This window comes from Mus musculus, chromosome 1 (genome assembly GCF_000001635.26).
Source record: "Mus musculus strain C57BL/6J chromosome 1, GRCm38.p6 C57BL/6J".
Classification (NCBI taxonomy): Eukaryota; Metazoa; Chordata; class Mammalia; order Rodentia; family Muridae; genus Mus; species Mus musculus.
In genome coordinates, this window is record NC_000067.6 from 141628604 (window position 1) to 141700692 (window position 72089).

The following is a 72089-nucleotide window of genomic DNA, read 5'->3' on the forward strand; positions in this document are numbered from 1 at the left end:
AGATATTTTCTTCATTTACATTTCAAATGCTATCCTGAAAGTCCCCTATACCCTCCCAACACCCTGCTCCCCTACCCACCCACTCCCACTTCTTGGCCCTGGCTTTCCCCTGTACTGGAGCATATAAAGTTTGCAAGACCAAGGGCCTCTCATCCCAATGATGTTCCCATTTAAAAAAAAAAAAAAAAAAAAAAAAAAAAAGGACCAAAACCAAATGAGCTGAGCTAAACTGAGCTAGAGCCAAGATGGAAGTAATAGGATCCAGGGTTATCAACACCATGAACAATGAGTGTGCTTAATTAATGCACCAAGAACTGAGGAATCACTTCCAGATTTAGCCAGAGACTGAGCAAGAGGCTTCAAGTTTGTTTTTATTGACTTTTGTGAGGTTTTCAGGTCATATTTTAAGATAAAATACTGATCTAATTTTAATATCTGCATATGAGCTTATCGTAGAGGTTAAGTAAAAAAGAAAGCAATGTAAAAATGTAAATTAAGAAAATATCTAATAAAAATTTCTTTAAAAAACTTTAAATTTATAGATATTCAACTTTTCTCGTGTGTGTGTGTGACTTTGTGTGTGTGTGTCTATGTGTGTGTGTGTGTGGTTGTGTGTGTGTGTGTTTGGGTGTGTATATATGTGTGTATATTTGTGTGTGCGTGTAAGAAAGATTTTTTAAATTGGAAAAAATATACATGATATTCTAATTACAGTTTCTTATACCCCAACTCTTTATAGATCTTCTAAACTGACCCAGTAACACAACAGAGATCATTTCATATTCTTATTAGAAAAAAATTCTTATTAGAGTGTATATATGCAAAAGAAAGAAATATAGATTAAGATACTCTTAAGTAGGATTAAACAGAGAAAAAACATATAGTCAAAGAAAAAAAACATAAGAAACACACATCAATTCAGATATACACCAAGAAAGTTTATAAGAAAACAAAATCAGAAACCATAATATGTAAGTGAAACTCCTCAAAAGGGGAAAAAGCCTAGACAAAGTGTCTGAAGAAGAATTCAGAAAAGGGAAATTCTTCAAATATACCCTTGAAGAAAAATTGTTATGTTGTATATCTACTTCTGGGCACCAGGCTTTCCCTTAAGTGTGATGCAATACCTACTAAGACTTTGTTGAAAATAAAGTAACTTTTTTTTTTCATTGCCAAAAGGTATGAATTAGAGATAACGTCTATGGATGAGTTTTGTCTACTTCCCCTGTGAGAGCTGCGACCTCATCTGGCTAAGACCTATGAAGGCCCTGGTCTTGGCACCACAGTATCTATCAGTGAGTTCACATAGGAATCAGCCCCAGTGTGTCTGAAAAGACTGTTTCCCTGGTGTCCTCAATCCAAAGAGTTACAAGTGTTCTTTCTCCTATTTCACAGTGGCCACTAAACCCCAAGGGTAGGGATTTGATGAAAATATCCCTGTTAGGATTGATTGCTCCAGGGTCAATCTCTACATATTTTTCAATTGTGAGATATATATATATATATTTACTATTGATTCTGGTAACTTTATTTTTTTAAATTAGGTATTTTCTTCATTTACATTTCCAATGCTATCCCAAAAGTCCCCCATACCCTCCCCCCAACTCCCCTACCCACCCACTCCCACTTTTTGGCCCTGGCATTGCCCTGTACTGGGGCATATAAAGTTTGTGTGTCCAATGGGCCTCTCTTTCCAGTGATGGCCAACTAGATCATCTTTTGATACATATGCAACTAGAGTCAAGAGCTCCAGGGTACTGGTTAGTTCATAATGTTGTTTCACCTATAGGGTTGCAGACCCCTTTAGCTCCTTGGGTACTTTCTCTAGCTCCTCCTGTGATCCATCCAATAGCTGACTGTGAGCATCCACTTCTGTGTTTGCTAGGCCCTGGCATAGCCTCACAAGAGACAGCTATATCAGGGACTTTTCAGCAAAATCTTGCTAGTGTGTGCAATGGTGTCAGCATTTGGAGGCTGATTATGACATGGACCCCCAGGTATGGCAGTCTCTACATAATCCATCCTTTAGTCTCAGCTCCAAACGTTGTCTCTAAATCCTTCCATGGGTGTTTTGTTCCCAATTCTAAGAAGGGCAAATTATCTACACTTTGGTCTTCATTCTTCTTGAGTTTCATGTGTTTTGCAAATTGTATCTTATATCTTGGGTATTCTAAGTTTCTGGGCTAATATCAACATATTAGTCAGTACATATCATGTGAGTTCTTTTGTGATTGGATTACCTCAGCCAGGATGATGACCTCCAGGTCCATCCATTTGCCTAGGAATTTCATAAATTAATTATTTTTTATAGCTGAGTAGTACTCCATTATGTAAATGTACCACATTTTCTTTATCCATTACTCTGTTGAGGGACATCTGGGTTCTTTCCAGCTTCTGGCTATTATAAATAGGGCTGCTACGAACATAGTTGAGCATGTGTCCTTCTTACCAGTTGGAACATCTTCTGGATATATGCCCAGGAGAGGTATTTCGGGATTCTCTGGTAGTATTATGTCCAATTTTCTTTTTTTTTTAATTAGGTATTTTCCTCATTTACATTTCCAATGCTATCCCAAAAGTTCCCCATACCCCCCCCACTCCCCTACCCACCCACTCCCACTTTTTGGCAATGGCATTCCCCTGTACTGGAGCATATTAAGTTTGCATGTCCAATGGGCCTCTCTTTACAGTGATGGCCAACTAGGCCATCTTTTGATACATATGCAGCTAGAGTCAAGAGCTCCGGGGTACTGGTTAGTTCATAATGTTGTTCCACCTATAGGGTTGCAGATCCCTTTAGCTCCTTGGGTACTTTCTCTAGTTCCTCCATTGGGGGCCCTGTGATCCATCCAATAGCTGACTGTGAGCCTCCACTTATGTGTTTGCTAGGCCCCGGCTTAGTCTCACAAGAGACAGCTATATCTGGGTCCTTTCAGCAAATTCTTGCTAGTGTATACAATGGTGTCAGCGTTTGGAGGCTGATTATGGGATGGATCCCTGGATATGGCCGTCTCTAGATGGTCTATCCTTTTGTCGTAGCTCCAAACTTGGTCTCTGTAACCACTCTGGAAATCGGTGTGGCGGTTCCTCAGAAAATTGGACATAGTACTACCGGAGGATCCTGCAATACATCTCCTGGGCATATTTCCAGAAGATGTTCCAACTAGTATGTCCTCCTAATTTTCTAAAAATGTGTCTCACTTTTTAACTTTAAGGTAGAACACATAGGTTTTATTACACAAACGATCATACTATCTACAAATAAAGGTGTTTGTATTCTCTTTTTCCTATTTGTAAACCTTTTACTGAGTTGTAATTTCTTATCTTTCTGTAACCTCAGGGTCTATATTAAGAATGGAGAAATTATACATCTTATCTTATGCTAGATCTTAGTAGAATTGTTTTAATTTTCTCCAATTTATAATAACCCTTACTGCCATTATGGTTTATGTTTTCTATGTTCATTTACATTTCCTTTCTCTTTAGTTTCTCAGGATATTATGAAGAAAAGTTTCTCTACATTGTAAAAAGGCTTCTCATGATCTATTAAAAATATCGTGTGATGTGTATTCTCTTTTTTATATGCAGTGTCACTATTTGGGTTTTCAAATGTTGCATTATTCTTGAAGCAGCAGAAGTCAGTCAACTCAATCATAGTAAATTATCATTGTGTTGGCTTCACTTTACAGCTGTTACTGTGTTTCTCTGGCTTTGGTAGCAAGGTATTACAAGCTTTGTCAATGAGCTTGCAATTATTCAGTTTCTATTTTATGGGTAGTATAGGCAGCCTTATGTTAGTTATTATTATTATTATTATTATTATTATTATTATTATTATTATTATTACTGTTCTGATAGATTTCAACAAGAAGTACTTCTAATCCTGGAATTTTATTTCATCCATGAAAAACCTTTATCCTTGCTTTAAATACATTGTTGTCTTGTTCTTATAATTTCAGAACAAGTTATTTGTTTAGAAAGGAATTCATCTTCTGATTTCTTTGAATATAGGCTCTCAATTTATGTTCCTACTGATTTTTTGAATTTCCTTGGTAAGTATTGTAATTTCCCCTTTTTCATTCTTAATTTTATTTATTTCATACTTGACTCTGTTTGTTTGTTTGTTTGTTTGTTTGAGACAGGGTATCTCTGTGTAGCCCTGGCTATCCTGGAACTCACTTTGTAGACCAGGCTGGCCTCTAACTCAAAAAATCCACCTGTCTCTGCCTCCCAAGTGCTGGGATTAAAGGTGTATGCCACCACTGCCCCTTTTCTTTTCTTTTCTTTTCTTTTCTTTTCTTTTCTTTTCTTTTCTTTTTCAAAGGATCAACTCTTTGCTTCACTGACTTTCTTTTATTTCTCTTTCATTACATTTCCTTGTAGTGGGGTTGACCTAATGCTACTTGCATTCTAATGTTAATTTGGGTCCCCAAAATTGTTTGCTTGGAAGACACTGAAGGACCTTGCTCCTCAATTGTTTCAGATTGGCAAAGAAAGGTGCTGGCAGCTAATGGCTAGGCAAGGCAATCAGAGGAGGCACTTAAGAAGGAGGGACTGGAAGGAAGAGGAGACCAGAGAGATCTTCCATGCTGGGAGAGTGTTGAGGAGAGGTGAGGAGAGACACTTTGCTTGAGAAGAGTGGAGGACAGAGAGGCATGACAGCCCTGTGAAGGAGGCAAGAGAGTGGAGTCCAGAGTGCACACAGTTGGGAAGCCCTCTGGGCCCAAAGCATCCAAGATAGAATATAAACCTTAATAAATAATAACTTGAGATTATTGGCAGGAGATAGATTAACCCCATGGAGGTTAGGCGGTGGCCCAGCTATTTATTTGCTTTAGGCATATCAAAATATAAAGTCTGTGTGTGTGTATGTGTGTGTGTTTTATTCAAGCACACAAACCATTGAGTCTTATAGTAAACATGTGCCACCAGGATTAAATAGTAATTTTAATTTTTATCTTAATTATGTGCGTGTCAGTAGTATTTTTTATGAATGCACTCATGTTTTCATGCATGTGGCTAGAGATATATATGAAGGCACATGTAGAGGTGCATATGTGTACAGGTACATGTAAACAGGCATCAAATGCATGTGGAAGCCAGATGGAAGAAGCATCATTATATCTCTGATTCTGCTCCCATTCAATTCACCATTGCATACTATGTGAACTTTCTGCACAAAACTACAATCAAGCCTTTTGCAACCCAAATTAAAGAAAGCTTTTGCCTTGAGAGACAGAAATCAAAGCACTTTTAACTGAAAACTTCCTTCAAATGACCATGGGTGTTTTGGTCATTTCAGCATCAAGGCAGAGGAAACAACTGAAGATCCTGCTGCTAATAATGAAGATAACTGCAAGCAGGAATTCATGTATCAACCTAATGGCATCATTTACCTGGAGCCCCTACTGCCATCAGCATTCAGACTAATACGTGAACAAAAAATACAAGCAACAAATGCAATAAACAAGGGATTTAAAGCTTGCTTTTGTTTTATTAAAGAGTTTACTGCATGTGTTCTCAGGCATTCTCAGAGATAATTAGCTGATTAGAAATTACTGACCTCACAGAAAAGGAATATTTTTGAACTTTACTTTAGTTTCAGTACTATGAGAAATGCTTAGGAAAGACAAAGAATTAAAATTTGTTCCTTGTATATGTTGATGATTTCATTCACAAGGGATCTAAAACTGTGGTAATGATTATAAGTATATACAGTATACTGTAATTTTTCTTTTAAAAATACATTTCATATAATAAAAAAATAGAGAACTGAAACAAAAGAGAAAATAAAGCCAAAATAATGTAATTATGTAGAGTTAAATGACATTTTTCCTTAGCTATTTTTTCTAGTTCAGTTGGCTATACTGAATACTCTAAAATACTAATAATTTGATAAGTGTAAAACTATGAAATTCAAGTTCACACATACAAACTACAAACATGTTGCAGTCAGTTATTTTGAAGTATTCACAGATAAAAAAAATACCATTATCACCAAAGATAAGGACACCATTTGATAAGAGAAATCACATAGTTTCATAATTCTTCTCTCTGCCTTCCTGGAGGAGCAAAGTGTTATCTAGATTAATCCAGGAAATAAAACAAAATGATTTCTTGTGGTATGGTTCTGAAAACACTACTTCAATAAGAAGCAAGGCCTCAACACACTCAAGGAGTTTCTCATTCAAAAATCATATTTCTCAGAATTTATTCACTGGTGATAAACCACATACTGAACAGTTTTGAATACAACTTAGCTTTAGATGGAAGATAGCAAGAATAAAATTATTCTAGTGTATATCCATGTGTATACAAACTCATGTTACCTTTTCTAACCATTTTCCAAGTGTTGCTTAAATGAAAATTTAGGTCCAGAGTTTTAAGTATATCTCCTAAGAAAAATAAGTAGTGATATAAAATACGAGGTAGTATTATCATGACAAACATATAATTCCTATAAGCAAATAATTTGTGTATGTATGTGTGTATGTATGTGTTAATGTGTGTGTGTGTGTGTGTGTGTGTGTGTGTGTGTGTGTGTATGAATGTGCTTGTGCGTATATGGGTTTTCAACAGTTTTGGGTAAATCTCATGGAGATGACAAAGACCATGCTTATTATATATACAGATACAGATATTACCTTTCAGAGACATTTTTACTTGTACATTTCAAAAAGAGATTTTATTCTCCTAACTGCCACATAAAGAATAAAGCTGCTCTGATCTCACAACCATTCTCCATAGTTTATTCTGATTTTGTAAACCTCAGTCTGCATGCCCCCTTTCCTGTCAGTTTTGCAAAATCACCTGGTAAAAATAAAGGAATAAAATGCCTTTTCCAGAATGGAAGTACATGTGCTTACTTTACAAAACTGTTTCCAATCTACAAAGGTTAACGTGAATGTTCTAATCCTCTTTCTGAGCCAATAATTTCAATATTAGATTAAAAGTTTACAATTATTGTATTCAAAAGTAAAACTGAAAAATTAAGTACACACACACACATATAAACACACACACATATGTTTTAATTTAAGATACTTTTTTTTTTTAGGTATTTTCTTCATTTACATTGCCAATGCTACCCCAAAAGTCCCCCAAACCCTCCCCCCCCACTCCTACTAAAGATACTTTTTTACACTCCAGATTTTATCCCCCTCCTGGTCCACGTTCTAACTGCTTTCCATACAATAACTTTTCTCTGCCCCCTACCTTCCCCCCGCCCCGTCTACACAAGGATGTCTCCACCCCACTACGCACCATCCCATCAGACCTCTAAACTTCCTGGGGCCTCTAGTCTCTTAAGGGATAGGTGCTTCTTCTGTGACTGAAACCAGACCCAGCAGTCCTCTGCTGTATATGTGTTGGGGACCTCATATCAGCTGGTGTATCCTGCCTGGTTGGTGGTCCAGTGTTTGATAGATCTCAGGGGTGAGATTAATTGAGACTGCTGGTCCTACAGGGTCGCCCTCCTCCTCAGGTCCTTCCAGCTTTTTCCTAATTTTACCACAGGGGTTAGCAGCCTCTGTTCTTTGCTTGGGTGCAAATATCTGCATGTGTCTCTTTAAGCTGTTTGTTGGGTCTTTTGGGGGGCAGTTATGAAATGTCTCTTTTTGTGAGCATTCCATAGCCTCAGTAATAATGGAACCTTCCCTTGAGCTGGATCCCACTTTGGGTCTGTTGCTGGACCTTCTTTTCCTCCTCCACATTTCTATCCCTTCAGTTCTTTCAGACAGGAGCAATTATGGGTCAGAATTTTGACTGTGGGATGGCTACTCCATCCCTTACTTGATGCCCAGACTTCTGCTGGAGGTGGGCTCTACAAGTTCCCTCTCCCCACTGTAGGTAATTTCATCTAAGATTCCTCCCTTTGGGTCATGAGAGTCTTTCATCTCCCTGGTCTCTGGTACATTTTGGAAGGTCCCCCCTGTGGGAACTAAAAGGGGGAAGGGGAAGACAGGGGGAGGGAGGATAGCCCATGTCTGGCCAGAGTTCCTCCTATGCTCTGGGAAGGCAGACACAGGAGGGCTGCCAGACACTTTCCCCTGGGCTCCGGGTGGGCATCTAAGCTATTGACCCCACTTGATGGGGTGGACAAGAGGCAGCCCCTGATCGGGAGGCCCCAGAGCAAAACCATGTAACCCCGGGGTTATGAGAGAGAGGGCTGAGGGAGAGAGGTTCCCACACAGGTGAGAGTCTGTGCAATGGGCCTTGATGAACAGAGACATCTATGATTTTAGAGATTTATTATAGAAAGGCAGGGGGAAAGAGAAAAGTTAAAAGAGATAGAGAAGAGAAAAGGGGGAAAGAGAGAGAGAAGAAAGGGTAGAGAGTAAGAGGGAGAGAGTGAAAGGAGAGAGGGGAGGGGAGGGGAGGGGAGGAGAGGAAGGAGAGTAAAGGGAGTAAGAGCAAGAGAGCATGAGAATAAGGAGGGGCTAAACAGCCCTTTTTATGGTCTTTACTATCGCTAGGTAACTTGAGGAGGAGTTTAGCCTGAAGGTCAGAAGCTTAGGACACTGCCTAAGTGACTAAAAGCCATGCTTCTCTTGTGGGGGCTGAAGGAGTGGTAACTTGGACAGGAGCCAGGGTTCTAGGAGACATGAGAGAACTCTTTCCTTCCCATGTAGGTGAATTATCACCACTGGGTCCAGGGGTTCTGATTTCAGCTCAACTGGAGACCAGACTTTCTCTATATAGCCCAATGCCTAACCCCCCCCAACCTCCGAACTCCCTAGGTTGCCTGTTCCTATTCTTTCTGCTGTCCCTCAGAGCTTCAGTCCTTTCCCTGCACCCAGTACTAGATCAGGTTTTCCTCCCACTCCACTCCATTTCTTACCCAGGTCTCTCCGTCCCTTCCTTGTGAATGTTTTCTTCTCCCTCACAAATGGGATTGAGGTGTCTTCACTTGGTTCATTCAACTTGTTGATCTTTTTTAGTTGTGTGAATGTTATTTTGGTTATTTTGTACTTTTTCTTAGGCTAATATCATTCATTAGTGAGTACACACCATGCATGTTCTTTTGGGTCTGAGTTACATCACACAGGATATTTTCTAGTTCCATCTATTTGCCTGCAAATCTCAGGATGTCCTCATTCTTAATAGCTGAGTAGTATTCCATTATGTAATGAACCACATTTTCTATATCCATTCTTCAGTCATGGAACATCTGTGTAGTTTCCAGCTTCTGGCTATCACAAACAAAGCTGCTATGAACTTAGTGAAACATATGCACCTGTTGCCTGGTATCTTTTGGGTATATTCACAAGAGTGGTATTTCTGGGTCTTTGGTTGTGGTGGTTTGCACTGGTATTATTTGCTGAAGATTATATTTTTAAACATATCTTTATTTACAAAATTTTTTTCACGGAATACATTCTGTTTATGGTTCTACCACCTGCAACAACTCAGATGTACTTCTGACCTCCACATCTTGCCAAATCCTTTCTTGCTCTCTTTCATTAGAAAAGAAGAAGAGATTGAAAATATAGGAAACAGAATAAATTAAGATAAAACACACATAAATAAATCTGAATTAAGGCAGAGAACAAAGAGTGAAAGAAAAAAGATGAGTAACAAATATAGACATAGAGATACACACACTGGAAACTACAAAAAATAACACACACACACACACACACACACACACACACACACACACACACACCTTACAGAACATCACAAGAGTGGGAGGAAAGTTATTGTAAGAGCCTGATGACCAGAGAATTTGCTATAAGATTGTGTATCATAGTAATGGCAAAATCTACACTCATAAAATCTCAGCAACACGACTCCCAAAATATGTGCTGAACTGGGACCAAAATAGACATATTAACATAGATAGGGCATTTCATAGGAGGATTCAACCCTACTCCAAGAACTATAGGCACCTAAAGAATGCTTTAAGTGGAGGAAATCTTACCAAAGGAAGATGATACTAATTGATAATCCACTCCCAAATTGTCACTCCTAAAACACATACATAAACTTATGTATAAACTGACTGAAAAGTGCAAAGTATATTTAAACACACATACCCTCATACAGGCACTGTGCATGTGAGTATGTGTGGGAGTGTAGGTTTATGTATGGTATGCATATTTTTAGGACAATTGATGTACATCCATAAACATATATGTAAATGTAAAGGCACACACATGTACACATACATATACATATATAGTTAAAATTAGTATAAAAGAGGCTTTCAATTTGAAAGAGAGCAAGAAGTAGACATATATGGGAGTTTACTTAGAGTGAAGAAAGTGAAAAGGGAAGTTATTTAATTATATTTTAATCATAAAAATGAAAAAGAAATGCATCCATATATTTATTCTGAAAATTAAACTTTGTGGTTTTAAATATTTTAAATTGACCCAATCAAAACATGAATTTTATAAAGGGTGATTGGCAGTACACATAAACATTCTACAATGCTTAAATTATGTTACAGATCAACAACTTTAAATTATGTTACAGATCAACAACTTTGAAAGATGACAATACCTTTCAAAGTCTTAACTTTCATCTCTTCAATTACACATTAGATATTATCTACAATCACAATATTGTAAAATAGAACTTGAGTTTCTTGGTACTAAATCTTAAAGTCGTTCATTGATGTATTAGCTTTACATGTATTTAATTCATATTTTACTTAAATATGCTAGGAAACTGAAAAGTTGATTTTTATGTCTGTCATCAATTTTATTCATTCTAATGTATGGTTCTGATCTTGGTCTAAGTGAAAAGTTTGGGACACCTAGCAATTTTACGAGCATATTAAAGCTAAATTTCTAGTGTTTCCAAGATGTAGTACAGCACAGGAGAGAGAATGATTCCAGCAAGCAGGATCACAGTAATCATGTGTAGAACAGCAAAGGGAACAACAAAAACAACACAATTTATCTCCAGTCCTTCTGCGACTCACACTGGGTAGAAAAATATAAATATTTATTGAATTTTATATACAGTTCTACAACTACAAATATTACTGATGAATACTGAACACTTGAAATGACAGAACAATGACTAGTTTTTGTAGCTTTCTGAGACTTCATGAGAAACTAAAAACAATGAATGGAATGAAAATAACAGAAAGTTTAAGTCCAGGGATCCATCCCATAATTAGCATCCAAACGATGACACCATTGCATACACTAGCAAGAGTTTGGTGCAAGGACTGTGATATAGCCGTCTCTTGTGAGACTAGGCAGGGGCCTAACAAACACAGAAGTGGATGCTCACAGTCAACTATTGGATGGATCACAGGGCCCCCAATGGAGGAGCTAGAGAAAGTATCCAAGGAGCTAAAGAGATCTGCAACCCTGTAGGTGCAACATTATGAACTAACCAGTACCCAGGAGCTCTTGACTCCAGCTGCATATGTATCAAAAGATGGCCTAGTCGGCCAACACTGGAAAGAGAGGCCCACTGGACAGGCAAACTTTATATGCCCCAGTACAGGGGAACGCCAGGGCCAAAAAATGGGAATGGGAGGGAAGGGGATTGGGGGGGGGAGGGTGTGGGAGGCTTTTGGGATAGCATTGGAAATGTAATTGAGGAAAATACGTAATAAAAAAAAGGAAAGAAAGTTTCAGTGAATAAAGAAAATACCCATCCTGACTATTGCTTTTATTTAAAATAATTTAAAGAAGCTGCTCTTAGGTAGTTGTAAATATACAGACCTTCTGAAGCTCTGATCCACAGTTTATTTCCTTCTTTTTAAATGCTTCTATTTATTCTTTGTTGGATTTTTGTGTGTTTTGAGGGAGCACATTTGTGGACATCATATGACCACAAGCAGAAGTTGGTTCTTTCCTTCCACCATGTAGATTCTGGGATTAAACTCAGATTCTTAGGTTCTTCCACAAGTGTAATTGCCCACTGAGCCTTCTTGCTGCTCCTAACTAATTTCAAACTTTTTAGTAATTTTTTAAAAATATATAATATACTCTGAATATATATTCCCCTCCCTCCACCCCATATTTGTTAAACTAAGCAAGTGGACCAGATCTAACCCACTTTTTCAACTGTACTATAAAAAGTTTGCAATCCCATGTAGGCCATGCGGTTATGGTTTGAGTCTCTCTGAGCCCATGAGAGCTTTGCTTAATTAATAAGGTGGACCGTGCTCTACTCATGTTCCTTATCCCTCTGACTCCTACAACCATTCCTCCTCCTCTACCATGAGGTTCACTGATCTCTGAAAGGTAAACAAATAAAATGATTAATTTCAAAAAAGAGGAAAAATACGAGGAGAGACAAGTTGTAGACCTCCAGTACGGATTCTCTTTTTTTCCAATAAACTGCTGCTGGAGGAAGCCACTCTGATTACAAGTGGAGAAGGCTATGAGTATAGGAGAATATTGTTATGAATTATTTGTTTATTAAAAACAATGATCAGACATGTTTGGGTCTATGCTAGGTCTTTGAGTTATCCAGTTTCTGGTTCCTGGCCATCCAGTCAGTGTACAGAATGGGCCCCTCTTCTGTGCTGACCCTCAGGTCAAACCGGCATTGGATGGCCACTACCACAAGCTCTGCGTACATATTGCACTCAATATATATCATTGGTTTTGTTTTCTTGTACTCATCTCCTATTCTATGGCTATATCTTACAATAAAAATTATATCAACTCTCTTTTGCTTCAGAGTGTATTTTTCTATGGATTTAATGCCACCCCCCAAATAATTAGAAACAAAGGGATATACTTTAGTATATAAGAGGTTCTGTGGTCACAGAAAGTGGATTCTATTTAAACAATAATCAAGAAATGTAGACTTGGGGGCTGGTGAGATGGCTCAGTGGGTAAGAGCACCCGACTGCTCTTCCGAAGGTCAGGAGTTCAAATCCCAGCAACCACATGGTGGCTCACAACCATCTGTAACAAGATCTGACGCCCTCTTCTGGAGTGTCTGAAGACAGCTACAGTGTAGTTACATATAATGAATAAATAAATCTTTAAAAAAAAAAAAAGAAATGTAGACTTGAACATAACATATTTGAGTATTTTGAACAAATATCTGGTAAAATTTAAAATTGCGACTGTATATTCACTAACAATCTATTATCAATGTCTCTTTAAAAGTCTTACTTCAAAGAAAATATGTGAATATGAATAGTTTTGAATGCCAATATCAAGCAAAGAAAGAAAGACTACAGGGGAAAAATACCACTTCTATGTAGCAAGCAAACCTAATTAATATAAAATAGACAATAGAATCCCTTTTACAAAGGATGTCACCCGGGATCATGAGTGCCCTTTTAGCTATTGTTCCTTTCATAAAAAGCTTCACTATGCAACCCCCAAAGATTTTCTAAGGTCAAAAGAAAACCCTTATGTATATGAATGCGGTTCTGCTTTTCCCTTTGGCTTTTTAAAAACCCATTTAAACTTTCTGTCCTCATGGTCTCTGGAGTTTATATTCTGAATTAAGTGCTGACAAGAACTTTAAAGTCAAATCACCTATTGTTACACTATAAGCATCCATTTTGGCAATATAAAATGTGTGCAGTTTCAGGGTATTATTAATATTTAATGTTAATACATTGTTACATTTTGAGAAAAGGAATCAAGAAGAAAAATGGAAAGTTTGTTATATATCACATGGATTAATTAAGAAGTATTTAAGTAAAGTACAAATTCTAATAGGGATATTTTTTATCTTCAGTGTAACTCTGCCACCAATAATATCCCTATGAGTGACATTTTCAAATAATTTAACATATAACATTTTAATTTACATATGTCTCTATCATGTATGTTATAAAATGTCTTATAAGAATTCCTAGGCCAGTGGCTGAACTATAGGGTTCTCATCCTCAAGTACTATTCATAAAATAAAAGGAGTTTAATTATTCATCAATTTGAAAGTTGATATTGCAGGCTCTCTTTGGGTTACTAACACTTTAAGACATTGCAGTTTGTGTTGAAAAGTAAATCAGTGGTGGATCTGAGACTCACCAAGGTTTGACTGCTACAACTGAGGAAATAAAACCTTCAGCAAATTAATAAGAGACCTTGAATGATTGTGGCTCAGAAGGAACAATCAGACTGCTTTTAATTCTTCAGAGATAGAGAAATACTGCTAGAATAGAAAGATAGATATGAAAAACTAGTACTTCAGCAAGGTGATATTGTATATTCAATGATATCAAGAATTTCATAAAACCATGCCCCATCTAAAAGTAACTTCTAAAAGTATAAGCTACTACAATCTGATCACATATCTATGTCTATATCTATATGTGTGCGACTTTATGTGTTGTGTCAAGAAATGAGAGGAAAGGAATAAAGCCACAAGAGAACACAACTTCTAAATAGCAGGTAAAAAATAAAATCCAAGTAAGAGGAAAAAAGAAAGGATGGATGGAAGGAGGGAAGGAAGGAAGGAAGGAAGGAAGGAAGGAAGGAAGGAAGGAAGGAAGGAAGAAAGGAAGAAAGGAAGAAAGGAAGAAAGGAAGAAAGGAAGAAAGGAAGAAAGGAAGAAAGGAAGAAAGGAAGAAAGAAAGAAAGAAAGAAAGAAAGAAAGAAAGAAAGAAAGAAAGAAAGAAAGAAAAGAAAAGAAACTACAAGGGTTCAATTTAGTATTTTAATAGAGAAATTAATAGAGAGTTGGAAGAACTTTTAAATATCAAGCATAAAATATTAAGCTAGATTTCTAGTCAGAGATATAAAAATCAAAATTCATCAATAGCAAAATAAATCAAGCACAATAAAAGTTTTTCCCATCTTTTAAATTGAATAGTTTTCAAGTAATAAGAATGTAGAAAAAAGACAGACATTTGAGACTCTGTTTGAGGAACGAATGTTTGCATGGAAGAGGCTCAAGAAGTGACTGTGGATGCCAAATGTGAGGCTTAAAAGACATACTGAAAATTACAAAGCCACACAATTTTTTTCTTTGTGTACTGGGTGGCTTTCAATTTGAATATCTCATTCACAGGGAGGGGTTTTTTGTTTGTTTGCTTTTGTTTTTGTTGTTTGTTTGTTTGTTTTTGTTTTTAATCTGTCACCCAATATTTCTCTTTGTAGCCCAAACTGACCTCAAAGTCACACTCTACTTCATCCAGCCAAGTGCTGAGATTTCAATGTAGTCACACCCTGCCAAACTGGGTCATGCTTTTTCTAAGAAATGCAGAATGGAAGATTACTCCTCTAGAACAGATCTGCATTTTCTACTGCTAGACAGAAAGATCAAATAGTGACAAATGCTGCAGTGGAAATCACATCAGTGAAGTGTTAATGAATGTGGAAGATGAGGGTTACAAGTTTAAACAGGTTTCTTAAGGAAGAACTCACTAAAAATGGGACATTTGGGAAACATGATGCATATTTGTGATCTTAGCATTTACAATGGTGAAGCTGGAAGTCTGATAATACTATGTTTATCTGAATCAGTATGACACTGTGGGCAGTAATAGAGAGTGATGTATTTTATTTTAAGGAAACAATGGATGGGTTTGATGACATATTGTATGCATACTATAAGAAAAAAATGTAGAAACAATGAAATGACTTAATAGCAAAAGTCCTGGTCATGCAAGCAGGGTGAACCGAATTTGATTCTTAAAACACCAGGTGAAAAAATTATTTGGCATGAAATCTATTTTTGAAATGCATATTTAAAGACAGTTGCTCCCAAGGAAATAGGTAAGTAATTCCAAAGGAATGTATTCATTCACTTAGATATTAATGATGAAGAAGAGAACACCACACCTATAAATTCTACTAGGTCATCAAATGGACAAAGTTTTAAAAGTTTCACTGTTTGAAGGGCGGGAGGAGGGAATAGGGGGCTTTGGGGATAGCATTTAAAATGTAAATGAAGACAATATCTAATAAAAAACTGCCTTAAAAAAAGTTCCACTGTTAAAGACAGAGTGTGTAGACCATTATATCTTAAGTATTAAGAGTAAATAATAATTAAAGTTACTGAGACTACAATAATATGGTAATGCACAGGAAATACAGAAAGATAGAAAATGATATCAAAATGTCTAAATGTAGGAGGACATAGAATAAAAGTGAGAAGTTATTCTCTTTATTTTTGTTCTTTTATTGTTTTATATCCATGTGTAGCTATTATTCAAAAATAATATATTCAAGTTAAAAAATATATATGAATATATATATGCACACATACATATAGTGTGAGAGAAAGAGAGAGAAAAGAGAAGGAAGGATTTTCGAAAGCATAGTATAACTAGAAAATAGAGTACACGTGACTGTACTGTCATTATATGTCAATGATTAATGTACATGTAAATGAGCTACTTTATATAATTAAAAGATGTAACAAAATACGAAAAAATGTTTCAAATATAAAATTCTTATAAAAATTGACTTTGATCGTAGGAGCACATACATATTGTTTGAATGTGAATGAAGGAAATGGATATCCCATGTGAAAAGAAGCCCAGCAGTAAGCAGGACTAATCACTTATACCTGATTCTTAGACATTAAGTCAAAAAAAAAAAAGTAAAAAGCAGAAAGTTATCACAATGATTAGTAAAGTTATACTCCATTATTGAATCAAAGGAACTATATAGTCTAGCAATGTGTTATTTAGAATTTAGAACAATGGTTACTTAGTAGACTGCTGCTAAATGCAAGTCAACTCTGGGAGAGGAGTTGGGGAGGAAAATGGAGGAAACAGTATCAGGTGCAGGGAGAAATAGGAGACGGCCAGAGGGTCTGGAGAATGAATGGAAATCTGCAGCTGCCAGGGGTGGGTGATGGATGGGAGGAATCTTTCAGAAGTGTCAGAGACCTGGGACAGGGGAGGATCCCGGGTGTCAATGAAGGTGATCTTATCTGAGACATATAGTAGTCTGAAGTGGCAACCTCCTCTAGCCATGCAAGACACCCAGTGGAGGATAAAATCGCCAACCCACCCACAATACCTTCAACTCAAAATTTGTCCCGTATAAAAGAAATGCAAGAACAGGAGATGAAGCAGAGACCGAAGGAGTAGTGCCAGGGAAATATAAGCGATCCCCCAAATAACAGGCAGGACCTAATCTGATGTGATTTACAGCAGGGTCTTTATTCTATCTGAGCTAACTCAGTCCCACCCCCCAATGCACTGCCATTGTGCAAGACAGTTTTGGTGGTGGGGGAGCTCCAATTGTATATCAGAGCAAGCCTTTATAGAAAGCATCAAGCAGGGAGTATGTATGCAAGCACTTAATTGGAAAGCTACTTTGGTCTTTAAAATAATCGGCTGGTGCTGGGAGTCATATCATAAACTTAATTTCTTCTCTCCTCTGCTTTGGTAGTCATTAGGTAGGAAGTAGGCTTATAAACTGTGGGTACTGTTTTTAGGTGGCAATAGCTTGGGGAAACTGGTCTTGTTGAGGGTATAGCATGGAAACGCTGGTCTTGTTGGGGTTTAGCCTAGAGACTGAGTATTGTTGGAGGGGCAACTTGGAAACTAATGCTAGGTACCTGCCTGTTAGTTTACCTGAGTTCAAACTTAGGTCAGGTTCTCTAAAATGGAGTCTGAATTAAAAAGATTTGTCACCTCAAAGGAATGGCCAACCAATACCCCGAACAATTTGAGACCCATCACACGGGCAAGCACTGGTCCCTGACACCATTAAGGATACCCTGTTATCCTTGAAGAAAGGCTAGCATAATTGTGCTCTGAGAGGCTCTAACCAGCAGCTGACTGAAACAGATGCAGAGTCGCACAGCCAAGCATTGGTCTGAGTCAGGGAAGTTATATGGAATAGTTAGGCACAGGATTGAAAGGCCTGTAGGGGATAGGAACTTCACAGGAAGAACAACAGTGTCAACTAACCTGGACCCTTGGGGGCTCTCAGAGACTGTGGCACCAAGCAGAGAACATACACAGGCTGAACAGAAGGCCCCAGCATATATGTAGCAGGTGTTTGGCTCAGTTTCCATGTGAGTCCCCCAACAACTGGAGTGGGGTTGTCCCTAAAGCTGTTGCTTGTCAATGGAATGTGTTCCCAAACTGGGCTTCCTTGTCTGGTCTCAGTGGGAGAGGATGAGCCTAACCCTTGCAGAGATTTGATGTGCCAAGTTGGGGGATGGGATTACTGAGAAGGGACCCACCCTCTCAAAGGAAAAGGAAGACAGATTCTGAGAGCCGGGCACTAGGAAGGGATGTACTAGGAAGGGATGTACAATGAGTAAATAAATACAATAATGGAGAAAAACACAATATTTTGTTTGAGGAATGTCTTAGTCAGGGTTTCTATTCCTGCACAAACATCATGACCAAGAAGCAAGTTGGGGAGGAAAGGGTTTATTCGGCTTACAATTCCATACTGCTGTTTATCACCAAGGAAGTCAGGACTGGAACTCAAGCAGGTCAGGAAGCAGGAGCTGATGCATAGGCCATGGAGGGATGTTCTTTACTGGCTTGCCTCCCCTGGCTTGCTCAGCCTGCTCTCTTATAGAACCAAGACTACCAGCCCAGAGATGGTCCCACCCACAAGGGGCCTTTCTCCCTTGATCACTAATTGAGAAAATGCCTTACAGTTGGATCTCATGGAGACATTTCCTCAACTGAGGCTCCTTTCTCTGTGATAACTTCAGCTGCGTCAAGTTGACAAAACTAGCCAGTACAAGGAATAAATATTTTTCAGTCAACTATGAAAAAAATAAGAGAAGAAATAATCAACACTTCTAGAGTCAGACCTTGTCAGTAATGTCATTGAACTTTAATAAATAAATAAATAAATAAATAAATAAAATGAAACGTAAAATGCAAACTAGGTCTGGTTTAATTCAGTCTTCCTTTAGGTACTGCATACATTTTGTCTCTCTATAAAACATATTTATCTTATCCATAGGGTGCTGAATTCAAAAGTATAGCTATTCACAACTTAATACATAGCAAATAGTTTTTAGGCAAATAACTTATTCATCTGTTTGGAATTGCTTAAGTAGTCTTTTTATATCCCAACCACTTTGGTTAGCAAGAAAGCTTTAGTTTACGTCTAAGTATGTGAATACTGCAGTACACATATCTTTTCAAAGTGTGGGAAGCAGGGGAAAGCCTGAGTGTACAAAGTCCTGAGTGAATGTGTGTTGTTGGCATGAGACAACAATAGCAAGGACAATAGCCTCAGCCTTCTCACATGGTCAGGCTTAGAGATAAGATAGGCTTCACGTAGGAGCTCAAATATGGGAGTTGACAGTGTATGCAGAAATTGCTCACTATAAATGTTTTGTCAGATGTCAACAGCCTGAAGACTGCTCCATATTTTCTGTTTTGATGGAGGTTAGTTAAGCACTTCCACTTTCTCCAGGTGTGTGCCATAAATCCTTCCTCTTTTTTTTTTTTTTTTTTTTTTTTTTTTTGGGGAGTGACTGCTAGGAAGCCTGCCTCATTGTTTTTTTGGTTTTTTTTTTCCCTCTCTTTCTTTCTTTCTTTCTTTCTTTCTTTCTTTCTTTCTTTCTTTCTTTCTTTCTTTCTTTCTTTCTTTCTTTCTTATTGGATATTTTCTTTATTTACATTTCAGATATTATCCACTATCCTGACCCCCTCTTCCCCCCCTCTATCCCTTTTCCCCTCACCCTACTTCTATGAGGGTGTTTCCCACCCACTCATTCATTCCTGCCTCCCCACCCTCGAATTCTCCTACACTGGGCCATATAGCTGTCATAACACCAAGGGCCTCTCCTCCCACTGATACCCTACAAGGCCATCCCCTACTACATAAGCAAGCAGCTGGAGCCATGGGTACCTCCATGTGTATTCCCTGGTTGGTGGTTTAGTTCCTGGGAGCTCTGGGGAGTCTGGTTAGTTGATATTGTTGTTCTTCCTGAGAGATGGCAAACCCATTCAGCTCCTTTAGTCCTTTCTGTAACTCCTCTCTTGGGGACCCCATTGAGAACTCCATTCTCAGTCCAATGGTTAGGGGCAAGCTTTTTCCTCTTTATTTGTCAGGCTCTGGCAGAGTCTTTCAGGAGACAGCTATATCAGGCTCTTGTCAGCAAGCATTTATTGGCTTCCACAATATTATCTGGGATTGATGACTGTATATAAGATGGATCCCCAGGGGGGAAAGTCTCTGGATGGCCTATCCTTCAATCTTTGCACCAAACTTTGTCTCCATATTTGCTTCCATTAGTATGTTGTTCCTCTTTCTAAGAATAACCTATGCACCCACACTTTGGTCTTCCTTCTTTGGCTTCATGTGGTCTGTGAATTGTATCTTGGATATTCCAAAATTTGGGGCTAATAATCATTTCTCAGTGAGTGCATACCATGTGTGTTCTTTTGTGATTGGGTTACCTCACTCAAGACAGTATTTTCTAGTTCCAACCATTTGCCTAAGAATTTCATGAAGTCATTTTTTTTAATAGCTAAGTAGTACTCCGTTGTGTAAACTACCACATTTTCTGTATCCATTCCTCTGTTGAAGGACATCTGGGTTCTTTCCAACTTCTGGCTATTATAAATAAGGCTGTTATGAACATAGAGGAGCATGTGTCCTTATTATCTGTTGGAACATCTTCTGGGTATATGCTCAGGAGTGGTATAGCTGGGTACTCAGGTAATGCTATGTCCAATTTTCTGAGGACCTGCCAGACTGATTTCCAGAATGGTTGTACCAGCTTGAAATTTCACCAACAATGTAGAAGTGTTTCTCTTTCTCAATGTCCTCCTCAGCAGCATCTGATGTTACAGAAATCCCACATATGCATGGAAGCTGAGCAGTGCTCTACTCGATGATAATTTGGTCAAGGATGAAATAAATAAATAAATTAATTAAAGACTTTTAGAATTTAATGAAAATTAAGGAACATCATAACAAAACTTATGGGACACAATGAAAGCAGTGCTAAGAGGAAAACTCATAGAGCTCTAAGTGCCTCAAAAAAAGAAGCTGGAAATAGCATACACTAGCAGCTTGACAGCACACCTGAAAGCTCTAGAGCAAAAAGAAGCAAATACACCCAAGATGAGTAGACCTCAGGAAATAATCAAACTCAGGGCTGAAACCAACCAAGTATAAACAACAAGAACTATACAAAGAATTAATAAGACCATGCCTCCATCTTAACAGTTGGGGTAAAGAGAATCATACTGAACTTTGTGCTGTTGAGGGTTCTTCATTCTATACTCTAGGCTTCTAAATGTTTTCCATGTATCTGTATGTGTGTCTTTTTCATTTCCTTGTTTGCAAGTCAATTTCTTTGATGTTTCGATTCTGTATTTGGCATCTAATCTGTCAACAAATTGAAAAGGGGAGTTGCATGCTTGAGATCTGTTTGTATGAGCTAGGTATTAGACTCTTTCTCTTAAATATTAGTTATAAATAAACCAATCAACTCATTAAGAAAAATTATATATAATATATAAAAATTATATATAATAATAAATATTTAAATTACACACACACACACACACACACACACACACACACACACCAGGACACTAAACAGAACATTATAAATGAAAAATAAGAATTAATATTTTTCTACGAACAAATAATGGACATAAAATTCCCACATCAGAATTGGATAACTCACCTAAACTCAAAAGCAGAAAAAAAGCAGCAAGCTAAATTTCTCATTCACTAGATTGATATAAGAGAAGTATAAGAAAACTTTGAATTTTACTGTGATAAAATGGTATTATTAAAGAAATAGAAATTTAATCTATGCAAGGTCATATGAAAGACCAGAAAGAACAGGAATTTTTCAAAACTGAAATGGTATTGAAAATCTCTTCTGAAAATAATGAAATAAAAATTCCATTAGTAACAAAATCAGAATAAGAATAAATAAATCAGAATAATTTAAAGAGAATCAGATAAAGTAAGATACATCATGAAATAAAATAAAATAAAATAAAATAAGAAAACATTCTAAAACCAGGAACAAAGTGAAAGCAGTATTAAGTAAATGTTATTAACATTCAAGATCTACATAATAAACACACACATTCAAATCTAAAGCCTACCCCTCTGTGATAACTGACTGGAAAAGAAGCAACACGCTTCAAAATAGTAAGCATCGGGACAGAAATATCTATTATTAGAACACAACTAAATAATTAAACAGACTGAGAATGCAGTATATGCCTAAAAAGGAGTGAAGTTTCTGAAAAAAAAAAGTAATTAACTCATCCTTAGTTAGCCTAATAAATACAGAAGCAAGAATATTAAGCAAAGATATCAAGAAATTAAATGGAAGATTATAAAATTAACATTATAGAAAAACAAAGGGTGATTAGGGAAAGTCAAGTGTATCTACAGTTAAATTTAACAATTTAGAAGAAATCGACAACATTCTGGATACATGTCTGTGTTCAAAATTAGGTGACAATGTATAGATACTCAAGAAAATAGGAAAAATGAATCAAACTTTGGATAAAAATATTTAATATGATGAACTGATATACACACTAAGAAACCAAGTGTGATCTGTTGTTTGCAAATCAGGAAATGTAAAAACTAAACAAACAAATCCTATGCATTGGAGAGTTGGCTCGACAGTCAATAGAACATACAAGCACTTTCAGAAGACGAAAATTTGATTACCATCATTCTTTATGGGCATCTCACAACTGTTTATAATTCCATTCATAGTGTCTCCAATTCTTTCTTCTGGCTTACCTAAATTCTGTACTCCTTTGCATAGATTACCACAAAGAACAACATTAATATAAGTAAAATAAATTAATTATAAATTTCAAAACGTTGGAGGGGTGATTGGGGTCGGGAAGTAATGACTGGGATATAAAAAATAAAAACAATTAAAAAAATAAAAGCCAAGAAATGGAAGAATGAATTCTACATAACATTTTACAAATATTAGAGAGATTGCAATAAAGCTCAGTAGTAGATTATTTACATAGGAAGTAAATGATCCCAAGGTAATCTCTAGAATAGCAAAACAAGAAAAATACAAAATGTCAATAGAGTATATGGTTCCTATATAGAATAACAGAATAATTATTACATTTCTAACACTATAGGAAAAACTTCATGAATGTAAATAATGTTTGTAGCACAATTGATAAGCTGAATAAATACAATGCCTATGAATGAATATAAACTAAACAAAAATTTCTAAAACTATAGTCCTAAATATTGGTAAATTAATTTAGTAGAACCCATATTCATAGGCATACATAGAATTATCAAGAAAACACAATAAAAATAAAGATACCAATAGCATTTTGAAATAATTCTAAAAACAATTCTAAAATTGAAATGAAACAACAGATATAAAATATATACACCAGAGTAACCAAATTAATTTTGATTAAATAAAATAAACCTATAAAAACTATAAAAACTGAAGTTGGTAATGGAATAGGGATTACATGTGCCAGAGAATGCATGGTGGAGGGGGATCTATTTGGAGAGGAAGATCTACATGAACTAAATAATGGTTACAAACAATGTGATGTGTTTGTGTATAGCACAGTAATATAGTTTTGAAAGTGTAGTATTTTCAAATTCTAGAAGGAAAGTTTTGCACATTTTCATGGAAAGAAATGATCACTGGTAAAATAAACATATTTTACTTCATTTCAATTTTAGACTTCAAAAGTAGTTTTACCATAAGTATGCATAATTTCAATGTAATTATGTAGTTATGTACTTAATTACATATGGATAAAAGTAATTATGTCAAAGAAAGGTTAAGTATGGTGCTGTTCATTCTAATGTTAAGTACGTTTTTATTTGATTTAGAATGTATGCAAGTAGTATTCTAGTAAAAATTCTTAAAATAAACTGAAAATATATCTTAATCCCTGAGCATTGTTGTTTATATTTTTCTTTTTTATTTGTCTGCTGAATCTAAGTAACTATATTAAGTAATTTACATTTGACAAAAAGGAACTAACCCCTCATAAAACTTAAACTGGTCTACCAGATAAATTTATATTCAGTAGAATTCTCTGTAATTTAAGTTACAATAAAATTAGAAATAGATTAATGTGTATGTTGATAGGCAAATTAGTGCATAATCTATGATATTTATAGGTGGATATATTATTGAATAGCATTGTATATTCTCCTCACAACTTCAAGGCTGTATAATTATATATAGCCACATTCAATTGGCGGCTGTATTTACAGCACTGTCACTTCAGATTTTGACTTCAGAATATTTCACTATAACTTAATCTTATTCTAGATTTTTAAAAGAATTATGTCCTTATTATGGAAAATTAATTGGCAATTTAAGAGTATGTTTTTCCTCTGAAATACAGACTGAAATGAAAATATTAATTTCATGAATTTTTGGTTTCTTTTACTATGCAGAGACAAAATGTTAATTTTTTAAATTTGTATGAACTAGAGATAGAGCTAAATGGCACATCTGTGTAATTAGGTTAACTTCTGTTATTTCAATGTTACAGATTTAGCTAAAGTAATGTAATTTACAACCTATGTCAATCACATTTTATTACTAACTATTAAAGTATATATTTTAACTACAAAGAGGTAAGTACTTCGTTACTATTCAAAATTCATAATACACTAAACAACAAAAATACTAATGTAAGTGTATTACAAGCAAATTTATAAACAGGAATGTACACTTTATGGGCACTTTTTAGTACTTCAAGTTCAGTCAAATGAGCTGTTTTGTTGTTCTGATATATAAATGAGCATTTTTTTTCCTATAGCATTGTACAGAGATACATGAAATAATTTTCATGGTTTTTTTCTCAAATAGGTAGAATTTTTCACATTCCAATTACTTGTTTGTTCCTCTTATATATTTGTTATTGCTCAGAATCAGATATGGATGTGTTAGCTCTCAGTAAAGACAGCCTTTTACTGCTTTCCTTTGTCTTCCTTCTTTTGGTGAAAAGTTTAGCATATTCGGCAGAATATTCCTTTTTCTTTTCTATTTTAATTCACTGTATACTCAAAGCAACACATTGGCATTTGCGTTACAATTCATATGGAGTAACATGAACTGAATCTAGGGTGGTTTTGGTGTTGAGTTTTGTGTCTTTGTTTAAGGGACTCCTAACATAATATTGGCAGACAGCATTACCTTTCAGATTCTGCTACTTATATGGTTCCCAACTTTCAGGACCTAGTAGTATCTGCTAATCCAGGAATATTCTCCCTCCCTCTCTCTTTGTCCTTTGCAGTAACCTAATTGAGAACACTCATATTTGCATGCGTGAAGCATCTGTAAAAGTACTTGCATTTTGCTCACTCCACCTCTCCTTGGTTTATAACAAAAATGACCCTTACTCTATAAAAGGTACATTTGCAGTTGGTCAATTCACCACATTGTTTCACTGAAAACTCTTGTTTGTCCTTCTCACCACTGATCCTGATGCCACAAGCCTCTTCTCTTCTCGCCAAAGCATCATCAGCTTTTTCTGTGGCCATGGACCTGGGGAAGGGGTGGAAGGGGAGCTTGAGCAAGACCCAACAGGGATAGTCCTTGGCTTCGTGGATGCAGGCTTGGGAGCAGTTGTGGCTGCGAACGCAGAGAGGCCTTCTATAGGAGATTAGGCCAAGGTTCTGTAGGTAAGGGCCTTCTTCATGGCTCCCTGCAATGATTCTTGGTGAAAAAACGACAGTCTATGGTTCTTTACAGTTTATTGTCATGGTGGAAAGTGGATACATAAAACCATACCTCTTCTCAGGGTGAGCCTGAGATTAAATACCCTTTGCAGGGAGGAATGTCCAGGCCTCTAGGTACCTCATGGAGAACTCTTTTTGGAGTCTTTGTAACCACAGGTCACATGTCTGTTATGTGAGAGGCAGGAAGCTAGGAGTCACCTAAGCCTCAGTTGTGTGCCCACCAAGTCTCCAGGTCTCTACCTGCCCTACCTTACCAAATACCCTGGCATGGTTTTATATCCCACAGTACAGTAAAAATAAAGATAGAAAGAGAGAGGCGGTATACCGGAAGGACAATACAGAGAGAGGACATGGAGAGATACACAGCCAGTAAATGCCACAAGACTAGATGAGGAAGATAAGACATAAGAAGGTAGGAAACACAGACTAAAACATATTCAGCACTATCAAATATCACTGGAGTTGCCTTTCAGTCTAACAAGAAGGAAACCATGAGGAAACCTAATCATATATGATTAGGTTAAATGCAGCATTCAGACCAGTGTAATAAGTCATTTAAATGATACATTTGATGAACTTCTGACTAGTTTTAAAGTTAAAATTACCAACCAACCTACATATTCCACTCCATACCAAGGATGGAATGTGAAGGGATTGTATGTAGAAATAGTAATTTCTCAGTAGAAATACTTGCAAATAGGTCTAATTAGAGGAGGGGAACTTATAGCCATAATAATACAGTCTTCATGTTTTAGATGTCTTATGTGTGATGGAGATTGTCATGAGACTCACTAGATTCTTAGAGAAAACATAAGACCTGCTAAGGACTAAAGAGTTATAAAATCTAACATCATGCATAGAAAGATTGCCCACAGTGCTGTTTAGCCTACAGAAACAGTTCTATTGACCAAACTCTCTAGTTAGAGAGCAAACAGAATAATCAAGTCTTGTTGCTAAACCCCACTTATGTACTGTTCTTTCTGGAGAACATGGACTTAATTTGCCATGGAAAATGCAGTACGAAAGGTATACTCACATTCAAACCTACAGAGATATAGGTCATAATGTGTGTCCATTAGTGATTACAAACACACAGACTTGGCTTTTGAACTGCACATAGACTCTACACTCCTGCAAAATTATTGATTTAATTTTTGTTTTTGTTTTGCTATAGTGGTGATGACTGAAAGAGCTTGTATGATTGTGTTTTGTAAAGATCTTTTCTTCTCATTCTATCATTGTTAGCCATGGCATTCAATAGAACCTTATACTTTATTATCCTGTCATTTTTTTTCTACTTGCCTTTTCCCTTCTATTTCCTATATTATTCCAATACTAATTGAAAATATTATTCTGAATATTTTATTTCCATTCCTTTTGTTTTGTTTTGTTTTCTTTATTTTATTTTAAATTTACTTATTTACATCCCAAATGCTGTTTCTTCCAGTTTCAACCCACACAGAGGTTCTCTGCCCATCTCCCTCCCTTTTGTTTCTGAGAGGGTGGGCTCCTTTGGGTAGCCTCCCACTGGGTTGCATGACATCTCTGCAGTAGTCGGTAAATTTCTTCTCTACTCAGGAGAGACAAGGAAGCTCTCTGCTACATGTGTGCCAGTAGCCTCAGTCTAGCCAGGGTATTCTCTTTTGTTGGTAGCTCAGTATCTGAAAGCTCCCAGGGGTCTAGGTTAGTTGACACTGTTCATTTCCTGTGGGATTCCACTCTTTTCAGTACCTTCAGTCCTTCCCTGGACTCTTCTACAATGGCTTGTAACTTCCATGCAATATTTAGCTCTGTGGTTCTGCATCTGTTTCAGTCAGCTTCTGGGTAGAACACTTCAGAGGACAGTTATGCTAGGCTCCTGTCTGTAAGCATATCAGAGTGTCATTAATAGTATTAGGGATTGGTACTTCACCTTGAGTTGGGTCTCAAGTTGGGACAGTTATTGGTTAGCTATTCCTCCAGTCACAATTCCATCTTTTCTCTGCATTTCTTTTAGATAGAACAAATTTCCATTCAATTCATATCTGATATCATACTGTCAACAATATTATCCTTTTTTTAAAAATCCAATTGTTATTGGAGATGAAAGAGTAATATTTTTAGTGATATACTTTCATTTTTTTTCACAACACAAAATCCTTATTAATTGTGAATGAATTTATATTAAGAGTTCCATTCACAGAGTGGCATTGGAAACTGTGCCTGGTAATCTGAGGTTATTTGCAGAGGGCTTAGTTACTGAGCTACATACAAGTAGGAGTTAAATTTAAATCCTACTAAAATCTAATGTAATTTGACCACTGAAGTGTTAGCTAAATGGATACAGATGATGCAGCAATTGGTTATGTTTCAATTTGCTAAGTGAAAAATCATGAATCAAAATCACAAAAAAATATTCAGTTATTAACTTCACAGTAATGAAACCAGCCTAGCAAACACAAGAGACTGAATTAAAAGGCAACAGTAAGAATTTTGGATGAAATCAGAGGACATGCACCAACTTGTAAATGAATTAAATCATAATACAAATGAATAGCAGAATGCAGTTGTGACTTCACCATAAAATATGAACAAAACATACAACATAGACAAAGAATTGCAGTAAAAATTCAATTGGAAATTTTGATAATAGATCCTCAACAATACATTTAAAAACTTGAGTTGAGTGCTTCCCAAGTAAAATAGGTTATCATGAACATAAAATATCAAGGTGAGTGAAATTGAACACCGAGACAATAATAATAGTTACAGTGATTACAATAATTACAATAATTTAATGAAAATAAAATTCAACCTTATAATTGACCAAGATGACTCAAGAACTGCCTCTAAGACACAAACTAATATTCTTCTCCCTTAAAACAACTTTATCCACATTTGCACAGGTCACATGACCCTCAACATCACTTTCCCTACTTGTATTGTCCATAAAAGTCTCACATAAAGCATTCAATGCTGTCCTAATCCAACTTTCCAAAGTCCACATTTTTCCAAAGAAAAGCACTTTTATGTGTATCAGAGCAATGGGAGACTTACCACAACAATTAAAATATTAGTATTTAACATAATGACTCGGAGGAGGATAAAATACAACAATTAATTTCAAACTAATAATAAAGTGAACAAAAATTTTATTATTACATAGTAGATTGTATGGGATATATATTTAGGATAAGTTGGAAAAGACCTAAAATAAAAATGAAATACAGCAAAAACTGAGATGTTACAACAAAGAACAATGAAATTTTTAGTAACTCTAGGCATCTTTTGAAAATGTATTTTAAATATAATGGATAATCTAAAAGAACTGATTTAATTTGTAGGCACATATGACTTATTTAAATTAAACCAATATTAAAAAGAGTTCAGACTGTTCTATAATCAGCAATGAATTTGGAGGAATAATTAAATTTTTACTTTAAACAATGCCTGGATGAATTTACTACTTAACTCTTCTGAACATTTAATGAAGAAATAAACTGAAAACTATTCAAACTTAAACTATCCCATAAAATAGAAAGTTGATGGGATGTTATCGGTCAATTTTAGTACAAATTTGAGGTCAGAGAAGTTGATTTCCCCACAGAACTTCTTTTATTGTCGAGAATTGTTTTTACTATCCTGGCTTTTTTGTTTTTCCATATGAAGTTGAGAATTTCTTTTTCCACATCTGTGAGGAATTGTATTAGAATTTTGATAGGGATTACATTGAATCTGTAGATTTGTTTGATAGGATGTCTGTTTTACTATGTTAATCTTACCAATCCATGATGATGGGAGATCTTTCCATCTTCAGAGGTTTTCTTCAATTTATTTCTTCAGGGACTTGTCATAGAGACCTTTCAATTACTTGGTTAGAGTTACCCCAAGATGTTTTATATTATTTGTGCCTATAGTGAAGTGTGTTGTATATATAATTTCTTTCACAGCCAATTTATCATTTCTATAAAGTAAGACTACTGATTTGTGAGTTAATTTTATATCCAACCAGCTTGGTAGAATTTTTTGTGTCACAATTTTTTGTGATACCTTGATTATCCCTTACCAAATTTTTATCCACTTGATCTCCATTTGTTGTTTAATTGCTCTAGATAGAACTTCAAGTACTATATTCAATAGCTAGGATGAGGGTGGGCAGCCTTCCCTGTCCTTTCTATTACGGGGCTTGCTTCAAGTTGCTCTGCATTTAATTTAATGCTGGCTGTTGGTTTGCTCTTTATTTATTTATTTATTTATTTATTTATTTATTTATTTATTATTTTAATTGATTATTTTATTTATTTACATTCCAGGAATTGCCTCTGCTTTCTGTATGTTGCTTTTTTTTTTTTTTTTAATGTTTAGGTACATGCTTTAAATTCCTGATCTCTTCCAGATTTTTAATATCTTGTACAAACACCATGTCAAAGTAGATCAATGATGTCAATATAAATCAAATATACTGAATATAGTAGAAGGTAAATTGGGAAAGAGCCTCATATGCATTGGCATTGTGGAAAATTTTCTGAACAGAACACGAATGGCTCAACACTAGTGTCAAGAATTTACAAATGGCAGTGTACTCCTGTATTTCTTTAAGTGAGTTATTAAAGTCCTTCTTGATGTCCTCTACCATCATCATGAGATATGCTTTTAAATCTGGGTCTAGGTTTTCGGGTGTGTTGGGGTGCCCTGGACTGGGCGAAGTGGGAGTGCTGGGTTCTGATGATGGTGAGTGGTCTTGGTTCCTCTTAGTAAGATTCTTACATTTACCTTTTGCCATCTGGTAATCTCTGGAGTTAGTTGTTATAGTTGACTCTGTTTAGAGATTGTTCTTCTGGTGATTCTCTTACCATCTATCAGCAGACCTGGGAGACAGACTCTCTCCTCTGAGTTTCAGTGCTCAGAGCACTCTCTGCTGCCAAGCTCTCTTACAGGGAAGGTGGGCAGATATCTTGTGTTTGGACCTCCTCCTGGCCGAAGTAGAAGGCCCAAAACAGGAACTTTCCCAGAAGCTGTGTTGCTTTGGCAGGTCCTAGGAGTCAGCTTCTGTGGTGCACACTCTCACCTGTGCAGACTAAGTTCCTAAGTTCGGCGGAGTCCTGGAACCTAGGTGGCGCACGCTGCTCCTGAAACTGAGGGCTTCCAAGCCAGGCAGACACCTGTCCTCTGGTCAGGACAGTGGCTGGCTGTCTGCGACCCAAAAAGGGTGCTGCCTCAGCGGCTCTGTGGCTCCGCCTGTCCCAGAAGCTGTCTGGTTCTGTGGTGCACCCTCTCACCAGCATCAAAGTAAATGGTGAGAAGCTTAAAGCAATCCCACTAAAATCAGGGATTAGACAAGGCTGTCCACTTTCTCCCTACCTATTCAACATTGTACTTGAAGTCCTAGCCAGAGCAATTAGACAACAAGAGGAGATCAAGGGGATACAAATTGGAAAGGAAGAAGTCAAATTATCACTTTTTGCAGATGATATGATAGTATATATATACGTGACCCTAAAAATTCCACCAGAGAACTCCTAAGCCGGATAAACAGCTTCAGTGAAGTAGCTGGGTATAAAATTAACTCAAACAAGTCAATGGACTTTCTCTACACAAAGGACAAACTGGCTGAGAAAGTAATTAGGGAAACTACACCCTTCTCAATAGCCACAAATAATATAAAATACCTAGGCGTGACTCTAACTAAGGAAGTGAAAGATCTGTATGACAAGAACTTCATGTCTCTGAAGAAATTAAAGAAGATCTCAGAAGATGGAAAGATCTCCCATGCTCATGGATCAGCAGGATCAATATAGTAAAAATGGCTATCTTGCCAAAAGCAATCTACAGATTCAATGCAATCCCCATCAAAATTCCAACTCAATTCTTCCACGAACTAGAAAGGGCAATCGGCAGATTCATCTGGAATAACAAAAAACCTAGGATAGCAAAAACTCTTCTCAAGGATAAAAGAACCTCTGGTGGAATCACCATGCCCGACCTAAAGATGTACTACAGAGCAATTGTGATAAAAACTGCATGGTATTGGTATAGTGACAGACAAGTAGACCAATGGAACAGAATTGAAGACCCAGAGATGAACCCACACACCTATGGTCACTTGATCTTTGACAAGAGAGCTAAAACCATCCAGTGGAAAAAAGACAGCATTTTCAACAAATGGTGCTGGCACAACTGGCTGTTATCATGTAGAAGATTTCGAATTGATCCATTCCTATCACCTTGTACTAAGGTCAAATCTAAGTGGATTAAGGAACTCCACATAAAACCAGAGACACTGAAACTTATAGAGGAGAAAGTAGGGAAAAGCATCGAAGATATGGGTACAGGGGAAAAATTCCTGAATAGAACAGCAATGGCTTGTGCTGTAAGATCGAGAATCCATAAATGGGACCTCATAAAATTGCAAAGCTTCTGCAAGGCAAAAGACACCGTCAATAAGACAAAAAGACCACCAACAGATTGGTAAAGGATCTTTACCTATCCCAAATCGGACCGGAGACTAATATCCAACATATATAAAGAACTCAAGAAGGTAGACTCCATAAAATCAAATAACCCCATTAAAAAATGGGGCTCAGAACTGAACAAAGATTTCTCACCTGAGGAATACCGAATGGCAGAGAAGCACCTGAAAAAATGTTCAACATCCTTAATCATCAGGGAAGTGCAAATCAAAACAACCCTGAGATTCCACCTCACACCAGTCAGAATGGCTAAGATGAAAAATTCAGGTGACAGCAGATGCTGGCGAGGATGTGGAGAAAGAGGAATGTTCCTCCATTGTTGGTGGGATTGCAAGCTTGTACAACCACTCTGGAAATCAGTCTGGGGTTCCTCAGAAAATTGGACATAGTACTACCGGAAGATCCAGCAATACCTCTTCTGGGCATATATCCAGAAGATGCCCCAACCGGTAAGAAGGACACATGCTCAACTATGTTCATAGCAGCCTTATTTATAATAGCCAGAAGCTGGAAAGAACCCAAATGCCCCTCAACAGAGGAATGGATACAGAAAATGTGGAACATTTACACAATGGAGTACCACTCAGCTATTAAAAAGAATGAATTTATGAATTTCCTAGCCAAATGGATGGACCTGGAGGGCATCATACTGAGTGAGGTAACCCAATCACAAAAAAACTCTCACAATATGTACTCACTGATAAGTGGATATTAGTCCTGAAACTTAGGATACCCAAGATATAAGATACAATTTGCTAAACACATTAAACTCAAGAGAACGAAGATCAAAGTGTGGACACTTTGCCCCTTCTTAGAATAGGAAACAAAACACCCATGGAGGAGTTACAGATACAAAGTTTGGAAGTGTGATGAAAGGATGGACCATCTAGTGATTGTCATATCCAGAGATCCATCCCATGGTCAGCTTCCAAACGCTGACACCATTGCATACACTAGCAAGATTTTGCTGAAAGGACCCAGATATAGCTGTCTCTTATGAGACTATGCCAGGGCCTAGCAAACACAGAATTGGATGCTCACAGTCATCTATTGAATGGACCACAGGGCCCCCAATGGAGGAACTAGAGAAAGCACCCAAGGAACTAAAGGGAAATGCAACCCTATAGGTGGAACAACAATATGAACTAAGCAGTACCCCGAGCTCTTGTCTCTAGCTGCATATGTATCAAAAGATGGCCTAGTCGGCCATCACTGCAAAGAGACGCCCATTGGACTTGCAAATTTTATATGCCCCAGTACAGGGGAAAGCCAGGGCCAAAAAGGGGGAGTGGGTGGGTAGGGGAGTGCAGGGGAGGGTGGGTATGGGGAACTTTTGGTATAGCATTGGAAAGGTAAATGAGCTAAATACCTAATAAAAAATGGAAAGAAATTTTAAAAAAAAGAATTTACAAATGAGACCTAATGAAATTAATAATCTTCTGTAAGGCAAAGGACACTGTCAATAGGACAAAATGTCAACCTATAGACAGGCAAATGATCTTCACTATTCCTACATCAGATAAAGATCTGATATCCTAACTATATAAAGAACTCAAGAAGTTAAACTCCAAAACATTGAATAACCCAATTAAAAATGGGGTACAGGGCTAAACAGAGGAATCTTGAATAGTCAAGAAGCACCTTAAGACTGTTAAAAACAGAGTGGAGCATGTGTCCTTACTACCAGTTGGAACATCTTCTGGGTTAATGCCCAGGAGAGGTATTGCTGGATCCTCCAGTAGTACTATGTCCAATTTTCTGAGGAACCGCCAGACTGATTTCCAGAGTGGTTGTACCACCTTGCAATACCACCAGCAATGGAGGATTCTCGATCTTACAGCACAAGCCATTGCTGTTCTGTTCAGTAATTTCTCCCCTGTGCTCACATCTTTGAGGCTTTTCCCCACTTTCTCCTCTATAAGTTTCAGTGTCTCTGGTTTTATGTGGCGTTTTCCAGAAGCTGGAAAGAACCTAGATGTTTCTCAACAGAGGAATGGATACAGAAAATGTGGTATATTTACACAAATGAGTACTACTCAGCTATTAAAAACATTGAATTTATGATATTCTTAAGCAAATGGATGGATCTGGAGGACATCATTCTGAGTGAGGTAACCCAATTACAAAAGAATCACATGATATGCACTTACTGATAAGTGGATATTAGCCCAGATACAATTTGCAAAACACATGAAATTCAAGAAGAAGAAAGACCAAAGTGTGGATACTTCACTCCTTCTTAGAATGGGCAGCAAAATACCCATGGAAGGAGTTACAGAAACAAAGTTTGTAGCTGAGACAGAAAGAAGGACTATCCAGAGACTGCCCCACCCGGGGATCCATACCATAATCAGCCACTAAACACAGACATTATTGTTTAATCCAGCAAGAGTTTACTGACAGGACCTTGATATAGCTGTCTCTTGTGAGGATATGCCAGTGCCTGGCAAATACAGAAGTGGATGTTCATGGTCATCTATTGGATGGAACATATGGCCACAAATGGAGGAGCTAGAGAAAGTACCCAAGTAGCTGAAGGGGTCTATAACCCTATAGGAGGTACAACAATATGAACTAACCTGTATCCACTGAGCTCGTGTTTCTAGCTGCATATGTAGCAGAAGATAGCCTACTCGGCCATCATTGGGAGGAGAGGCCCTTGGTCTTGCAAAGATTATATGCCCCAGTACAGGGGAATGCCAGGGCCAGGAAGCAGGAGTAGGCGGGTTGGGGAGCAGGGCAGGGGGAGGGTATAGGGGACTTTTGCGATAGAATTTGAAATGTAAATGAAGAAAATATCTAATTTTTTTTAAAAGTACCTAAAGAAGTGTTCAAGCCCTTAGTCATCAGGGAATGCAAATCAAAATAACCCTGAGACCAACTTACACCAAATAGAATGGCTAAGATTCTCAAGTGAATTCACATGTTGGGTAGACTGTGGAGAAAGAGGAATACTCTTTCATTGCTGGAGAGAGTTGCAAACTGGTACAACCACTGTGGTAACCAATCTCACGATTTCTCAGAAAATTGTCAATAGCTCTACCTGAACACCCAGCTAATATACCCAAAGGTTGTTCCACCATAGCGCAAGGACACATGCTCCACTATGTTCTGAGCAGCCTTATTTATTATAGAAATGTCCAGACACTAAAAATAGCCAAGATGTACCTCAAATATAGAATGGATACAGAAAATGTTGTACATTTACACACTGGACTACTAAGATACGCAGACCTACATACAGTATACATCATAAAAATACTCAGAAGTAATGAAGTGTTATAAAAGCAGCACATTTTTTTATTAACATGCACAAAATAATTGGTGATATTGGAAAAAGTGATCAATTTGATGAAGAGAAAAATATAAATACTCATTAACTCAACTTTTATGGTTGTAAGTTTTTTAGTTTTTAAATTAAAAAACCTCATCATTATAAATTTTTACTACAAAATAAATAAAAATTAAATGTGTAAAAGATAATAAATTAAGACATAAGCAAAAGCAGAAAAATGCATTAAAATTAAATGCAACTTAGAAAGAGAAATAAATATAACACAGCATTTTGATGAGAACATTCTATGCTCTGTGTACATTTTTATTGATAATAATAAAACAGGGTCTTTATATGTTCAGATTTACTAAATAAGAACTATTTTGACAAAACTTATTCTCTGATTACCCTTATAACAACAGTTACAATGCTATGGTCACAATTTTGATCAAAACCAAAAAAATAAGAAACCCAAATTTGAAGCAACTAATAAGATTGGTAAACGTGTGATTAAGACATGTAAAACCAGAATAAATGGCTAAAATTTGAATATTATAGTGTAAATTATCTGGATTAAACATAATGAAGTCTGGATTTGACATATACAAACCAACATATAAACAGATATGCATGAATATACAGTCTGCTATGCAATACTAAGTAAGTGATTTATATTCATGAGTCTTTTGAATTGTTCAGCAGAACCCAATAAGTGTTATTATATTTGCAGTACAGTGGTGGTCAGAGCAGTTCTATAAATAGCTGTTAGAAATGTCTTTTTAGTTTTATTTCAAATTGTTTTTTGAGATTAATGCCATTAATACTGCCAATAGAGAAAATAAGTAAAATGAAAAGCTGCTTTATTCACAAAAAGAAATAATGAATTGACAAGTTGATTGCTGGTGTTTTCAACTTTGAAAGAAAAGAGCTGGAATATTTCATAAAATTATTCACATTTCATCAAATAAACATTGAAAATACTGTATTGTCAATTTTTTGTTTATTGCTAGTAATATTGATTGAAAAACAATATAAAATGTTTTCTACAGACAAGTTTTATGATAAATTGAAACTAAGTTTTGAAAAATAATATATGAAGATATTCTAGCAATTTTATCATAAAGTATAGAACTTTCAATACAAATTATTTGAAATAAGAACTCTTCCATGGCTAAATATGATGTCTTGATCCTTCAGTACTTAAACACAGAACTAAAGGAGAGTATATTGAATTCAAGGTCAGTCTGAATTACAGAGCAATGAAGAACCTCAAAATAAAAGAAATTAGAATGCAAAGACAAATGATGTAAAAAATAAAATAGAACTGCTTACTAAAATATGCTTACAAAATATGTGTTTGTTTGTATCTTTTTAATGCCTCTTTTTTCTGATTTGTTACTTAAAAGCAAATAACATTTATAGAATTTTTATTTATGCTATTTTATGTGAAAATTCATTTATGTTTATGTGTGCCTATGTGCCTAAATGAATGTCTACCATATTTGTCTGGGTTTCCACGGAACCCTAAGAGGGCATCAGTACATATTCCTAAGGGCTGAAGCATATTGAAAGGCAATTTAAGTCTAAGGTTTGTTACTATTATGATGTATTGATAGCTTTTGTTGCCTTTTGTAGTCATCCTTTATCTTGGATGACTCCATTTATAAATTTTTAAACTACATTAACCTTTTTTTTTTATCTTTTCATATGTTTTTATAATATAAAGATGATTTTTGTTTCTTTAAGTATATCTTTCCTAGTAGATACATGGATAAAGGATGAATCTTACACAAAGAGCTGCAGGCAAGTTAGGAGTGTTCAGAGTAGGAGATATAGTCGTGCTTCAGGAAGAAAAAGCAGTTATAAAATTATTTGCTTCTTACCAAATAAACAATAAAAATAATGTTTTGCAATTTCTCTGTTTATTGTTCATAATACTGATTAAAACCCATCAAATTTAAATTTTTATAAGAGAATGCCCATTGTTTATCCAATTCCAAATAATATAAAGACCAAACAGGTTGTATTTATGTATTATTTACATAACTTAATGAAAATGAGGCCATGGAATTAAAAGAGAGTAATCAGGGTATATGGGAACATGGTGAGGAAGGGAAGAGAAGTGAGAAGTAATGCAAATCAAATAATATAGTGCTATACACTGAAATAAAATTTATAAATTCAACAAATATGTATTCAAATTTTAGAATTGCAAATGCTTTCCAGTTTGCCTTTTAAAATTTTATACCACAGAAGTTAATCAAAGCAGACAAACTTCAAACTGTATAATTTTTAAATGAACTTGTTTTACATTTTAAATAAAATTATACTTACATTATATGAATCCTCTTACATTTGGAGATATTTAATTTTTTTAAAATATAAATCAATGTATACCCAAGAATAAGTATATCAAAATGTTAAATCTCACTAACATGATAACATATTTTAATTTATTTTATACATACATTACTTTTCCAAATTTTCAATCTGGCAATATTATTAATTTTAAAATCAAGAAAGATAAGAGTATTTTTCATTTAAAGTCAATCAGAAATTTTAGCAAAAGTATTATTTTTGTATCTCAAATAAAAACAAAGTCTCATTCTAATTGTGATTGTGACATCTGAGCTTATAGTTGACAGAATGATTTGATGAAAATTATTTGATAAAAAATAAAATCTAGAAACCATACTAAAATATGCTTTCTATATATATGGTTGAAATATTTATAATTTGATTAACTGTCAATATAAATCAAAAGAAATACAAACTTCAAGAACGTTTCATGTCGATCTTGAAAAAATATCACTACTATTTAGTGATTTTGTTTTAAATTTAATGAATTCAAAACTACTTAAAAGACCAATGGAATTCTTAAGTGTGTGGAATATTGTTCATCGCTTATGATATGTATGTGGGTTTTAGTTTATTAACTGATAGAGTTATGGTATTATTGAATGCAATAATAATACCTATTTTAGCACATTTATAACCAGGAAAATTAAAGCAACCCTATTATTACTCTATGAACTGTAAAGGTTAAACAGTATGCATAAATACCATTTTAAAATTGCTATATTTTATATCATAGCAATATCATTCCATATTTCTGAAAGAATACTTTACCTATGTGTGTCTTTAAATATACAAAACCAAGATATGAGATTTATTTCATATGTCAAGTAATCGTAAAGTCAGCATAAAAGTTTCAATTTTAAAGATCCAAATGAAAGAGTTCTTATTAAAATATACTAATTAATAATAACTGACAGCCTACATTACTATAAGTACCAAGTCTACATTTCAGAATTAATAAGATTAAGAATAAAAATTACAAAATACTATAAAATAACAAAATGACTTTAAATGTAACTGACCTTTCAATTCTACTAACTCATGGTAAAGACTATCAAGATGGATTAAACAGTAAGATTTCTGTATTTTCATCCAGCTATAAACATAATACACAGAGAAAGAAAAAAACATGGCCTTAGAATTGAAAGGTAAAAAATGTCTTTCTCATCAAAAATAATTAGAACAGAAACAGTTGTAGAAATCCCAGTGACTAACATTATATTAATTAAACACTAAATTAATAAAAATCTAATTCTAAAGGCACACAGACTGCACATTTGTTAACAAATTCCTTAAAATATGCCACACTGTATGTGAAAACTCACCACATGCAATATCTCTAAGCACGTCACATGGAAAAGTGAGTACTTAAAATCTCTCAGACACTGGACCACCAACTAGGCAGCATGCTCCATCTGATATGAGGCCCCCAACATAAATACAGCAGAGTTCTGCCAGGTCTGGGTTCAGTCAGAGAAGATGCACCTAACTCTCAAGAGACTGGATGCCCCAGGGAGTTTAGAGGTCAGGAGGGGTGAGGGGTGGGGGCAGAGGGTAGACAGGGGTGCAGGGAGAAGGTATGGAATATGGAACAGACAGAGGGTGAACCCGGAGGGTAATAAAATCAGGAGTGTAAAAAAATTAAATAAAATGAAGGAATACAAAAAGAGAGAGAGAGAGAGAGAGAGAGACAGAGAGAGAGAGAGAGAGAGAGAGAAGAAAAGAAAAGAGAAAAGAAAAGAAAAGAAAAGAAAAGAAAAGAAAAGAAAAGAAAAGAAAAGAAAAATCGATACAGCTATAGCAGGGCCCCTTCAGCAAAATCTTTCTGGCATATGCAATAGTGTCTGGGTTTGGTAGCTGATTATGGGATGGGTACCTGGGTGGGGTATTCTCTGGATAGTCCATCCTTTCGTCTTGGCTCCAAACTTTGTCTCTGTAACTCCTTTCATGGGTATTGTGTTCCTTATTCTAAGGAGGAATGAAGTATCCACTCATTGGTCTTCCCTCTTGTTGATTTTCTTGTTTTACAAATTGTATCTGGGGTATTCTATGTTTCTGGGCTAATGTTCTGTTATAGCTGTCTTGTATGAGACTATGCCAGTGCCTGGCAAATACAGAAGTGGATGTTCACAGTCATCTATAGGATGGAACACGGGCCCCCAATGGAGGAGCTAGAGAAAGTACCCGAGGAGTTGAAGGGGTCTGCAACCCTATAGGTGTAACAACAATATGAACTAACCAGAACCCCCAGAGCTCGTATCTCTAGCTGCATATGTAGGAGAAGATGGCCTAGTTGGCCATCACTGGGAAGAAAGGTCCCTTGGTATTGCAAACTTTATATGCTCCAGTACAGGGGAATGCCAGGGCCAAGAAGCGGGAGTGGGTGGGTAGGGGAGCAGGATGGGGGTAGGGTATAAGGAACTTTCGGGATAGCATTTGAAACGTATATAAAGAAAATATCTAAGAAAAAATAGAAAAAAAAAAGAAAGAAAAAGAAAAAGAAAGAAAAGAAAATTCAAGGATAAGTGACATTATAGATCAAAGGAACTTAACATAATTCAAAGAATATTCTACCCACACCCTAAAGGATTCACACACTTCTGGTGCATTATTCTTAAACTATATTTGGGGAGATAAATAAAGTATAAAAACCATAAAATATTTAAATAAACACTTTTATTTTTTTCTACAAAAATAAAATATACACAAATGAATAGAGAATGCATGACATATATGTAAATGATGCCTGGTCATTGAACAAATCCTAAGGGAAAATCAAAAAAAGAGAATGAAACTACAACATGGAAGATTTTGTGAGATGAAGAAATATCCCGTCCCGCGGGATTCAGTTATTCGTGGGTGCGAGGAAGACCGCGAACCTGGAAGGAGATGGGAGGAAAAGAAAGAAGAGCAGGAGACCAGGAAGGGTACCTATCGAGGTCTCGTTTATTAGGCTGAGGTGCCTTCTTTTTAAAGCATACATCACGGGGAATATGGGAGGGGTCAAGGGAGAATTATACAAAGAACAAAGAAGTGGGCATCTGCTGACATGGGGGCCCAAGTCAGGCGCCAGGCAGCGGGCACTCTGGATCTTATCTCTGGGACATCGATCCTCCTTGACAGCCTTGAGGGTCAGGCTGGGCTTAGGTGTAAGTTATGTCCTTGGATGGCATGGGAACTCAGGAAGAGATAGGGAAGAGGGGACTATAATTCAGCTTTTACAGCCTCAGGTGCCAAGAAAGGAATAGGGAGGAAGGGGGGTGATAACCAGCTCTTAGTACAAGGCCATTTGGCCTGTTAGGGAGATTGTGAAGGGCTCACTTTCTCACGGGATGGTCTCTGACAAAGAAAAAGTTGTTCTCAGAGGGAGTTTTGATAAGTGTCTAAACTGAGAGGCTTAGGGGATTGCTTTGTAAAGTGCTTACTGCACACATATGAAGACCTGAGGCGAGGTGTCTAGATCACACATAAAATACTTCCCTGGGAATTGAACATTTCTTATTTCAGAAGAGAGATTTCTTCACCTCATTAGTGAAGCAGTTTAGATAAATTTTTAAACTCTAATTTTGATAAGAGACCATTCATTGAATCAAACAAATAAATAAGCAAACAAATGGTGGAGCAAAAATAAGGAGAAAATCTAAGTCAAATTCTAACTTCACTTACATATTTTCAATAAACATAGGAAAATGTATAGACCAAAGGGGCAGGGGAAGCAAAGAAAAGAGTTTCATTTCTAGCTCAGAAAATGTGAAGAAAGCAAACCCTCACTAGAAAGTGAAAGGAAATAATAAAGTTTAATTCACAAATTCAGGAGACAAAGAAGAAAACAAAGAAACATTAAAGGAATGAAGATTTGAGACTTTTCAAAGATAAATGACATAAACTTACTGAAATTCACATTTAAGAACAAAAGGATTCGAGAGAGCCAAAACATTTGTGAGCAAAATGAACAACATAGAAGTGTTTACAGTATGAATTCTAGGGCTATTGTAACAACAACAACAAAAAAATAAAACATTTTTTATGAAAACAAATGCTCAAGTTATTATCATATTTGAATAGCTAATATACAATTAAACTCACAGAATTACACCCAACTAGTTTTTTTACAAAATGTTCAAAAACACATGGTGAGATAAAGAACAAAACAAATGTTTCTGTACAAACTAGCCATCCCTAAGTAAAATAATGAAATGAGACCTGTAGCTCATAACACGGTACAGAAATTGAGTTCAAACACCTTAATCTAAGGCATAAAAACTGAACACATATGGGAAACACGTCAATATTTAGCCAGAAGCTATTACTTATATTACTTATATTCTACTTATATGAAATATAGAGTGTGAGACATCAGTTTCTACAAAGTATATAATAGCTAAAAACATATACTAAATCTCATGCAAGAGGAATCATATGAAGTTTAATAGATTCTATGCTGAAAGTTAGCTGTGAGAGTATGTGTCCTATAAATGAATAAATTTCAGAGAAGTGACTCAAAATCTCATCATGATTTTTGTCTAAAAAAGATGCAAAAAGGCTGACACAGATAAACATGATAATATCGAAAAGGATAATTTTTGGTTCGTTTGTTTGTTTTTGAGACAGGGTTTCTCTGTATAGCCCTGGCTGTCCTGGAACTCACTTTGTAGATCAGGCTGGCTTCAAACTCAGAAATCCACCTGCCTCTGCCTCCCAAGTGCTGGGATTAAAGGCGTGCACCACCACCACCCAGCTCTGAAAAGGATAATATTATAGGGACTCAACTCTAGAAAAACCTCAGATAACTAAGGAATGCTGAGAATTGGAGAAAATGTCTTACCTGGGTGAATCAGATTGAATGGGAATGGCCAAAATTGCTGCTTATATTTGAAGGCTTATTCCAAGGTTGCTGGAACTGTTTGGGAAGCATTAGGAAGCATAGACTTGTTGGAGAAAGGGGTGGAATTTGAGGTTTAAAAGTCCAAGACATTGCCAGCTAGACTCTTTATCACTACCTATTTGTTTTTTCGTACAAGCTCTTAACTATAACCTGGGAAACATGCCAATCTGCCTGCCTGCCTGCCTGTCTGCCTGCCTGCCCGCACATCTGCTTTCATGCTACACACCATGATAGTCATGGACTCATGCACTAAAGCGTTAAGCAAGTCCATAGTGAAATGCTTTCTGTTTAAAGTTGTCTTATACATCATGTCTCCTCACAGAAATAAAAATGTAGGTAAGATATTTGGGAGGAGCTCCAGATTGTTTATCCACTACAAAGCAGTGAGTTGTGAAATAATATACATGGGAGTAATATTAAATGGACTGAACAGGTTGCAATTGTATATTAAAAATACATAGGTGCACACATAGACAACACACACACACACACACACACACACACACACACACATTAAATAAGCAAACGAGGCCATAAATTAGAGAGATTAAAGGCTTGCATTAAAAGTGTGTAAGGGAGCAAAGGGGATGGGGACAAGAACATAATTGTACCTTTTTATTTGTTATTTTATTTATTCAAATCTCAAATGTTATCCCCCTTCCTGATAAACCCTCCGCAAATCCCCTATCCCATTTGCCCTCCCCCATGCTTATATGAGGGAGCTCCCCAACTAACCTACCCACTCCTACCTCACCACCATAGCATTCCCCATGGTGGGGATTCAAGTCTCCATAGAACCAAGGGCATCCCCTCTTGTTGGTGACAGATAGTTTCTGTATAGCAAAGAAACCATTGAATAGAAAATAAAGCATATTATGTAAACTAACTTTATTCTTCTTGTTTTGATTAATTATTCTGTATAGATCATAGCCATTATGTTGAGTAAGGAGAAAGAATGAAAGAAGATAAACAGAATCCTGGGTGTTGGTTATGGTCAAAACATATACATGAAATAAATTGATACTATGAATTCCCTGCCACATACAAAGAATACACACACACACACACACACACACACACACACACACACAACTTTCTATATTATTTTCTCTTTAGATTAAAAAATGGTACTCACTGGTAAGTGGATTTTAGGAAAAAAAAAAAAGTTTGGAATACCCACAATGCAACTCATAGGCCTAATGAAGCTCAAAAAGAAGGAAGACCAAAGTGTGGATGCTTCAGTCTTACTTAGAAGGGGGAACAAAATAATTATAGGAGATAGAGAGTGGGAGTTATTTGGGAGGAAGAGAGGAGGGGAAGAGGAAAAAAGGAGGGGACAGGATCAGGTGTGGGAGGAGATGGGGAAGATGCACAGAGGGTCAAGAAATTTAACAGAGGTATGTAGCAATGGAGGTAGCCAACAGAAAGTTCCAGATACCAGGAAAGCAAGAGGCTCCCAGGACCCAACAGGGATGATAGTAGCTGAAATGCCCAAAAAAGGGGAGAGAGAACCTGTAGAGACCATGTGGAGAGGTCAGGCATGGCCCCTAGTTGAGGGATGGGGCCACACTCCACTCTCAAAAATTTTAACCCAGAATTGTTTCTGTCTAAAGGAAATACAGGAACAAAGAGTGGAGTAGAGACTGAAAGAAAGGCCTTCCAGAGACTGCCTCATTTGGGGATTTATCCCATATGCAACCATCAGACCCAGTCACTATTGCTAAATCCAAGAATTACTTGCTGACAGGAGCATGATATAGCTGTCTCCTAAAAGTCTCTGCCAGAGCCTTACTAATACCCATATGGATGCTCACAGCCAACCATCAGACTGAGCACTGTGACCCCATTAGAGGAGTTAGAGGAAGGACTGATGGAGTTCAAGAGGTTTGCAACCCAATAGGAAGAGCAACAACCAACCATGCGCCCTCCATCCCCAGAGCTCACAGGGATTAAACCACCAACCAAAGAATACACATGGAGGGACCAATGCCTCCAGATGCATATGTAGCAGAGAATGGCCTTGTCTTGTATCAGTTAAAGGAGAGACCCTTTGTCCTGTGAAGGCTTGATGCCCCAGTGTAGGGAAATGCCAGGGTGGTGAGGCAGTGAGGCAGGGGTGGGTGGATGGTTGTGGGAGCACCCTCATAGAATTAGGGGGAGGGGTGGGATAGTAGGTTTGCAGATGGGAAGCCAGGAAGTGGGATAATATTTAAAATGTAAATAAATAAAATAGCTAGTAAAATATTAAAAATAAGAAAAAAATAAAAATGGAAAAAGAAAATAAACAAAGTGCAAAATAACACATGCACATGCATTTACACACACACACAATGTGTTTGTGTGTGCGCACGCATGAACAGACACAGTTCAAAAACCAGTTTATTTCTGCATGACCAACTATTGTGCATGAGGTCTTTACTTGAGTGTGGTTAAGATACCCATTGTTAATCCACCGAGGAAAAAGTGTTTTCCCTTTCCAAGTATCTATCAAGCACAGATTGATTATAGGCTGTGAGTGGGATTTTGGGCACATTTCTCCTTTTATATGCTGGATATTATGTTTATTGAAAGTGAGTAGGAATGATGTATGCTGTTACAGTTTTTGTGCACATGCTTGCAATATATATCCAGGGAAGCAATGTTGGCATGCAGTTGGTAGAGTATCATCCACCATTTGATTGTATTTAAGGTTTGATGCATGAGAATAGAGCCCATGAATGATACTGTTTGAGACCAAGACCCTGAGAATAGACTGTTCATGGTTTCCCAGGGAAAAGACTAATCTTATTATGTTCAGTGATGACAAATGATATGATTCCCAAACACATATTTTCATATTCATATATTAGTACATCACAGAAATTTGTCTATAAATTTGAATTGAATATATAATTTAGATCCTGATACATGACCACTCTTAGGATAGCTTAAGCACTGGTAGATAATGAACTTAATAAATCACTAATCAATGCAAAGAAATAAGCACCACAAACAAGCAAAAAAATATACCATAAAACAGCTAATTTCTTTGTGAGAAGTTTACTTTTCTATAAGAATAGTAGAGTATATCATGGAATTATTTTAAAATCATGTGTGACAGTACAAAGAAAGTAAAAACAGATAATTATTTGAAGTTTACTTCAAAAGAATTTGCCTGAGCCTAAAGGAAGCAAAATATAACAATATTACTTCATCTTACCCAGTGTCAAATGGAGAAGGGGAACATTTTAATCAACTCATTAACCAGTCAGTCATGCAATGCAAGCTCATAAGCAATGTAGTTTTTGACATATTGCTTAGTGACTTATCTTCTTTGCTTTCCAAAAGACTTTATCTGTCACTTTAAAAGAGAGTATACACGTCAATGAATTTAAATAATAAGACAAAACTATTTCCTTATAAAAGACAACCTGAAGATGTGAAGTAGTGATTTTAGAAATCAATGGCCTAATTTTAGAGAAGTTTTTCATAACTTATCTTTAAAGACATAAGGCAGTTTTTTTTTTTTAAAAAGTATATGTGCAGATAGACATAGGGACTGTTCTGAAAAGTAAAGTTTTAGAGAAAGAAGATAGGGGTCACTTAGAGGAATTTTTTTGTAAAGAAATAAAAAGAAATAGAAATCTTTCTAGAAACAAATCACCTGATTTGTTTTTATATTTGGCATTAGACACTGGGTCTTTCTTACAAGGCAGGCACTCTACAAACTGAGCTATTTCCCAGCCCTACAGTTATAATACTAAACAAAGCAATGATACAGGAGGTGAATATCAGTTATCATGAATGTAAACTGATTATGCAATTTGTATTCAGAAATCATTCAAGGACAAAGAGGTAGAGTCAACTAGAGGCCAAGGGATATTTTAATCCAAGTAACATTTAGTCAACATTTTATAGCAAATGTGTGTGTGTGTGTGTGTGTGTGTGTGTGTGTGTTTGCATTTTGTGTGTGTGTATGAGTGTGTGTATGTGTGTGTGTGTGAAATAGTGAGTCATGTGGAAAAGCCTTGATCTGAAAAAGTAGCTCAGAAAAGTAAATGCTTTGCTTGGAATTTTAAGCAGAATTATTACCCAGGAGACACTGGGTATTTACATACACATCAGTAAAAAGAACATAGCAGCTGTAGTATCCACTTTGTGAGTGAGTGAAAACAGCAAAACTGAAAGACATTCGATCTGTGTACTTAAATTACACTTTACTTAATAAATCCACTAAAGTCTCTAAGATTTTAACGACATTTTCAGTTTTACGTAGCTATGGCAGTGATGTTGTTATATTGGTAAAACAATTTAAATTTCAATTCAGAGTTTAAAAAGAACGAGTTTATTAGCATGGTGGAAAAAAAATAAAAGAAAAAAGAATACTGGGAAGGGCAGAGACAGAAGAAAGCCCTATATGTCCCAACATGCTATGGGGTATCCATTTTGTAGCTGTCCTTATTCCACAAATATTGGGACATTTTGTGTGTAGCTGCCAAGAATGCATTTTCACGTAAAGGATAAATTGTTACTGTAAGCCAATTTGTATGTAATATCTTGTGTAATTCCTGTGATGCAAATGTAATCTTCTCCTGTAGCATTAACATTGTATGGCTGCCAGCAGAGCTGTATATTTTCTAGTTGCTCTGCTTTCTAGACCATCTAGAGTAGCTTTTAATTGGAGAATTGTGCATTTCTTCATCCTTCAACCACAAGCTTCTCTTAATGGCAGACTTTTTAATTGGAAGATTTTTTTTTTTTTTGAGATGTCTTCCAAATCGTAACAGTCCCTACAAACTAAATCTTTTCGGTCTCTGAAGTGCTGATCTTAAATAGAGCCCGGGGCCTAGCAAACATATAAGTGGATGCTCACAGTTAGCTATTGGATGGATCACAGGGCCCCCAATGGAGGAGGTAGAGAAAGTACCCAAGGAGCTAAAGGGATCTGCAACCCTGTAGGTGGAACAACAATATGAACTAACCAGTACCCCGGAGCTCTTGTCTCTAGCTGCATATGTATCAAAAGTTGGCCTAGTCGGCCATCACTGCAAAGAGAGGCCCATTGGACTTGCAAACTTTATATGCCCCTGTACAGGGGAACGCCAGGGCCAAAAAGTGGGAGTGGGTGGGTAGGGGAGTGTGTGGGGGGGGTATGTGGGACTTTTGGGATAGCATTGGAAATGTATATATATATATATATATATATATATATATATATATATATATATATATATCCCAGGGGAAGAGCACTTCTAGACCTCAGAAGATGAATTTTTCTTGTTGTTGTTCTTAGATGCTTTGATCAAGTACTGGTTTCTTCTGTTCATTAGCTAGCTCTGTGGATGGAAGTGGTTGAAATATTATCATGTACTTTCCATGCCATAATACTTTGAACATACATGATTTGCTTCCTAATTTCATACGTTTATGGAAGAAGACAGAATATAACTTGATATAGATGATAAAGTGAGATGCCACTGGGATAGGGGTTATTAAGACCGTCAGGAGTTGGGAATTTGAATTTGTATTATGGTAAGGTCTACATCTTAAGTTTTCCAAAAGACCAGCATTTTTTCAATTGTATTCAGTTTTCTGTTATGGATGAATTGGAATATTTATGGAGAAATAATGCATCTTTGTGTGGGGAGCCGCCCTCACATTCGCTGTTACAAGATGGCGCTGACATCCTGTGTTCTAAATGGTAAACAAATAATCTGCACATGTGCCAAGGGTAGTTCTCCATTCCATGTGCTCTGCCTTCCCCGTGACAACAACTCGGCCGATGGGCTGCAGCCAATCTGGGAGTAACACATCCTAGGAGGAGGATAATTCTCCTTAAAAGGGACGGGGTTTCGCCATTCTCTCTCTTGCTCTCTTGCTCTCTTGCTCTCTTGCTCCTGAAGATGTAAGCAATAAAGCTTTTGCCGCAGAAGATTCCAGTTTGTTGCATTTTTCCTGGCCGGTTGCGAGAACGCGGGTAAGATCTTTGCATCTTTGATTTTCTAACAATTATTTCTCACAAAATTATGATGCTCTCAACAACAACTATAGACTATTCAACAAAATTCCAGTGTCTGTAATGGAAAATCTTCCTGTTCCTTTTTTTTTTCGTCTTTTGACCAAGGCAGTAAAAAAGACCCTTCCTTCCTTCCTTCCCTCCCCTCCCCCCCACTCTTTCTTTCTTTCTTTCTTTCTTTCTTTCTTTCTTTCTTTCTTTCTTTCTTTCTTTCTTTCTTTCTTTCTTTCTTTTCCTTTTATTGGATAGTTTCTTTATTTACTTTTCAAATGTTATCCCCTTTCCAGGTCTCCCCTCTAGAAACACCCTATCCCCTCCCCCTCTCCCTCCCCCTGCCTCTATGAGTGTGCTCCTGACCCACCCACCCACTCCTGCCTACCAGATGGCATTCCCCTACACTGAGGCATCAAAACCCCTCAGGCCCAAGTGCCGCTCCTCCCACTGATGTACAACAATGCCATCCTTTGCCACATATGTGGCAGGAGCCGTGGGTCCCTCATGTGTACTCTTTGGTTGGTGGTTCAGTCCCAGAGAGGTCTTGGGGGTCTGACAGGTTGACTGATGCTTTTCCCCATGGGGCTGCAAACCCCCTCAGTTCCTACAATCCCTTCTCCAACTTCTCCATCAGGGACCCCGCTCTACACTTTCAAAATGATATAGCTTATATTCACTGCAGTCTTGTTTGTCTTCTATAATTGATGCTAGAACATATTTGTGAAGGCAACATGTATTTCAGACATAGGACTTGGAAATCAATTTGCAATTATCTTGCAATTCTCTATCTTTAGGACCAATTGTCACAGCATTTGAAAAAGCTATGCAAACTTTTGAAAAAGAAAATAAAATAATGACCTTATCCAACTGAAAAATTTAGGAACCATGACAACAACCATTCTGACAAGATATACCCAAATATAAAATAGTGGCCTATATATTTTGGAGGTAACAAAAAAACATTTAATGGAATTAAGTCAAACGCAGTAAGAATGAATTTATGACAAAAAATAAAGACAATAAAGTTTCTTAAAAGATTTCATAACATTTTAAGTATTATTTATATTCTTATGAATTTATGATATTATACAGCTGATGATCTGATTATAATGCAGTCTGGAAATTTTGATGTGTCACTGAGCAATACTATCTTATGATAGTATTGTATATGGATTCAGTAGTGAGTCATTGTAGTAATAATTTGATAGCATTTAATCTGGACCCAGGCAATTAATATTATATAGTATTGTGTTGGGAGTTACTGAATTATGCATTTCTAATGTAGTTATAAAATATTATCATAATGTAACTATAATTCCATCACAAGGCATATTTACCATATACATATCATATGTATATAAAGAAGCTTGCTGTATAAAATACACTTGGATATTAAATATATTAAAAAGCAATATTTCTAATCTATACATATAATGACTGTAAGTTATATCTATATCTGATTCAAGGGATTTTTTTAAACTTAATTTTGAAAATGTCTTTTAAAATGAATAAGAATGCATTTTATTAGAAGCATATAGCAGATAGGTTATTATATGATACATACTGGGAAATGAGAAAGTTAATTATGGAAATTTCAAATGATAAAATAAATTAGAATCTGTTTTTACTTGTTTTATATATAAACATAATATGTTTTTCTTTGTTCAAGTCTCACTTCTAAAACTTTATGTAGTGAGATAATAAAAACATGTCTGATATGGAGCAGCATGTAATGTCAGTAAAATTCATTTAACTGACAATGTCATGCACTCGCCAAACAATTCTGGAAATATAAATTGAATGTTTTAGCCAAGTGCACTACAGTGATAGGTAGAAGTTATGAAAATAGTTTTTACATGACTGCAAAGCATCTAATGGTGAATATTTATTCTAACTTTAAATTCTATAACGTAGTATTATTCAGAATATGTGTTAGGACCTTTTCTTTTCATTAACATAATGAATGCTTTATTAGAATTTTATGAAGCACTTTTTAATTTAACCAAAATTATAATATGAATATATTGTTAACTATTTCAAAGATCTAAAAATACTCTTATTATTTAACCAAATATCTTATTCATATAAGAGTACTTAGTTATTAGCTAATGAGGTAGTGATTTATGGATATGTAAGAATTAAAGATGAATAACTTTAAACGTACTGTTTTATAAGAACATAATGGCAAAGTGAAAATTAATTAAGAATCATAGCAATAAACAATGTTAATATCATCCTCCTAAAAAGACAAAGTTGTTAACCTTTTGGAATACTATACTCTCACTTTTATAAATAACTCTTATTTAGTGTAACTGAGAAGAAATTGGTGAGAGGTTGTAATCTTTAACTCTTGCCAACTTGTCACAATCTAGAGTCACTTGGAAAGAAGGAACTACAAATAGGGAATTTCCTAGATCAGATTGTCCCACGGACATTGTCTTGATTACTAACTGATATTGGTGGGCCCAGCACACTGCAAGCATACACCTGTGGGCAGACAGGCCATGGCTATGCATGAAACCTAGCAAGGCAACAAGAAGAATCTCTGTACCATTCCTGCTTCCAGGATCCTGGTAGCATTCTGACCATACATCCCTCAATTGTAAAGTGTGACCTGAAAGTGCACTCCAAATGAAGCCCTTTTTCCTATAATTTCCTTCTTGGTGAGAATGTTTTATCACAGAAACCCAATAGAAACTGGAACAGTTATTTTGAGAAATGGCTTTAAAAAATAAAATTGAAAGTCTCAATGTGAAATGCAAAACTTGTGAAATTCTGGAGTTAAATGAATTGAAATAAGTTGCAAGAATCAGACAGAAAAAAAGAAGGAACAACATGAGAAGATAATATTAAAAGAGGTAAGAAAATGGAAGAAACAAAACAAAAATATTTTCCTGCACAATAGAAAATTTCAGATTTGAGATGCCTAAATCTAGATTTAGAGTTAAATGCCTGTGTAAGTGGCACTATGTAAGTAAGATTCATCATTGGCTCTTTTCTTATAAAATAACTCTAGCACAGAACACAGTTTATGGAGATATAACTTCTAAATATAAGTTATAAAATAAGACATTGGCAACCTATCATGAGACAGTAGGTATATGATACTAAATCTCACAATAGATTTTTAAACAGAAAATCTGTCTGTGTTTTAATGGAAACTACACATGTGTACACCCAAATCCCACATCAATCTTCTGAATTCAAAGCATGAACCAAAAATACCGGAAAACAAGAACATAATACATAGGTAATTCCCAAGACTTCCTTCACATGATGTGTTGATTAGCCTTACTCACAGGATCTATATTCTACAGTAAATGTTAATGTGAGAAATATTATGTATTACCTTTCGTTGTACAACAGGCAGCACATTAAAATGCATTGACTTGATTTAATAATCCATACCATCTTATTTTAGTAAATATTTTCCATTTATTCAAAAGCTATAAAACCATTGATTTCAGATGTATTCTAAAATGTTGTACTATATCTGGAACTGTACATCTAGACAAAACTTCAACTGCCAGTAATTTTATTTTGACAGCATAAACTTAAAGAGATGAAGTCATATATGAAATTTTCAACGTACTTACCAATGATCTTAATAAATTTGGGGTTATATATTTGATTTGTATGATGGATCTCATAATACAAAATAGACCATAAGGCTAGTTGTAGATTTTTAAAGTCTTTCAAACACATCCCTCAACACAGACTATTAGGTGCATGCCAATAAACCTTAATTAAAATGAAGCTCTTATGATTGACATAACAACTATTTTGGCAAAGCACAAGTATTTTCATGATTAAATATTCAACATATCAAAATTTCATACTACAAAAAATTCTAAATTCATTAGTATCATTTCCTTATGAAACTTTATAGCATAGAGAGCAGTATGTGTTGAATGGAGGTATCATATCAGCATTGAGTTGTAAGATAGGATGTTGGCAACCTATCTTGAGACTGGAGGTATATCTCACGAAATTTCACATTACATTTGTAGACACAAAATTTGTTGGTATGTATTAGAGAAATGAGTAACCCAGAAGAAAGTCAAAATATATTTAATTAAGAAAAGAGAGAGGCAGCAATTAAATTACCCCCCCCCCGCCCCATCTCATTCTTTTGTGGTACTCCCTAATAAAATGTCTCAGTCTCACCTAACAATACTTAATACTTTCTTTGTGAATAATGTTTGCTGCAGTATCTTGGATTTAGTCATATTTTATTATTCCATCGTATCATCTTGTAGTATCTATTATCTCTTTAAATAATTTGTAGATTTTCTAACTCATTTTACCTTTTAGTAATTCAATTACAATTATGGTGATACATAATTGTTCATACCATTAATATCAGCATTCAAGTGGCTTACAAAGAAAATCCAGTGCAAATTTTGGGCTATCCTGGCCCACCATGTCAGACCTTACATCAGTAGTCAAACAATTCGTAAATAAATAGAATGAAACAATGGAAATATATATATTTAGTGAAATATATATATATGTATATATATATATATATAAAATATAAATTTTGAAAGATAACTAACTTTTCAAAAATATAAAACATGTGATGGATATATAATTCACTTTGTGAATTCTGTAGAATATCTGTGAAGATAGGCAGTCATTTTTCAAGCTGAGGAAACTGAAAAAAATTGATCTACTTATAAGAATATATCTAAGTTGAAATTACTCTAAATATGATGAATTATAAAAGAAGGATATTCATTGTAGTTTGAGACATAATTTAAAAATATCTGTCTTTTGGGAGGTTAAAATGCAAAAACATATTTTATCAACATTGACATAATAATTAATATGGTTAGCTGAGATGTTTCTACCTTAGGTATGTGTCATTCCTTTACTAACACAAAATTTAACAAAATATTTTCCATTATTTAAAATACGCCATTTACATATGAAATAGAACATATTTAAGTGCACTAAGGATAGGATGGCTGTGAGGAAACAGCTAATCCTGCTTTTAATGATAAACCAAGTAAAATGAACATGAGCATTGTTTGACTTCAGTGAAAAATAGAATCACAAACAGAAAAAAATGTTGATATTTGTTCAAGTCTGACAGTTATTTTACACCCAAATGTTTGTCCAGCAAAAGTAACCAGCACTCATGTCTTTAAAGCAGTAAATTATGTTATAGCAGCGATTTGGATTCTTCAGCTATCAAGTGTGATTAGCACCATTTATTGATGACATTGACTTTCTCCCACAATAAATATCTAGCTTCTTCATAAGTATGTAGATTTGTGCTTGGCTCTTTGATTTAATGCCACTGATCATCAGGTTTGTTTTCATGGCAGTACTATGTTGCTTTTAGTACTACAGCTCTGCAGTACAAGTAGGAATTGGGGTTGGTGATATGTACAGAAGTTCTTTTGTTATTTAGTGTCATTTTAAATATTATTCATTTTTGTGTTTCCACATGGAACTGAAAGTTGCCCTTTTTTTGTTTGAATCTATTCTGTTAGTCTGTGTCATCTCATTAAGGAACTGAGACATTTTATGTTGAAAAATATAAATGAGAAATGTTTCTTGAAACCTGCTATTTTGTGGTTGTGGTGGTTGTATTGGTGATAATGATTTTGGTATGTGTGTTTGTGTGTGTGTGTGTGATTCCCCTTTTTATTTGCTGATCTGTGATTCTCTTTTACTGGTTAATTATTTATTTTTCCCAGTTTCCTTTCCACAAACCTCCTGTCTCCTCCTTCCTCCCCCTGCCTCTATGAGGGTGCTCCCCATCTACCTACTCACACCTTAGCATCTTAGCATTTCCCTACACTGGGTCATCCATCTTCCACAGGACCAAGGGGCTCCTCTTCCATTGATGCCAGATAAGGCCATCGTCTACTACATATCCAGCTAGAGCCATGAGTTGCCCCATATGGACTCTTTGGTTTGGTGGTTTAGTCTTTTTCTTGAGTCTGATTAACCTCTTTAGATTTGAGTTTTCTTTTTAGAAACTCCAGGAAGGCAGGGTGTTTTATATTAAATTTGGTTTTAACATAGAATATCTAATTCTTTTCATCTATTCTGACAGAAAATTTATCTGGATATATAAAAGATTGTAATTCTAGGTGATTTTATCTTGTCTTGTCTTTGTTGCGTGGGTGATTTGTTTCTTGGTTTCTGTTGCTTTATTTCTGGATCTTTGGAGAAATTGGTGTTTATATGTTGCCCGGTAAGACATTCTTTTGAGATTCTGATAGGTGTTCCATTTGTTGTTCCAGAGTAAATGCATTTCTAATTATATTATAATGCTTACCTATTCTAACTATTTCTAACTTAGACATGAGGTTGCGCTGTGAGGGTTTATGAGGGAGGGTTTACAGAAGGGAGGAAATCAGGGTATTCAATCCGGTTCTGCTTTGGTCAATTTTTTTTTTCACTAGAGAATTTCTTTTTTATTATTAAATATTTGCTTTATTTACATTTCAAATATTAACCCCTTTCCGAGTACCCCCCCCCAAAACCTTTATACCATTCTGCTTCCTCCTGCTCATCAACCTACCCACTCACACTTCCACATCCTGGCATTCCTCTAAACAGGGGCATCAAGCTTTCACAGAACCAAGCACCTCTCCTACCACTGATGTCCCACAAGGCCATCCTCTGCTACATATGTGGCTGGAGCCATGGGTACTCTTCAGTTAGTGGTTTAGTCCCTGAGCGCTCTGGAGGTTCTGGTTGGTTCATACTGTTGTTCCTCCTATGGGGCTGCAAACCACTTCAGCTCCTTGGGTCCTTTCTCTAGCTCTTTCTTTGGGGACCCCCCCTGCACTCTGTCCACTGTTTGGCAGTGAACATCCATCTCTGTATTTGTCAGGCACTGGCAGAGCCTCTCAGGAGACAGCTATATCAGGCTCCTGTCAGCATGCACAATTGTGTCTGGGTTTAGTAACTGTATCTGGGATGGATCCTCAGGTGGTGCAGAAGTCAGAGAGTAAGAAACAGGCCACATAGGTAGCTCGTTGCAGTGCTGGAAATTAGACAATATCATTAGACATGAAGGATAGAGGATAGGATAAATGTTGATATTTTCCCATATACTGAGCTGATATGCTTTCTTCTATTTCTTGCTTGTCTAGAACATTTCCAGAGAAATCCTGCTGGAATTAGAGGGTTAAATAACAAGATGGTTGGGTAGAAAGTTTAGAAGAGAAGATGGGTTGGAGGGGAGGAAGATGGATGGGAGGCTGCAGCAAGTGGTCATCCACAGAGATGCAGATGAAACTGTAGAAATGGAATTTGAAGAGAGGAGAGACTCCTGAAGATATACAATTAAGCTAACCGCTTTCAAGCATGGAATAGCCTGTGGGTTCCCAGGGTATCTTTCATTTGAAAACTGGCATAAAGGTTGAATGAGGAAAGGAAAGGTTACAGAGTAGAATCAATTAACTGATTCAGTGGAAATGGGAGATGGATGAAAAAGAGGCTGGAGCAGATATTCTCCTATAGACCTTGGAAGGGAAAGAGGGATTGCATTTGGAGGAGAAGGGAAAGAGGTGAAGATCAGTCCTTCTGTTTCCTTGACCTGGTATTCAAGAATGTTCACAGGGAATGCCCGATGGTGTTGGAGGCTAGGATAAAGGGACTAGTGGGGAGAAGGAAGTTTGGAAGAGAAAGTCTATGTGATCTGTTGTGGATTTGAATCTGAGGGGAAGGGCAAAGCATCTTAGGTGGTCAAAGACAAAGGTAGGGATAAGATTGAGAAACTGGATTTGGAGAAATGGAAGGAGAGTGAAGATTTGCATTTGGCCTGTCTTGTGCCCTGACTGAGGAGCCTGTAAGTTCCTAGGCAATGCTTACTGAAGTTAGGGTAAAGCAATGGTTAGGTTGAGAAAACTTTTTAGGGAAATATCTGTGTGATCAACTGGAGAGGGCAGTGGGTTCAGGGAAAGGTGACAGAAACAGGTACTCTGCCACAGAGCTGGGGATGAGACTACGGTGTGGTTTTGGAAGAGTAGATTGGAGAGGGATGTAAAGATTTGAGTTAGCTTACCCAATTCCCTGATCTTTACTTTTTACTTTTAAGATAATCTTTAAGTACAAAGAACTTATTTTACAAAATCAAAGCAGTCTTACAGAAATTTGAATCAAATTGTGGTGACATAAAAAAAAAATGTGCCTCCAAATGTCATTACTTATTTGACTCACATACAGCATTAATATTCCTGTACGATTCAATGTGTAGATTCTTCGTAGTGTTCTTAGTTTATTATTAATATATTCAAATGAATATCTTAATTCACCAGTTGTATTCACTTTTATAAAAATTGTTTCATTTATTTATCTTTCTTAAAAATATTAAAATATTTATGATAGAAGCATTGGCCTACGATTCTTAAGGTTTTATTTTTATATTTCTATATATAATATTATATTATTATTTATTCTTGGATCAGTATATGTATGTGTATGTGAATATGGATATGTACATTGTATGCAGAGCCAGCTCTTTACATTGATTTTATTTTTTGTTTGTTATTTAGTTTTTTATCTAGCCTATATGTTTTGATACAGGGTGATTTTGACCTTGAAGTGGTTACAGGGGCTTTGTGTTCCTTAATCCTAGTGCCTCTGATTTCTGAGTTCTATTATTAAAGAAATGTACTTCCATAATCAGCTCCACACTCTAATTTATGATGATATACGCTAATAAAAGTAAATTTATTTTCTTCCTCAAATTTGTATTTTGTTGTATTGCCAAGAATACATGTCTTTAATTTTGCCTGTTTTAAAATGCCTCCAAATATCTAGCACACTGTGTTCCACTGAATTATAGTGCTTTAAAAATATATTTAGAATTAGTATTGGAATTTCAATAAACTTTTATTTTAATTATGGATGAATGACACTTTTAAAAACTTACATTTTGTAATCCATAAATGCGATTATTCAAATCAATATCTGCAAAAGTCTCTATTTCTTTATATAGATGAGTAGTTCAGCAACTACTGCTGAGTTACTGAACTTAGACTGCAGGAATTTGGCATAGTCAGAGATATGACCCAAATGGCTGATCTAGGGAGCATACTTGGACAGAACTTTGAGCTTAGAATAATGTCAGGAATACAGAGAACGATGATCATATTTATAAGAACTCTAAGTTTTTATTTAGTTTTGTCTTTTGATGCCATTCTATTTGATTTGCTGATTACATGATGTGCTGGTATGATTTTGATTTTGCTCTCTTTACTTCAGAACATCCAATATAGTATTCAATAGTGATTACAGCTACTTTTGTCCATTTACCTACCAACTTAAGAAAAAAAATTACACAGATAGTCAATATATGTTACAAATGCTTACTTGAGTAATATTATTTTCTTTAAAATTTAAAAACAAATAACTAAATGTGGTTATCAAAATACTTTTCCTTCTGTCAAGTAAATGTTTGAAAGTATATGTTCTGTCAAGTAAATGTTTGAAAGTATAATTATAAATGCGATTATTCAAATCAATATCTGCAAAAGTCTCTATTTCTTTATATATCTTTGCTACTTTCCTCTTACCTCCATTGTTTTGTATTAAAGGTTTTGTATTAAAGGTGTGCACTAAGGACATGAATGTATTCCATTGAGAGGGGCTAAAGGTATGTTGCCTGTCTGTATACCAGAGTAAATCACACAGACATTTGCTGATGTTTTGAAATGTTTATACTTGTTTTACTAAGAAACCAAACCTGATATACAATATAGTTATCACAAAGGCAAATTTAAATATTTGCAGTAATGGTGTAGCAATATATGTTACTACATGGAGTATTAGAAACTTTATAGTGTAAAGATATTTGAAAAATGGACCTCAAGGTGCTGTAGAGGAATTTTAATCCAGCAAAATGGCTGCTATAGCAAGGGATCACATCCAAAAACTGTCTAGGTCTACTTGATCCAGCAGGATTATACACATGCTCTAGATTGTAGCATGATTTAACTAAAATGCAAACATGCCTTTACTACACATCTTTAATCTCTAACAGTGTTTAGTAACATTGTATTTTTGTAGAATGAAACATCAATGTTTAAAAGTGACATCTAATTGAAGGATAGACAAAGTGATGAATCAGAGAAAGATTTGAGAGAATGAGTCAGAGATAGCGTATACTGCACTTACAGTAGAGGAAATAGAGGCTACTTAAGTGCAACAAGAGAGAAAAAAGGGGTATGATATATGACATGTGGGGTGTGTGTGTGTGTGTGTGTGTGTGTGTGTGTGTATGGCAGTTTTACGAGGATAGTTTTACAGAGACGGGTTGCAGAGAGAACAAGCTAGATGTAGGTGAAGACAGAACAAGCCAGAAGTTTAGAATATATTTCCAAAACGAATATGAGTCCACATAGAAGAATTTAGTCAGAAGTGGAAAGATTTGAATCAATCAGGTTAGAAGATTAGGTTGTAGCAAGACAAGAATCTTCTAAGCCTGGCATACAGATAATAAATTATAACAGAAGAAAATACTCTGGGCACAGAATAATCTATATATTCCTACAGATTGTGTATGACTCTAATCTCATCACTTCATCTGAGAAAATAAAATGGCATTTACGTATAGTCTTAATGAGATCTCATGGACTCCATAGACCAACAATTTGCAAGGAAGATTTTCATACCTGGTATTAAGTTTTTAGTTAGTATGTGGTTTTATTTGTAATAGCATTATCAGTTCTAGTAGAATAGCTTCATTGCAATATATATATATATGTAATTTATATAAGTGAATAACAGAAATATGAGTCACTACTGGGGCTTACCAAAAAACCCAATAAGCAATTATAAGATGTTGAAAGCAGAAAAAATAGTCCTATCTAAAACTGAGCCTCCAATTGTTTTGTTCAGTACCAAGAAGTCAGCCATGAAATTATATAGATAAGTGTAGCATTAAATCATCTTTTAAAGCTACTTTATATAGTATATTTTAAGAAACTTCTACAATAGCTGGGTTTAATGGTTCTTACATACCTTTTAAAGATGCCTTAGCAGTGGTTGTCCTTTCCCATAGTCCCTTCTCTACCCTGCCCCCCCATGCCACATCTCATTTAATCCTCCTTTTCTAGTTAATTTTTTATTCTTTATAACATTATATTTCATTTCTCCTTCCTTTGAATCCCCTCATCTTCTGTGATCCATTATTTTCTAATTATATTCTGGATATCTTCAATGTAAAATACACACATCTGAAACCTTATAACGTCCATATATAAAAGAAAAATATTTTTTTTCTGGAACTAGGTTACCCTACCCTTAATGATTTTTTTCTACTTCCATCTATTTCATATTCTCTGTTGTCTTAATAGTTTGGGTTTTTTTTTTGGGGGGGCGGTGGTTTTCCACACGGGGATTAAAGACGCACGCTACCACTTCCCAGCTAGCTGGACCTTAATATAGATATATTGTCATTTTTTGAAAAACTTACCTATATCTTTGCACACTGATATTAGGTTTACACTCATACCAACAATAAATAAGTTCCTTCTTTTTCATGTGTCCTTGACAACATGTATTGTCAGCCATGGTTATTTCTTCGATGAGAGAATATCTCATTATAAAAATTGTTTTGTTTTTTTTTTTAGTGACTAGAGCATTACAAATTATAATTTATATGAAGTTTTGCTTACAGTTAGAATACCATTTTTAACATTTACGAAGAAGCACTGAACATTTTGCCATTCTGTGCTTTGCATTTATGCTGACAGATAATCTCATCTTACATTAGTCTGTGCAGTAGAATTAAATATTTTAATGCATTTATATTCTTCTATATACTTGGCTGTATATAGAAAGGCTTGATTTTTAAGGACTTATCATGTCTACATACTAGTTTACTTTCTACCTTCCCCATAGTCAGTTGGCTTATAACTTTTTGAAGTTTAGTTGTTTTCCTACCTGTAAATACATATCTCTATTATCACTATTAAGCTCAATATTTGTAACAACCTTTACAATAAAACTTGTGAATTATTTAAAGATGATCCAAGGTTGTATTCTTTTATTTGCCTAGATATCTACCTAGTAAAAAAAAATCTTAGAAAACTCAAAACTATATGTATTAAGTTGCATCATAGTCGGTAATCAAGCAAACTATTAAAATTTAGGTATATTAAATGATTTTAAAGGGAATGCTTAGGCCTAAAATGGTTAAATAGACATTCTTGGAGAGAAAGTGAACATTTCCAAGCTTTTTATGGGACCATATTACATGACCAGATGAACAAATTAAAATGGGCATGGAGAGGTGAATATTCTCCAGATAGAGATGAGATAAGCTGAACTGGAAATAATGTTCACATACTACTTCTGGACGCAAGTAGCACTTAAATATAATGTGATATGGAAAGAAGGTATATCCCCACTATATCCCCACTAGAAGTACAACCCACATTGACTACTTATAATATAACCAACAATTAAATCCTATGTGAAAGCAGAAGAAATAAATTTATGTATATGTATGAGGAATCACTGAACAAGTCAGTTCTTCACATATCAAGACTGTTTTGTTTTGTTTGCTTTTTCTGTTTTGGATGAATGAGGGGATTTATTACAGGCAAGGGCAACATTAAATTAGGTAGTAAATTAATGTAAAGGAAACCAACTGAAGAAGTCCTGTAAGACATCCTTCTATAGTTCCCTAAATTATAGAGTCCAGGATAGAGGAAGAATGCCCCCTCAGATGAAGGTTCCAAGTACAGCAATGGATAGCAATAGAAGGGATCATTATCCAATGATGGTTTTACATACACCAAGCTGCCCTCCACTCACTCATTGTTATCTATTCTATTTTGATATCCCGAGGAGTTATATCTGTCCCTCTAGTCCTTTAATTTATGCCTAATTCCATACTTTTACATGTAAGTTGATTACCATTGCCTTAACAGTTAATATCCATAATAGCCAAATAAATATGCTCCATACATGTCCTCCTAAGATGGCTGTTCTCACTCAGGATGATTTTTTTTCCAGTATCAACTATTTACATGTGAATTTCATGATTTCATTATTTTTATGTGTTGAATAATGCTCCATTCAGGAAATTTACTACTTTTACATTATTCAATCATCTAGGATGTCTTTAAGTTTGCCTATTATGGATTGAACAACATTTGAGGTAAGTGTGTTCCTTTACCATATAAAATTTTTTTTGAGATACCATTTATCAAGTGTTATTCTTAGTGACCTTGCTAAAAGTCACTATGCAGAAACTCATTTCCTAAGTCAATGCACTCAACACTATTCCCCATTTTCTCTTCCATCAATTTCATTGTACCAGGTTTTATGTTGAGGTTTTTGATTTGCATTCTTTTACATGCAGCCCTCCTGATTGACTAGTACCAGTTGTGGAGGATACTCTGTTTTTTTGTTTTGGTTTGGTTTGGTTTTTTGTTTTCTAGTGTGTTTATTTTTTTAAATGAAAAATCAGAAATTCAAATGTTTATGTACTTATGCTTTAGCTCAATTCCATTTATCAATAAACCTTTCTTATGTGCCAATACCATGGTTTTATTGATGTAGCTTAAGAATCATTTTAGCTATTCTAGATATCTTGTCTTTCCATGTAAAACTAAAGATTGCCTATACAAACTTTGTGAAGTCATATGTTCAAGAATTGATAGGGATTTGATTAAATTTTCAGATTTATTTTGTAAGAATGACCACTTTTACTATATTAATTTTACTGAACTTTTACCTAGGAGAGCCTTTCATCTTCTATTTCTTTCAATTTTTATCTTCAAACATGTGAACTTTTTAATCCTACAAAGTCTTTCATTTCTTTGTTTAGAGTTATAAAATATTTTATATTCTTTGAGGTTATTGTAAAAACATGTTTCCTTGATATATTTATCAATCAATTTGTCATCTGTATATACGAAGGCAACTATTTAAAATTTTATTTATTTTTTTAATTAGCTACTTTCTTCATTTACATTTCAAATTCTATCCCAAAAGTCCCCCAGACCACCTCCCCCCCCCCTTCCCCTACCCACCCACTTCAACTTCTTGGCCCTGGCATCCCCTGTACTTAGGCATATAAAGTTTGCAAGACCAAGAGGTCTCTCTTCCAAGTGAAGGCCAACTAGGCCATCTTCTGAAACATATGCAGCTAGAGACACGAGTTCTGGGAGTACTGGTTAGTTGTTGTTCCACCTATAGGGTTGCAGAATCCTTTAGCTTCTTGGGTACTTTCTCTAGCTCCTCCATTGGGGTCCCTAGGTTCCATTCAATAGATGACTCTGAGCATCCACTTCTGTGTTTGCCAGTACCCAGCATAGCAACAAAAGAGACAGCTATATCAGGGTCTTTTCAGCAAAATCTTGCTGGTGTATGCAATGGTATCAGCATTTGGAGGCTGATTATGGAATGGATCCCCAGGTATGGCAGTCTCTAGATAGTCCATCCTTTTGTCTCAGCTCCAAACTTTGTCTCTGTACCTCATTCCATGGGTGTTTTGCTCCCAATTATAAGAAGAGGCAAAGTGTCCACACTTTGATCTTTGTTCTTTTCAAGTTTCATGTGTTTTGCAAATTGTATCTTGTACCTTGGATATTCTAAGTTTCTGGGTCTAATATCCACGTATCAGTCAGTACATATCATGTGAGCTCTTTTATAATTGAGTTACCTCACTCAGGATGATGCCCTTCAGGTCCATCCATTTGCCTACGAATTTCATAAATTCATTCTTTTTAATAGCTGAGTAGTACTCTATTGTATAAATGTACCACATTTTCTGTATCCATTCCTCTGTTGAGAAACATCTGGGTTCTTTTCAGCTTCTGGCTATTATAAATAAGACTGCTATAAACATAGTGGAACATGTGTCCTTCTTACCAGTTGGAACATGTTCTGGATATATGCCCAGGAGAGGTATTGCAGGATCCTCCAGTAGTACTATATCCAATTTCCTGAGGTACCACCAGACTGATTTCCAGAGTGGTTGTACAAGCTTGCAATCCCACCAACAATGGAGGAGTGTTCTTTTTTCTCCACCTCCTCCAGAGCATCTGCTGCCACCTGAATTTTTTATCTTAGCAATTCGGACTGGTGTGAGATGGAATCTCAGGGTTGTTTTGATTTGCATTTCCCTGATGCTGAACATTTTTTAAGGTGCTTCTCAGCCATTCAGTATTCCTCAGGTGAGAATCCTTTGTTTAGCTCTGAGCCTTATTTTTTAAAGGGGTTATTTGATTTTCTGGAGTCCACCTTCTTGAGTTCTTTATATACATTGGATATTAGTCCTCTATCTGATTTAGGATAGGTAAAGATCCTTTCCCAATCTCTTGGTGGCCTTTTTGTTTTATTGACTGTGTCTTTTGCCTTACAGAAGCTTTGCAATTTTATGCAGTCCCATTTGTTGATTCTCAAACTTACAGCACAAGCCATTGCTGTTATATTCAGGAATTTTACCCCTGTGCCCATATCTTCGAGGCTTTTCCCCACTTTCTCCTCTATAAGTTTCACTGTCTCTAGTTTTATGTGGAATTCCTTGATCCATTTAGATTTGACCATTGTACAAGGAGATAGGAATGGATCAATTGGCATTCTTCTACATGATAACTGCCAGTTGTGCCAGCACCATTTCTTGAAAATGCTGTCTTTTTTCCACTGGATGTTTTCTGCTCCCTTGTCAAAGATCACGTGACCATAGGTGTGTGGGTTCATTTCTGGGTCTTCAATAATATTCCATTGGTCTACTTATCTGTAGCTGTACCAGTATCATGCAAATTTTAATCACAATTGCTCTGTAGTACAGCTGTAGGTCAGGCATGTTGATTCCACCAGATGTTCTTTTATCATTAAGAAGAGTTTTTGCTGTCCTATGTTTTTTATTATTCCAGATGAATTTGTAGATTGCCCTTTCTAGTTCATTGAAGAATGGAGTTGGAATTTTGATGGGGATTGCATTAAATCTGTAGATTACTTTTGGCAAGATAGCGATTTTTACTATATTGATCCTGCCAATCCATGATCATGGGAGATTTTTCCATCTTCTGAGATCTTCTTTAATTTCTTTCTTCAGAGACTTGAAGTTCTTATCATACAGATTGTTCGTTTCCTTAGTTAGAGTCACACCAAGGTATTTTATATTATTTGTGACTATTTTGAAGGTGTTGTTTCCCTAATTTCTATCTCAGCCTGTTTATCCTTTGTGTAGAGAAAGGCCATTGACTTGTTTGAGTTAATTTTATATGCAGCTACTTCACTGAACTGGTTTATCAGGTTTAGGAGTTCTCTGATAGAATTTGTAGGGTCACTTATATATACTATCATATCATCTGCAAAAAGTGGTATTTAGACTTCTTCCTTTCCAATTTGTATGCCCTTTATCTCATTTTCTTGTAGAATTGCTTTGGCTAAGACTTCAAGTACTATGTTGAATAGGTAGGGAGAAAGTAGGCAGGCTTGTCTAGTCCCTGATTTTAGTGGGATTGCTTCCAGCTTCTCATCATTTACTTTGATGTTGGCTACTGGTTTGCTGTAGATTGCTTTTATCATGTTTAGGTATGGGCCTCGAATTCCTGACCTTTCCAACCCTTTTATCATGAATGGGTGTTGGATTTTGTCAAATGCTTTCTCCACATCTGACGAGATGATCATGTAGTTTTTGTCTTTGAGTTTGTTTATTTAGTGGATTATGTTGATGGATTTTTATATATTAAACCATCCCTGCATGTCTGGAGTGAAACCTACATGGTTAGGATGGATGATTGTTTTGATGTGTTCTTGGATTCGGTTAGCAAGAATTTTATTGAGGATTTTTGCATAGATACTCATAAGGAAAATTGGTCTGAAGTTCTCTATCTTTGTTGGGTCTTTTTGTGGTTTAGGCATCAGAGTAATTGTGGCTTCATAGAATGAATTAGTTAGAGTACCTTCTGCTTGTATTTTGTGGAATAGTTCGTGAAGAACTGGAATTAGATCTTCTTTAAAGGTCTGATAGAACTCTGCACTAAACCCATCCGGTCTTGGGCTTTTTTTGGTTGGGAGACTATTAATGACTGCTTCTATTTCTTTAGGGGATATAGGACTGCTTAGATCATTAATCTGATCCTGATTTAACTTTGATACCTGGTATCTGTCTAGAAATTTGTCCATTTCATCCAGTGTTCTCCATTTTGTTGAGTATAGCGTTTTGTAGAAGGATCTGATGGTGTTTTGGATTTCTTCAGGATCTGTTGTTATGTCTCCCTTTTCATTTCTGATTTAGTTAATTAGGATGCTGTCCCTGTGCCCTCTAGTGAGTCTGGCTAAGGGTTTATCTATCTTGTTGATTTTCTCAAAGAACCAGCTCCTCATTTGCTTGATTCTTTGAATAGTTCTTGCTTCCACTTGGTTGATTTCACCCCTGAGTTTGATTATTTCCTTCTGTCTACTCCTCTTGGGTTAATTTGCTTCCTTTTGTTCTAGAGGTTTTAGTTGTATTGTCAAGCTGTTAGTGTATGCTCTCTCTAGTTTCTTTTGGAAGGCACTCAGAGCTATGAGTTTTCCACATAGAAATGCTTTCATTGTGTCCCATAAGTTTGGGTATGTTGTTGCTCCGTTTTCATTAAAATCTAAAACCTCTTTAATTTCTTTATTTTTTACTTCCTTGACCAAGGAAGGTATCATTGTGTAGAGTGTTGTTCTGTTTCCACATGAATGTTGGCTTTCTATTAGTTATGTTTTTATTGAAGATCATCCTTTGTCCATGGTTATCTGATAGGATGCATGGGACAATTTCAATATTTTTGTATCTGTTGAGGCCTGTTTGGTGACCAATTATATGGTCAATTATGGAGAAGGTTCCATGAAGGGCTGAGAAGAAGGTATATCCTTTTGTTTTAGGATAAATTGTTCTGTAGATATCTGTTAAATCCATTTGTTTCATAACTTCTCTTAGTTTCACTGTGTCCCTGTTTAGTTTCTGTTTCCATGATCTGTCCATTGATGGATTCAGTGTTGTGCTGAAGTCTCCCACTATTATTGTGTGAGGTGTAATGTGTGCTTTGAGCTTTACTAAAGTTTTTTCTTTAATGAATGTGGCTGCCCTTGCATTTGGAGCATAGATATTCAGAATTGAGAGTTCCTCTTGGAAGATTTTACCTTTGTTGACTATGGAGTGCCCCTCCTTGCCTTTTTTTTTTTTTTAATAACTTCGGGTTGGAAGTCGATTTTATTCTATGTTAGAATGCCTACTCCAGCTTGTTTATTTGGATCATTTGCTTAGAAAATTGTTTTCTAGAATTTTACCTTGAAGTTGTGTTTATCTTTTTTCCCTCAGGTGAATTTCCTATATGCAGCAAAATGTTCGGTCATCTTTATGTAGCCAGTCTGTTAGTCTACATCTTTTTATTTGGGAATTGAGTCCACTGATATTAAGAGATATTAAGCAAAAGTAATTGTTGCTTCCTATTATTTTTGTTGTTAGAGTTGGCATTCTGTTCTTGTGGCTGTCTTCTTTTAGGTTTGTTGAAGGATTACTTTCTTGCTTTTCCTATCACATAGTTTCCATCCTTATATTTTTTTTGTTTTGTTTTGTTTTGTTTTTTATTTTCCTGTTATTATCCTTTGAAGGGCTGGATTTGTGGAAAGATATTGTGTGAATTTTGTTTTGCCATGGAATACTTTGGTTTCTCCATCTATGGTAATTGAAAGTTTGGCTGGGTATAGTAGCCTGGGCTGGCATTTGTGTTCTCTTAGTATCTGTATAACATTTGTCCAGGATATCCTGGCTTTCATTGTCTCTGGTGAAAAGTCTGGTGTAATTCTTATAGGTTTACCTTTATATGTTACTTGACCTTTTTCCCTTACTGCTTTTAAGTTTCTATCTTTATTTAGTACATTTGCTATTCTGATTATTATGTGTTGGTAGGAATTTCTTTTCTGGTCCAGTCTATTTGGAGTTCTGTAGGCTTCTTGTATGTTCATGGGCATCTCTTTCTTTAGCTTTGGGAAGTTTTCTTCTATCATTTTATTGAAGATATTTGCTGGCCCTTTAAGTTGAAAATCTTCATTCTCATCTACTCCTATTATCTGTAGGTTTGGTCTTCTCATTGTGTCCTGGATTTCCTGGATGTTTTGACTTAGGATCATTTTGCATTTTGCATTTTCTTTGCTTGTTGTGCCCATGTTCGTTATGGAATCTTCTACACCTGCAATTCTCTCTTCCATCTCTTATATTCTGTTGCTGATGCTTACATTGGTGGTTCCAGATTTCTTTTCAATGTGTTCTATCTCCAGCGTTGCCTCACTTTGGGTTTTCTTTATTGTGTCTACTTCCCTTTTTAGGTCTTGAATGGTTTTGTTCAATTCCATCACCTGTTTCGTTGTGTTTTCCTGTTTTTCTTTAATGACTTCTACCTCTTTAGCAGTGTTCTCCTGTATTTATTTAAGTGAATTATTAAAGTCCTTCTTGATGTCCACTACCATCATCATGAGCTATGCTTTTAAATCCAGGGCTAGCTTTTCAGGTATGTTGGGGTATCCAGGACTGGCTGAGGGTGGGAGTGCTGGGTTCTGACGATGTTGAGTAGTCTTGGTTTCTGTTAGTAAGATTCTTATGTTTGCCTTTAGCCCTCTGGCAATCTCTGGAGTTAGTTGTTATAGTTGTCTCTGGTTAGAGCTTGTTCCTCCTGTAATTCTGTTAGCCTCTGTCAGCAGACATGGGAGGCCAGCTCTCTCCTTGGTTTCAGTGGTCAGAGTACTCTCTGCAGGCAAGCTCTCCTCTTGCAGGGAAGGTGCACAGATATCTGGCATTCGCACCTTCCTCCTGGCAGAAGATGAAGGCTGGAAACGGCCTGTCCCAGAAGCTGTGTAGCTTGTATAGTTGGCACTCTCACCTACTCAGTCTAATCTCTGAGAGATCCTGGACCAGAGATGGTGCCCCCAGGTGCTCCGGCGAAATCCTCCAGGGCGGGGTGGACACTTCTCTTCTGGCACGGAAGGTGCCCATATGTCTGGAGGCTGAAATGGGGTCTGCCCCAGAAGCTGTGTGGCTTCTGCCTGTCCCAGAAGCTGTTAGCTTCTATAGTCCACACTCTCACCTGTGCAGACTAATCTCTGAGGGATCTGGGAGCCAATTTGGCTCCCCCTGGTGCTCAGGCAAAGCCCTCCCAGGTGGGGCAGACACCTCTCCTCTGGCACCTCTGGCAGGAAAGGTGCCCGGATGTCTCGAGCCCGGAGGTCTGCCCCAGAAGCTGTGTGGCTTCCACCTGTCCCAGAAGCTGTTAGCTTCTGTAGTCCACTCTCTCACTTGTACAGACTAGTCTTTGATGGATTCGAGAACCAAGATGGCTCCCCCAGGTGCTCTGGCAAAGCCCTCTCAGTGGAAGGCAACTTTTTTTTTGTGAGATAATTTTGTGTCCAACTAATTCATTATAAGTGTTTACCAATTGTAGGTGGATTGTTTGGTTTTTTATTTGTATGTTTTTTGTTTTGTTTTGTTTTATGTGTTTGTTTGCTTGTTTTTTTTTAATGTTAGTTTTTTTATTATTATTATTAGCAAGTTCTGACAATGATTCATATCTGCCAGTGCCTGAAGCTGGAAAGAGAAATGATAACACAAAAATGTTTAGAGAAACCAAAGATCTTGCTTATTTGTCTTTAAGGTAGATATTTGGGGTAATTTATGTATTCTATCAGGTCACCTACTAATAAAGATACTTTGCTCTTATCTTTTAAAATTGTATCTCATTAATTTATTTCAGTTGTCTTATTGCTCTAGCTAAGATCTCAAGTACTATATTGATCTTTTATTAAATTTTTATTATTTAAATGTATTTTATACATCAAACATAATGATAGTGAGTATTTTGAGAATCAAATAATACATAAAAAAATTGTTTAACTATCATACCCTAAATTTGTTTGCTTTCATACCCTAAAAATACCATTAATGAATATTTAATACTATCCTTAACTGAGGATCCTTTTTTTTTTTTTTTTTTTTTTTATTTTTTTTTTTTCCATTTTTTATTAGGTATTTAGCTCATTTACATTTCCAATGCTATACCAAAAGGTCCCCCTTACCCACCCACCCCCACTCCCCTACCCACCCACTCCCCCCCTTTGGCCCTGGCGTTCCCCTGTACCGGGGCACACAAAGTCTGCATGTCCAATGGGCCTCTCTTTCCAGTGATGGCCGACTAGGCCATCTTTTGATACATATGCAGCTAGAGTCAAGAGCTCAGGGGTACTGGTTAGTTCATAATGTTGTTCCACCTATAGGGTTGAAGATCCCTTTAGCTCCTTGGGTACTTTCTCTAGCTCCTCCATTGGGAGCCCTGTGATCCATCCATTAGCTGACTGTGAGCATCCACTTCTGTGTTTGCTAGGCCCCGGCATAGTCTCACAAGAGACAGCTACATCTGGGTCCTTTCAGTAAAATCTTGCTAGTGTATGCAATGGTGTCAGCATTTGGAAGCTGATTATGGGGTGGATCCCTGGATATGGCAGTCTCTACATGGTCCATCCTTTCATCTCAGCTCCATACTTTGTTTCTGTAACTCCTTCCATGGGTGTTTTGTTCCCACTTCTAAGGAGGGGCATAGTGTCCACACTTCAGTCTTCATTTTTCTTGAGTTTCATGTGTTTAGGAAATTGTATCTTATATCGTGGGTATCCTAGGTTTTGGGCTAGTATCCACTTATCAGTGAGTACATATTGTGTGAGTTCCTTTGTGATTGTGTTACCTCACTCAGGATGATGCTCTCCAGGTCCATCCATTTGGCTAGGAATTTCATAAATTCATTCTTTTTAATAGCTGAGTAGTACTCCATTGTGTAGATGTACCACATTTTCTGTATCCATTCCTCTGTTGAGGGGCATCTGGGTTCTTTCCAGTTTCTGGCTATTATAAATAAGGCTGCTATGAACATAGTGGAGCATGTGTCCTTCTTACCAGTTGGGGCTTCTTCTGGATATATGCCCAGGAGAGGTATTGCTGGATCCTCCGGTAGTACTATGTCCAATTTTCTGAGGAACCGCCAGACTGATTTCCAGAGTGGTTGTACAAGCCTGCAATCCCACCAACAATGGAGGAGTGTTCCTCTTTCTCCACATCCTCGCCAGCATCTGCTGTCACCTGAATTTTTGATCTTAGCCATTCTCACTGGTGTGAGGTGGAATCTCAGGGTTGTTTTGATTTGCATTTCCCTGATGATTAAGGATGTTGAACATTTTTTCAGGTGCTTCTCTGCCATTCGGTATTCCTCAGGTGAGAATTCTTTGTTCAGTTCTGAGCCCCATTTTTTAAGGGGGTTATTTGATTTTCTGAGGTCCACCTTCTTGAGTTCTTTATATATGTTGGATATTAGTCCCCTATCTGATTTAGGATAGGTAAAGATCCTTTCCCAGTCTGTTGGTGGTCTTTTTGTCTTATAGACAGTGTCTTTTGCCTTGCAGAAACTTTGGAGTTTCATTAGGTCCCATTTGTCAATTCTCGATCTTACAGTACAAGCCATTGCTGTTCTGTTCAGGAATTTTTCCCCTGTGCCCATATCTTCAAGGCTTTTCCCCACTTTCTCCTCTATAAGTTTCAGTGTCTCTGGTTTTATGTGAAGTTCCTTGATCCACTTAGATTTGACCTTAGTACAAGGAGATAAGTATGGATCGATTCGCATTCTTCTACATGATAACAACCAGTTGTGCCAGCACCAATTGTTGAAAATGCTGTCTTTCTTCCACTGGATGGTTTTGGCTCCCTTGTCGAAGATCAAGTGACCATAGGTGTGTGGGTTCATTTCTGGGTCTTCAATTCTATTCCATTGGTCCACTTGTCTGTCTCTATACCAGTACCATGCAGTTTTTATCACAATTGCTCTGTAGTAAAGCTTTAGGTCAGGCATGGTGATTCCACCAGAGGTTCTTTTATCCTTGAGAAGAGTTTTTGCTATCCTCGGTTTTTTGTTATTCCAGATGAATTTGCAAATTGCTCCTTCTAATTCGTTGAAGAATTGAGTTGGAATTTTAATGGGGATTGCATTGAATCTGTAGATTGCTTTTGGCAAGATAGCCATTTTTACAATGTTGGTCCTGCCAATCCATGAGCATGGGAGATCTTTCCATCTTCTGAGATCTTCTTTAATTTCTTTCTTCAGGGACTTGAAGTTTTTATCATACAGATCTTTCACTTCCTTCGTTAGAGTCACGCCGAGATATTTTATATTATTTGTGGCTATTGAGAAGGGTGTTGTTTCCCTAATTTCTTTCTCAGCCTGTTTATTCTTTGTGTAGAGAAAGGCCATTGACTTGTTTGAGTTAATTTTATATCCAGCTACTTCACCGAAGCTGTTTATCAGGTTTAGGAGTTCTCTGTTGGAATTTTTAGGGTCACTTATATATACTATCATATCATCTGCAAAAAGTGATATTTTGACTTCCTCTTTTCCAATTTGTATCCCCTTGATCTCCTTTTGTTGTCGAATTGCTCTGGCTAATACTTCAAGTACTATGTTGAAAAGGTAGGGAGAAAGTGGGCAGCCTTGTCTAGTCCCTGATTTTAGTGGGATTGCTTCCAGCTTCTCTCCATTTACTTTGATGTTGGCTACTGGTTTGCTGTAGATTGCTTTTA